The 65,065-nt window shown below is 53.9% G+C and overlaps 17 protein-coding genes across 17 annotated transcripts in view; 5 read left to right on the top strand and 12 right to left on the bottom strand.

The window, feature by feature from the left end:
* Positions 1–50, bottom strand: part of BDZ83DRAFT_615046 (uncharacterized protein) — a 601-nt gene extending 551 nt beyond the window's left edge. Inside the window, exon 1 of the mRNA XM_060507877.1 lies at positions 1–50. This exon is cut by the window's left edge and continues 57 nt beyond it. The gene's annotated coding sequence lies outside the window, so the exon portion shown is untranslated.
* Positions 51–686: 636 nt separating this feature from the next.
* BDZ83DRAFT_750579 (Rap1-interacting factor 1 N terminal-domain-containing protein) lies at positions 687–6,032 on the top strand (the record flags this gene model as incomplete). The annotated part of the gene is made up of 2 exons (XM_060513935.1): positions 687–3,743; positions 3,792–6,032. The coding sequence occupies 2 exons, from the start codon at positions 687–689 to the stop codon at positions 6,030–6,032; spliced, it is 5,298 nt and encodes a 1,765-aa protein (XP_060366920.1).
* A 918-nt stretch (positions 6,033–6,950) lies between these two features.
* On the bottom strand, positions 6,951–7,994 carry BDZ83DRAFT_573695 (aldose 1-epimerase; the record flags this gene model as incomplete). Its single annotated transcript, XM_060504642.1, has 2 exons — positions 6,951–7,334; positions 7,416–7,994. 2 exons carry the CDS (start codon positions 7,992–7,994, stop codon positions 6,951–6,953), a joined length of 963 nt encoding a protein of 320 aa, XP_060366919.1.
* A 1,813-nt stretch (positions 7,995–9,807) lies between these two features.
* On the bottom strand, positions 9,808–12,976 carry BDZ83DRAFT_573782 (capsular associated protein; the record flags this gene model as incomplete). Its single annotated transcript, XM_060504649.1, has 5 exons — positions 9,808–12,351; positions 12,408–12,562; positions 12,627–12,731; positions 12,825–12,880; positions 12,939–12,976. The coding sequence occupies 5 exons, from the start codon at positions 12,974–12,976 to the stop codon at positions 9,808–9,810; spliced, it is 2,898 nt and encodes a 965-aa protein (XP_060366918.1).
* A 207-nt stretch (positions 12,977–13,183) lies between these two features.
* BDZ83DRAFT_739889 (DHHC zinc finger domain-containing protein) lies at positions 13,184–14,995 on the top strand. The gene is made up of 2 exons (XM_060513049.1): positions 13,184–13,890; positions 13,976–14,995. The coding sequence occupies exons 1-2, from the start codon at positions 13,530–13,532 to the stop codon at positions 14,950–14,952; spliced, it is 1,338 nt and encodes a 445-aa protein (XP_060366917.1). The 5' UTR covers positions 13,184–13,529; the 3' UTR covers positions 14,953–14,995.
* Positions 14,996–19,500, bottom strand: BDZ83DRAFT_615038 (P-loop containing nucleoside triphosphate hydrolase protein). Its single transcript, XM_060507876.1, has 3 exons — positions 19,242–19,500; positions 15,793–19,117; positions 14,996–15,733 (listed from the first exon to the last, which is right to left on the bottom strand). The coding sequence occupies exons 1-3, from the start codon at positions 19,242–19,244 to the stop codon at positions 15,378–15,380; spliced, it is 3,684 nt and encodes a 1,227-aa protein (XP_060366916.1). The 5' UTR covers positions 19,245–19,500; the 3' UTR covers positions 14,996–15,377.
* An 882-nt stretch (positions 19,501–20,382) lies between these two features.
* On the bottom strand, positions 20,383–22,357 carry BDZ83DRAFT_573720 (F-box domain-containing protein; the record flags this gene model as incomplete). The annotated part of the gene is made up of 2 exons (XM_060504645.1): positions 20,383–22,214; positions 22,288–22,357. 2 exons carry the CDS (start codon positions 22,355–22,357, stop codon positions 20,383–20,385), a joined length of 1,902 nt encoding a protein of 633 aa, XP_060366915.1.
* A 12,595-nt stretch (positions 22,358–34,952) lies between these two features.
* BDZ83DRAFT_750573 (ferric reductase like transmembrane component) lies at positions 34,953–36,840 on the top strand (the record flags this gene model as incomplete). Its single annotated transcript, XM_060513934.1, has 5 exons — positions 34,953–35,065; positions 35,126–35,380; positions 35,431–35,840; positions 35,893–36,711; positions 36,764–36,840. The coding sequence occupies 5 exons, from the start codon at positions 34,953–34,955 to the stop codon at positions 36,838–36,840; spliced, it is 1,674 nt and encodes a 557-aa protein (XP_060366914.1).
* Positions 36,841–37,240: 400 nt separating this feature from the next.
* BDZ83DRAFT_239095 (uncharacterized protein) lies at positions 37,241–37,653 on the bottom strand. The gene has a single exon (XM_060501862.1). The coding sequence runs from the start codon at positions 37,504–37,506 to the stop codon at positions 37,276–37,278; it is 231 nt and encodes a 76-aa protein (XP_060366913.1). The 5' UTR covers positions 37,507–37,653; the 3' UTR covers positions 37,241–37,275.
* Positions 37,654–41,279: 3,626 nt separating this feature from the next.
* On the bottom strand, positions 41,280–42,683 carry BDZ83DRAFT_238508 (methyltransferase domain-containing protein). Its single transcript, XM_060501858.1, has 3 exons — positions 42,538–42,683; positions 42,145–42,475; positions 41,280–42,054 (listed from the first exon to the last, which is right to left on the bottom strand). The coding sequence occupies exons 1-3, from the start codon at positions 42,571–42,573 to the stop codon at positions 41,489–41,491; spliced, it is 933 nt and encodes a 310-aa protein (XP_060366912.1). The 5' UTR covers positions 42,574–42,683; the 3' UTR covers positions 41,280–41,488.
* A 151-nt stretch (positions 42,684–42,834) lies between these two features.
* On the bottom strand, positions 42,835–45,140 carry BDZ83DRAFT_239070 (amidase). The gene is made up of 4 exons (XM_060501861.1): positions 44,952–45,140; positions 44,831–44,888; positions 43,379–44,765; positions 42,835–43,312 (listed from the first exon to the last, which is right to left on the bottom strand). Exons 2-4 carry the CDS (start codon positions 44,869–44,871, stop codon positions 43,052–43,054), a joined length of 1,689 nt encoding a protein of 562 aa, XP_060366911.1. The 5' UTR covers positions 44,872–44,888; positions 44,952–45,140; the 3' UTR covers positions 42,835–43,051.
* A 564-nt stretch (positions 45,141–45,704) lies between these two features.
* BDZ83DRAFT_573676 (3-deoxy-7-phosphoheptulonate synthase) lies at positions 45,705–47,194 on the bottom strand (the record flags this gene model as incomplete). Its single annotated transcript, XM_060504637.1, has 2 exons — positions 45,705–46,668; positions 46,728–47,194. The coding sequence occupies 2 exons, from the start codon at positions 47,192–47,194 to the stop codon at positions 45,705–45,707; spliced, it is 1,431 nt and encodes a 476-aa protein (XP_060366910.1).
* An 898-nt stretch (positions 47,195–48,092) lies between these two features.
* Positions 48,093–48,584, top strand: BDZ83DRAFT_718238 (uncharacterized protein; the record flags this gene model as incomplete). Its single annotated transcript, XM_060512046.1, has 2 exons — positions 48,093–48,353; positions 48,486–48,584. 2 exons carry the CDS (start codon positions 48,093–48,095, stop codon positions 48,582–48,584), a joined length of 360 nt encoding a protein of 119 aa, XP_060366909.1.
* Positions 48,585–48,989: 405 nt separating this feature from the next.
* On the bottom strand, positions 48,990–51,152 carry BDZ83DRAFT_542457 (uncharacterized protein; the record flags this gene model as incomplete). The annotated part of the gene is made up of 2 exons (XM_060503410.1): positions 48,990–50,772; positions 50,944–51,152. Coding segments are annotated over 2 exons (1,992 nt in total), but the record flags the coding sequence as incomplete, so codon positions are not given.
* Positions 51,153–51,919: 767 nt separating this feature from the next.
* BDZ83DRAFT_573820 (uncharacterized protein) lies at positions 51,920–55,451 on the bottom strand (the record flags this gene model as incomplete). The annotated part of the gene is made up of 2 exons (XM_060504653.1): positions 51,920–52,457; positions 52,510–55,451. 2 exons carry the CDS (start codon positions 55,449–55,451, stop codon positions 51,920–51,922), a joined length of 3,480 nt encoding a protein of 1,159 aa, XP_060366907.1.
* Positions 55,452–58,924: 3,473 nt separating this feature from the next.
* Positions 58,925–60,799, top strand: BDZ83DRAFT_573748 (lysophospholipase; the record flags this gene model as incomplete). Its single annotated transcript, XM_060504648.1, has 1 exon — positions 58,925–60,799. One exon carries the CDS (start codon positions 58,925–58,927, stop codon positions 60,797–60,799), a length of 1,875 nt encoding a protein of 624 aa, XP_060366906.1.
* A 1,063-nt stretch (positions 60,800–61,862) lies between these two features.
* Positions 61,863–63,746, bottom strand: BDZ83DRAFT_573731 (uncharacterized protein; the record flags this gene model as incomplete). Its single annotated transcript, XM_060504646.1, has 3 exons — positions 61,863–62,457; positions 62,513–63,153; positions 63,231–63,746. The coding sequence occupies 3 exons, from the start codon at positions 63,744–63,746 to the stop codon at positions 61,863–61,865; spliced, it is 1,752 nt and encodes a 583-aa protein (XP_060366905.1).
* Between the last annotated feature and the right edge of the window lie 1,319 nt (positions 63,747–65,065).

The following is a 65,065-nucleotide window of genomic DNA, read 5'->3' as shown; positions in this document are numbered from 1 at the left end:
ATACTTCTGGTAAGGTATTTGGAGGGCACGAGGGAAACTGCGAGTCTGCGAGAGCACTGAGATGGAGGATGGGAATTTGGAGACCGCGGTGGATGCCATTCATTCCACCGCCCCACTGTTTGACGGTCGGCGGCCCAACCCCCGGGCAACCAGGCAGCGGCAACGACTGGGGTACACGACAAGCACGGACCACTTGTTTAAGTGGTTTTCGCGCTCAACTCGCGTTTTTCTACGTGAAATCGTGGACGTGTTTAAGCATCCTCAAGCGCTAGCCAATTAATCAACCCGCTCCACCCTTATATCGAGAAGAGAAGGTCGTGCTGAGGTGCAAAAAGTCGTGTACTTGCGCGAACTTGGTACGGATACCTGACCAGACAACCCCGACCCCGTGTCCCAAGTCACACTCCGTATTCGTGCGTACGCAGTACACAGCTTCGCTCCTTCGACTGTCTCCATACCTCACTCTCGTTTCCGCCGGAAAGCCCACCTCCTCCCGTCACTCTCTTCCATTTGCATTTGCATAGTGAGCGAGATTTGTACATTGTCTTTGGTTTTACGCATACGCATCGTCATTTCCTTCGTTTTCCCTGGTTAGAGTCCGACGCACTTATGCGCCAGTCGACATAGAGCAGAGCTTGCCCGAGTCTGGTTTTCCCTTCCCACTCGACGGGAACCTCTTCGCAACCATGGGATCTGTTGAAGTTGTCTCGAGCCGACTAGAGTCGTTACCCCCTCGCCCACCGACACCACCTCGCGAGACCAGCCTGGCTGCCGATGCCACCACCTCGAAGCATCTCCTCGTTCTCCCTCCCTCCTCAGACCCTCGATCAAGTCTCCAGACTCCACCGAGTGTATACTCACCACTTTCCGGAGCTGACTCCACGAACCCGAGCGGACGAAGAGCAAGGAAACGTGTGGGCTTTTCTGCTCAGGCACAATACAACGAAGCCCCCAACTACCCAGGCCTAGCTGTCGCCAAATCCCGATCATCGCCCTTGTCGGCGCCGTCGTCAACCCAGCCCAAACCTGTCAAGGGCATCCTCAAACAAACCTCTTCACCGAGTCCCCTGAGTTCAAGTGTCAAGCCAGACAGCTTGACGACATCAGCAAACATATCAGACATGTTGGAGTCAACGGTGAAGCAGCTCGCCGGGGCAGACAGGGACTCGAAGCGAGATGCCTACACAACACTGGTGATGACGCTGAAGACGTCCAACAACCTCCCGGACCGAATCGCCCTTCAGTCTAAGATGGGCCTCTTCGTGCAGTTCATCCAACGAGACATCACCTCCAAGAATGCCACAAACGGAGGACCAGATGCGCCTCTTGTCAACAACGCTCTTTCTCTTCTCGCTACCTTTTTGCATTTCCCCGCCATTGCCTCGACGATACCCAGCGATTTCGGCATTTTCTTTATAGATCACTGCATTCGATCCTTCGAAGATCCTGCAACACCGAAAGATGTTGCTCGGCATCTAATGCAAGCCGTCGCTACGCAAGACTTCTCCGCAAAGGTCTTGACTTCGGATCGCGTCCGCCGTCTCATGAATGCCCTCCGCAACATCGAAGACAACCTCAAGGGAAAGAGCATTGTCATGTCTCGAATTCTTATCTATAAACGCCTAGTTCAACAGTCACGCCAGTTAATGGTGCTTCACTCCGATTGGCTAAACGACCTTTTCACGGACATGTTGAGCAGGGTCAAAGAACTGCGATCTGCTGCGATATCTCTTGGTCTGGAAGCGGTCTACATATTCGGGAAGGAGAAGTCGCTGTCTCGGAAGGTAATGGAGCTCTTTGATACATCCATTGAAGAGATGAAGTTCGCAGAGTATTACCACCAGCAACTACGAACCATGGCGAAGGACAAGGACGACAGGCAACTGACTGCTTCAGTCCCCAAGATCTGGAGCGTCATAATCGGTTTACTGCGCTGTCCTCTCGACAAATGGCAATTCTTCAACCAGTGGCTGCAGCTCATTCAGATGGGCTTCAACAATAGCGATCACCCCCAAACTAAGCAGGAGGCGAACTTTGCGTGGAACCGTTTCGTCTGGTCTATGCATACCGAAGGGCAGTCTTTCGTCAAGCTTCTCCCTATACTTTACCAGCCCTTGGGCAGCCAGTTGAAGTCAAAGTACACAAACAAACACACACGAGAGGTCGTTTTCGGCAGTGTGTGCAACCTCCTTTACTACACATTCAAGCCGGGAACGAACACTGCTCTTCTCGACACCTACTGGGACATTTGCGTCAAGCCCTTGATAGAGCCACCAAAAGCGCAAGCAAGGAACCCCGACGCCGTTGACGAGCATATGCGGCAGATTACACTAATTCTAACCGGTCTTTTTGACTCGACCACACCTCGAATTTGGAGGGAGGAGCGTATTAGAGAGACGACTCTTGCTCGGCCGAACGAGCTGCCGGCTATTGATCCCAAGTGGCTCCGACGCAATGCTGCTCGTGTTTTCCAGACTATGGAACCCATCATGGATAGACACTTTCTCGAGCTCTCGGATAAGAACAGCCTAATCCATCGCTTGTGGCGCACTTTGGTGGGGGCCATTGTCTCGGCCGCCTCCAAAGAGATCAAAGTTTCTGTCGACACCGCGGCCTTCATTTCCCAAGTGTGCGGTCTTTTGCTAAAGCATTGGGAGACTGGCTTGACGGAGATTGAAGATCCGACTCCTGAGATGGCGACCAAGTTCCTGGGCAGCGCTCGTGAGCTCATCATAGTCGCTGTAGAGGCCCTCGGTCTCCGGCCTTTCACCGAGAAGATGATCTCTCTGAGTCGTCTTCATACCTTTACACCTGTGTCAACGCCGTCCCATAAGCCGGCGAAGAACGCTGGTGACGCCCGGACTCCGCTACAACATCTGATCGGCTTGGTCTGTCGGCTTCCCCCGGGTATCCCCGACGGGGAGGAGTACGTCGAGTTCTTCAAGACATTCTTTGCACCTTTCTTAATCCAGAAGTCAGCAAACTCTCGGTTCGAGCTGGCACAAGAGATGCTGTCGGCTACTCCGATATGGTCACCGCCGGTCAACCAACTTCCCTACGCATCATGGGTCTTCGCTGCGGAGTGCCTATGGGCGACCTTCAGCTCATCCCAAAACAGCGCGCAAACAACTAGCTCAACAGGTGAGCCGTCACTCGGTCATGAATACCGCACCGTGGTGCGTCTCCTGGAGCGAGGCTGGAAGGAGACTCCCAATCTACCCTGGGAACCCTGGCGTTCGCTCTTTGCAAAGTTGTCGGCCCGGTCTTACCAGGAAACTGGTGAAGCTGGCCGTGCTTTAGGCACTATCGAGCCGCTTGCCAAAGTTATCCGGGAGTCTATCCCTACCGTTCATGCCCTGCCGCTGTCGAAGAAGACACTTCTAGCAACAACCGAGCTTCTCTTCGTTGCTAGCCACCCATTAGACAGACAGGCATTGGAAGCTGCCCGACGCAGGTTATGGGGTACAGCAGTTGCGGGACCTAGGTCACCCTCCTTCGATCCGTTCGATAACCTTTACAAACTGGTCAACGAGCTGATGGAACGACTCTACGAGGCCGGCGAGCGTGGAGATCTGGACGAAATTGTCACCCATCTTCTCAGGGCGTGCGCTTCATTCCTTTCTCGCTGCAACCCGGAGCTTGTTTGCAGAACAGTATCGAACTTGGAGAGTGGGCTTACCATGTGGATCCGGGACTCGCAGGGTAATTTGAAGGCCCGACAGAGCCCTGCTACATCTGAAGCTGTGAGTCTTACTACTAAAAGGAAAATCTACTTTACTGACCAACAGCAGGTTAAACTTCTCTGGGAGACCGTTTCCAAGATCATTTTGCCTAGCGGCAAGCCAGAAGAAGTCCAGCTCGAAACGTTCGAGGAACTTATCTGCGCTGCCTTTGAAAGCAAACACCGCCATATTGTCAACTCCGTCGCGGAGGCATGGAATCGGATTTACGAGAATGCGGAACAAATCCAGTACCCTGAACATCTCAAGGCCGTTTTGCTGGCTACTCAACCGGTTGTGACTCTCGTTCTTCCAGGCTTGGAGATCGCCAGTGTGGCGTCTACGGACCAGAATCGCTCGTTTGTAGACTCGCAGGACGACATTGAGATGCTCACCGTATCTTCCACACGTTCATCTCGAAAGAGAGCTCAGAAACCGGCTACACCCAACCACTCATCGCCTCTCAGCTCTGTCAAGCTGTCGCTCTCTGCGAAGAAGCAGCTGGACGACACTACTCCTAAGAAGGGTCGTGGTAGAACCCGGCGTAGCGCTGCAGCCAAGGCGCGGTTGAGACACGACGACTCTCAGATTCAGTTCGCGCCTATTGAGAAGTCTCCTTTGAACCCGGCAGCCAACGCCGAGTCTCAAGTTCTCACCGAACGCCAGAAAGAAATCAGGGAGAGGCAGAAGGATGCTGCCGCACTTTACCCAGAAATGCGGTCAAGCCCCCAACAACAACAGCAACAACGACCAGAGGTTACTGAGGAGAAGTCGACCGCCCCTGGAATGGTCGTCGAGACCCCCAAGGATGTGACACCTAAGCGCAACGCTAGGTACGAGGAGTTTGTCAGCTCGACCCCGACACCTCGCCGAGGTCAGACGATGGCTATGGCAGATAATGACCAGGAGATGACGGATCCTCCTTCTTCACCTCTGGAGCCCCGACCTTTCCCTCTGCTGCCTCAGATCAAGTCACGATCTAGCAGTCGCAGTGAGCTAGAGAACTGGCAGTTTAGTTCCTCCCCTGTGTCCGGTTCTCCATCTCCCGATGCCGCCGTCATGACCGATGAGCCTACTGAACTCAACTTGGCCGACAGTGCAATCTCCCAACGTGTTCCCGGAGCAGGCAGCCCGGATCTGTCAGCAGTAGATGACTCGTTCCAGATGGTTCCTTCAAGTGCCGTTGAGGAGCCGGAACTCCCACCGCCTGCCTTCGAGACCGCAAAGGAGACACTGCAGCCCGAGCAATCTCAGCATGACATCGCGGAATCGTCTGCGGAAACTGTTCTTGACCCTGCGCCATCGACCCCCAAGAACAACCGAGCGGCTGGCGTAGAGGAGCCCAGATCCGGTCAGGAAGTCTTTGTCGACGCGCCGTCAAGCCCACAGCCCACAGTACTTACCAGGTCCGCCTCGCGCGCAGCTGCCATCAAGGACCGCTCCTTTGAGATGAGCGACGGAGACGAAAACAGCATGTTGAGGCTTGTCGTCGAGCTCGACCGTAGGCGGTGCGAACTCCCGATTAACGATTACCCTGCCATTTCTCCTCCAAAATCTAATAAGGGTCCCAGAAGCGCCAAGAAAGAGAAACCTACAGTGCTTGACTGCATCACAGTTCGAGGTGAAGATGACGAAGAGGAGGACGAGGAAGAAGAGGAAGACGAGCCAGCGGAGCTTGCTCTCTCACAGGTCGAGACGAGAGCCCGCAAGAGCAAGTCCCATTCGCCCGGAGGACCCTCAACTCCTGTAACTCGGTCGGCCGCTTCATCCCCGGACAAGTCGGCTAGGAAGCGGAAGAGGGGCGGTGCTTCCAACTTCGATACCCGGCACAAGAAGAGGAAGTCTACCGACCCCTCAGAAATTGTCGAGTCGTCCCAGACCACCATGTCGCCGGTGCTTGGGGAGGAAACCCCCCGCCGTCGTCGCAGCCAGCGCATCAATGTCAACGATAGCCCTTCGAAACGCTCCGTAGATCTGGATGCCGAAGTCAACTCCCAACTGGTTAATGAGCAGGAGGAGGCGGACTTCCGAGCGAGTCAATCGTTCGAGGAGCCGGAGCCGGAGCAGACGACGACCATGACACAGGAGACGGCAGAAGACTCTATGGACGTCGATGTCGCTGATGACACCACCGTCGCTGAAGCTCCAGTCGAAGAAGCCGCCAAGGATGTCAACATGATTGATAATCTGAGCGGCGTTCTCGCCAGTCTTCGCTCCGCAGCACTGTCACGGGAAGAGGTGTACAAGATGGAGGACATGCTCATGGACATCAAGAGAGAGCTCTTCGCTGCCGAGGCCCGTGGGCGAGCTTGATCAGAGTTCTACTACCACTACTGACATCGACGCGGGATGCAAACATCCGAAAACGACCCGCTACCGCTTGTCATCATTTCCTTTTTTGTTTCTTGCTTACTGGCCTCGCGAGGACACTGTCAATACTCCTCCGCCACGCCACACATACATGTACATTCACAACGACGATGGGTGTCAGTAACACCCGCCATGCATAGTTGGCGTAAATCTTTGGTTTATGAGTTGAAGACGAAGAAGCAGAAGAAGGAAAGAAAAAACATTACTTGGTTTTTTTTGTTTTTTTTTTTACTTGTCCTTGTATGGAAAACTGGGTATAAGAAAATTCATGGCATGAAACTGGATTGAAGCTGGAGGAGGGGCATGGGAACGAGGAGGGGAGGAAAGGGGGGACATACCATCCTCGACTTGATCATGTATTAGATTGTTGCAAACGCATCTGGAGGTTCATCGCCGCCCAGGATAATGAAAGAGAAGAAAAAGAAGCAAAAGAGATAATGAAATGAACTGTCATAGCGTACTGAGTACCCTTCGCACGTTTGATCAAGTGTCGTGTGTGTCAAGTGTGCATATGTTTTGCCGCATCAATCGTGATGTATTCAAAAGGGGTAGTTTCCGGGCCTGCTTTCCCTTAACGCGCGCACCTGTTTGTTCATGATAACTTTCGGCCTTCACTCTCTCTCTCCACGTCTGACCGTCTAAATATCCCTTCTAGCTCAGAATTCTTCCTTTGGTTAAGTTTGTCCCGAGATTCTTTGTCCAGTTATTGCGTCAACCCCTCCCGCCTCTCTTTCTTATTCCCTTTCGTACTTCATCTGGTCGACGTGACTTGAACCCTTTCTCTCCCTCCCTCTCTCTCTTTCTTTCTCACAGCTTTCCGCTCTCCATCACCCGCCCCCGGCCCATCATCATCCCCTGGCCTCAGTTCGTGCTCGCCGTAATGACCTGGGCACCCTCGAACGCGTCGCCGGGCTCGAGCTTCTGCCACTCCTTGACGGCGCCGGGCTCCACGCACAGCATGTTCTTGTAGCCGTCCTTGGGGGCGAAGTCGGCGATCCCTTGCGCCTTGTCAACCCAAGGATTCCAGACGACGACGTTGTCGAGGTTGTCGCGGACGACGGAGAATAGGGGCTTGTCGCCGTCGAGGACGGTGACGGGGGCCCGGGGGCCGCCGGTGGGTGTGTAGATGCGGTCCGTCTCTTGGGTGATGGTGATGTCGCCTGACTGGGACTTTGAGGCGCCGTTGTCGACTTTGTCGGTGTAGGCGGCGCCGTCGAGGCCTTGCACTGAGATCTTTGTGATGTCCTGTTTGTTTTGGGCAAGTGCTGTTAGTTTATGGACTTGGAGGGTGGAAGCTTAGTATAAGGAAGGGTGGGTGGGACGTACATTGACGCGCAGGTAGGTGTGCATCAGAACCTGGCAATCAAAGGCCTCCTCGCCCTCGTTCGTGATGACCAACGACGTCGACAGCGTCTCGCGGTCGAGCGACACGCTGTAGATGGCGCCAAACTTGTACCCCCACTTGGCCTGGGTCTCGGCGTCGAGGTTGGCCGAGGACAGGCCAAAGTCGAGCTTGACGGAGGACTCTGAGCCGGCGGACCCCTCGCTGGTGGACTTGCCGAGGAACTCCCAGCGCGAGCTGCGGGCGAAGCCGTGCTGGCTCAGCTTGGCGGTGGGCGGGTGGGCGTCGGAGGGGGGGCCGAAGACGGGGAAGACGAGAGGGATGCCGCCGCGGACGGGCTTGGAGCCGTCGAGGACGGTGGACTCGGAGAGCCAGAGGCGATCTGCGCCGGCGGCAGATTTCCACGAGAGGACGGTGGCGCCGTGGAGGAGGACCTCGACGGACTCGCCGGTGGGGAGGGTGGCGGAGACGCGGGTGTTGTTGTGGGTGATGTCGACGGTGGCCTGGGGCGGGAGGCCGGGCGTGGTGGCCAGGGCGGTGGGCTTGTTGGGCCGGTCGACCATGTTTGCTGCTGTGTCGCGGAGGGTATGGAGGTTGAAGGTGGGCTTGGTGATGTGAAGATGTAGAGAGAGGCGGAGAGTCGTTGCTATGTGTATGGGACGATGATGTTTTCGCGGGGTAGGATTTCGAGGCGTTTGTTGGATGGAGATTATGGGAGATGCGGGGGGCGGCTACTCTTGAGCAACGGGATCGGTGTGACGGTTGTAAATATGCAAGAGGTTCTATCCGAGATGGGAGGAGAAGAGGTTGTAATCTGGAGGAACAGTTCGGGCGTTGGTGGAAGTTGGGTACAATGGTAACACGCAGCAATCGGATACAATGGCAACGGGTGGATGCCGGCTGCCACAGGTAGCAAAGCAAGTGACAAGGTCCCAGCAGATTCGAAAAAGTCGTGTGTAAGCAAACGTCAACCGGGGGGGTCTGTGTCTCTAGGTAATGTTAGTCAGGCACGAAAAAGTACCTTACGATGCTTACATAGGTAAGTCACATACTACCTTAGCTAGCAGTCTTGGGTCGCGAAGAGGAGGGGGGAGGTCGGTCAGCTTGCTGCGTTGGGATGTCTGCGTTGTCTGCGTCTGAGGGAGGGGGGGGGACCTGTGAGAGGGGGGCAACTCGGAGCTGGGTGAGGGGGAGGGGGAGGGGCAGCCCTGTCTAGCGTGTTGTAAGGCGTGAAAGGGTGCCCCGTGCTGGAGGGGACCTAGGACTAAGGCAATTGTTGCCCATTCCGTCATGTCTTCCCCACTCGTCATCGTCACACAGGAGCTCTTCCCTCTCTATTCCTATGTAGGTAGGTAGGCACGGTAGGTACCTTCCTGCTTCACTGCCTCTGCTGGCATGAATGATGAAGGTGCTCTTCTTGCGAAGGAAGAAGCTGCGACCAATTGCAAACGGGGGATCTTCCCAAGCTGCGGCACCTCTGGAGCTCCTTTTTGTTTGTGAATCCGAGCAAGGGGGTCAAATTTGCCCCCTTTCTTCTCTTTCGTCTTTCATCATGGAGCTCTCAAAGCCTGAAGGTCGCGAGGCCACCACACACCCCCCATTTTGTCCCGCCTGTCATTCTGAAACGAGCTTCATCCTCAACCAAGCTCCCCCTCGACCAGCCCCCTGTTTTGCCAAAGCCTCGGCAAACAACGACAAAACGAACATCTGTACACTTTTTGTATGAGTTATAGAGATCGTGATAGAGGCAGCCCACTCGGGTCATAGCCGAGTTTTTTTTTTTTAGTTTTTTTTCCTTCTTCTTTTAACCCAGAAGCGCCAAGTCTATGATCTCGCGTCTCTACAGATGTGGTAGTACCTATGCGTATACACTAAAGAATTGATCACGAATAGAGATATCTGCAATGAGTGAGCTCCTCCAAGCACCTGTAGTCAGCTCGGGACAAATCAGGCCTCAAATCTTGGGCAGAGGAGAGTTCCTTTTGCGACAGAAGGTTCTTCTCGGCCGAAACGCATCAGGGGTTCAGGGAAACTTGCACGAAGCAAAATATGGAGGACCGGAGCTTCCGTTTGGTTTCTGTGGAGATGGGCATCAAGGATTCCTGACCAAAGGCCCCGATGAATTGGCTTTCTAAGCTTCGGGTGCATATTGCTATGCTGGCCGACCAGCCGAGAATGCTAGGTATCTCGTTCCTGGTTCGGGCCACCAAAGGATCAACACGATTCAAGGCCGGCCCATCGAACGGATGAACTCATGAACAGTGAGTGAGTGGTAATAGTCGTGCGAATGACCCCTCTCCCATATCCATCAATGAAAACGCGAGAGAAAAATAAAACTCCCAACAGCGTACATGAATAATACATACAAAAAAACAATCATGACTTTTGCACCTTATACCCGATACTGTCCCGATCGTCCCTCACAACCCGTCCCCATTCCAGGAGCAACCGAAACAGGTAAATCTCCATGTCTTCCCTCCGCAGAGCCTTGTCCACCCACCGTGCCCCCTGCGTCGCGATCCACTCGGCGTCCTCCCACCGCGCCTCAAAGTCCACCTCCCGCCCGTTGAGCTTGCCGCGCCCCTTGAGCCCGACAAAGTACGCCACCGTGCTGTGGAGGGCGTGGAACCGCGTGTCCACGGGCACAAAGTGCAGCCACGGGATCAGCCGCTCCGAGTACCACTCCCCAAACACGGACGACATGAGCGGCACGCTGCCCGGCGATCGGAGCGTCCGGAGCATCTGCGGCGGCGGGGCCGTGTCATCGTCCAGCAGCATGACGTAGCGGTAGTCCAGGGGATCTTCCCCGGAAGCGACGGGCTTCTGTCCCAGCTCCGCCTTGACCGCCGCGCAGCCCGGCGCGGCGTCGCCGCACGCGTACTCTGCTATGCCGATATCGAACGGGAGGATGGCGTTGGCCTCCCGGGCGCGGACAATCTCGTATGCGTACCAGCTGCCCTTGGACGGCGCGCCGAGCATCATCGTGACGTCTTCCGCGGCCGTCGCGTTGTTGACCAGGTGGACGAGCCGGTGCTTGTGGTTCCCGCGCAGCGCCTCGTCGCTGATAGGCTTGTCGCCAATCTTGCCCCGCCAGTACACGCTGTCCTTACGCTGCCGAAAATCCTTTTTGTGTTCCGGCTCATCTTCCACCAGCGGCATCAGCGGCAAGAGAATATCGTTGAAGCCATCGGCTTTGAACCGGCCAAAGATGGGCAGCAGCTCCTGCAACGGCTTGACCGGGGGTGCCGACGTGTGGAAGCTGTGGAGACGGGTGAGGTCTTGCTGGTCGCAGAGGCTCTTGGACTGCGGATAGTTCCACATGAACTGCTCGTCTTCGTGCCACTTTACGCACGAGGTGCAGAAGTCGCGGACGTTCCAATGGAGCCCTGACCTCCCTGGGGTGTTGGTCGGGCACACGGAGGCTTCCATGTCCCGCCATGCTTTGGTCGATTCGTACATAGCCTGCTTGGACTGAGGAATCGCCGGTGAGCCTCCCACGGCCCTCAACTCTGCGTTTCTCTCAACGTTGCCTTCGCGGGGTGGAGTTTCACCAGCATCTCCAGCCGAAGCATCCTCTATCGAACGCGACGATAGAAGCTTGAACTTCTGCTTCATTCCCGTGAGTGTATATCTATTGAGCTCAGACCACGGTGTCAGGACCCGAGGCTGGTTGCTCAAGTTGATGGGCAACTTCATGTCGGACAAATGCTCGACAAAGCCCCCGATCATGGCCACGAGCTCGTCCAGGACCTTCCTGTTTGCGTCATTGCCCTCGTAGTTGTGGGCAACATGTTTGTTCTCGATCGTAACCATGGCGATATGAGGCTCTTTCGGTACTCTCTCATTGTAGGCTTGCCGGATTGCTTCTGGCTTAACGCCCCAAAAGGGCAGGATATCGCTCTCCATCTGCTCAAAGTGGTCGATGATGACAGATTTCCGAGCCTTTGCGAATTCGTACCATTTGTCAAAGTTGGGAGGCGGGTCTCTCCCGTAATGCCGCTCGTGGTACACGTCGACGGCGACGTTCAGGTTGTCGCTGGTCATGGCATGGCGCATCCATCGATCGGATTCCACTCGGACATCGTAGATGAGTCTATTGAGCGGGTGCTGTTTGACTGTTGCCGACTTCAGAAGCCCGTAGATAGTCATACCGACGAACATGGAGACCATGAGCACGAGGATCAATGCTCTGGGTATGAAGAGGAGCGAGCGGACATTGGTGCTGTACAGAAACATGCTGTAGCCGAGGACCAGGAGGTACAAAGGCCCGATGGCGCTCAGCCTGGATTCCATTTGCCATTTCCCAATGTGCATGATGTTTTGGGTGGCAGCCGTGAGGCCGCAAATGAAGGTGATGATACTAGTAGGGGTTACAGGATTTGTCTCATAGACAAGGATGCTCAGCGAGGTGACGAGAACCGCAAAAGCGAAGCTATCGATGAAGATGTCAAAGATGTACAGAGAGTCGATCCCGCTAAAGGAAGTCGGGTACCCCTCACTAGCGGAAACGAGAGGTGAAATGAGGATCTGGAAGACTTTGATAAAGACTCCCGAGAGGGCCAGAATGGTGCCAAGGGTCCTCAGACGGAGCTTTGTTGTCTTGGTCCAAGCCAAGATGCGCCAAAACAGGGAGACGATGACCGCGTCCAAGAACAGTCCGAGTAGTTGGAAAGCGAGAGTAGTCATTCGGCTGTCCGATAGAGCGGAACAAAAGAAGGTTGACCTGGGATCTTGCGAGATGGCGACAAAAGTGCCGTAGCTGAAGAGGCAGGCACTTCCAAGCGCCAGCGTTCGGGAGCCGTTTGCCCATACTGCAATGTCGTCGCTAATACTTGCCCATGGGTCTTCCTCGGGAGGTGGTGGTCGGGCTCTTTGGTAGTAGAGGATGTGATAGAGGACGAGGTAGATACACAAGAACGACTATTGGGCCGTGTCAATCGCGTCGTTCCCTTGATGGAGGCACATCCGCTACTCACCTGTACTCCCGGCACAGAGCACTGCAGCTGGGCGGTCACGCGATGAAAGACCTCGAGACGGAGGAAGATGCAAAAGATGAGCAACGGGGCAAAGTACCGCCGCGGTCTGGCGGGTATCGTCTGCTCAAAGGTGCTCTTCGAGCCCGCGCGCTCATCTGAGTAGAGATTTTTAGCACCGGCTACCGGAGGTTCTCTTACAGGGCATACGACGAAACATACCGAATCTTCCGTCCGCGCCGGGAAGCCATGCGGCGAGATAGCTCGCCAGCCATGTCAGACCTCCCGATAGCAGGAGTATTAGAACGGATGAGAGACGCGGATACTCTGGAACATCATTGCGTCAGCGGGAGAAGCTTCTTTCCATTTCCCACGTGGTGAACGGGGATAAATAAAAGTCTTGGCAGACTCGGCCCGTACCGATCAGAGAATGTCCCTCAACGTTTGAAGATATCCAGAGAAAAGAACCAACAACACTGTAAATTGTCAGAATTGAAATTGAGTAGTATTGCGAAGAATCAACAATCATCTTACCACAGCGCCGTCAGATGTATCTGCGCATCGCGTGCCATTGAGGAAGACTTTCACCAGCCCAAGTCTGGGTTGTCGTTTCGCTTAACAACGCAGCCACAAGTGAAATCATGCGGTCAACTAGAACCACACGAGTCGTTTCCAATTCAACAAATCATTGAAATTTCAGTACATTTCCTTCAGTCGTAGGAGGAATTGATGGACATGGAATGTGTACCAGCAGGCAGTCGTCGTCCTTCCTTCACAGGGGGTTGCCAAGTTGTCGAATCCTTACATAATCCAATTAAACATTCCCCCTAACAAGGCAGAAGACGCGTCCTTCCTGGCCCGTACCCCCTAGAACTGCCCCCTTGAACCGCGTCAAGCTTCCTACCCTCCACTTCAATCCCGACCGCTCCGCCGCCGACCCAACTTTCCGCCTTCCGTCCCGGCACCGACATGTGCTGACATCCCACACCACCACCATCCTCCGCCCAATCTCGAATTCCGCAACGTCGACTGCCAAACAAAACCGCCCACTTAGCCAAACCTCTACCAATCTCCCCCCTTAGTCCTGGAAATAACGACACCAACTCCCCCCCAAATGGCGCAACAATGGCCGGCATCAACGAAGCCCCCCTCATCAAACGCCTCGCCGTCCCCGGCTCCTGCGCGCTAATGGGCTTCCTCTCCGTCTCCTCCCAGATCCTCTTCTACGTCGCCGACGACTCTCTCGCCCCCGGGCGACTCACCCGCTCCGAGACATACACCTTCAATGCCCTCCTCGCCTGCCTCTGGTACACCTACTACAAGTCCTGCACCGTCGACCCGGGCCGCTACCCCTTTCCCGATGCCGCCGTCGTCGAGGTGCCCGAGCCGGACGAGTACGGCCTCGTGCGGGGCTGGTGCAAAAAGTGCGCCGCGCCGAAACCGCCTCGCGCGCATCACTGCCGGCACTGCGCGCGCTGTGTCCCTCGTAAGCAGCACCAAACATCCCTTCCATCCTAGCTTCCCCAAGCCTCATGTAAACACAATGTACTGACATCCGGTTCCTCGGACAGGCATGGACCACCACTGCCCCTGGACAGGAAACTGCGTCTCCCTCACAACATTCCCACACTTCCTCCGCTTCCTCGCCTGGACAAACTTCTCCCTCTGGTACCTCGCCAGCCTCCTCTACGCCCGCTTCGCCGCCATCTGGGACAACCGCCTCCTTCCCTCCTACCTGGGCCCCTCCCTCCCCATCCTCGTCCTCCTGACCCTCGACACCTTGATATGCTTCTTCTCCTCTCTCGCACTCGGCATCCTCTTCTTCTCCACCGTCCGCGGCTGGGTCCTCAACGAGACAATGATCGAAGGCTGGGAAGTCGACCGCCACGCCGCCGTCTGCGACCGGAACCGTAAAGACGCCGGCGAGTTCTGGTCCATGACGGGACCCGACGGGAAGAAGCTCCGGCTGGAAAAGGTGGAATTTCCGTATGATGTCGGGATTTATGCGAATCTGTCGCAGGCCATGGGTACCGGGAATCCGCTGCTGTGGCTGTTTCCCTTTGCGGGCAATCCACACATAAGCAAGGACGGCCATGGCGTCGGGTGGGAGTGGCCCGAGAACGGGCTGAATCGCAAAGAAGGGATGTGGCCGCCGCCGGACCCGGATAAAGTGCGGCGCGCCGCGCAGGGAGGTTGGCCATCGACTCGGGACGCCGAGGATATGGTGGTGCCGAGATACGGGAGCAAGGAGGAGGAGCTCGATGCCTTTAGGACGCGGCAGGACGCGGATCGGCGGCGGTGGCAGAGTAACCGCTCGCGCATGATGGAAGAGTTGGAGGAGGTGGAGGGCTACGATATGATTGACAGCGACTCTGAGGATGGCTATGAAGAGGGCGCGGATGGAGAACCGGGCTGGACGAACGCGGACGGGGAGCGGTTACAAGATTTTGGCGTAGACGAGGATGAGGATATGACTGACGACGAAGATGTACCTCTAGCGGAGCTATTACGTCGCAGGAAAGTCCTCCAAAAAGACGGAGAGGAGTGAGCATCACTAGTCATAGACAATGAATAAAAACGTGAACAGCAATTTTCTCTTTTTGGGGGACTATTGCCCACGGTTCTATACTACCTTCAATCGCCCTAAAACCAACAAAGAGGGGGCATCCAAAGACGGCATCTGCGCTGGCCATGAATCCCCTTGACTCCCGAATCTACCAAACAGAAAAATGTGCACACAAGACAGGATCAAATCCGCCTTACCATCCGGGGTTGCCCTGATCCTGTATGCTGAAAGAACTTCAAAACAGCTTTGTTGATCGTGAACCGCTTGCCACTCTAGAAAGCAATCCGCCATCCTTCCTCCACCATCAGTCCAAAGAGCAATCGTGTCGTGCAATCATGAAGCATCATTCCAAGGGTCCGGATCTATCGACCCAACCTCATCCCTGACCCTTCCACACGAAAATTCGATTACCAATCGTCATCGTCGTCCTTCTTCTGCATCGCATTCTTGCGAGCGAGCAGAGCATCCGCCAAGCTGTTGCCCAGGCTGGGAGTCGGGGTGTTGCTGCGGCTGTTGTCGGAGCCGCTAGCTCCGTTGAGACTCAAGCCCGAGTCGCGCGGCTGAGCAACGGCAGGCTTGCGTCCAGCGGCAGGTCGCTTCATGGGCGGCTGAGGAGGAGTCGGCTTACCACGGGCAGCCGCTCCATTGGCCGAAGGAGGAGGGGGGGGCGGGCGAGGAGCCACGACAGGCGCGGGAGCCTGCTCCTCGACGTAGGCAGCAGGAACCCAAGCTTGGGCGCCGCCGTTTTTTGCAAGCCACCAACCTATCGCCCAATATTAGTATTTCATCTCTCGATGGGTTTCAGACTGAATGGCTGCTTACCGTTGTTCTCCTTCTGGACGACCTCGATCATGTCACCGGCTCTGACCGTCAACTCGTTCTCCTTCTGACCGGCGAAGTCGTACAGAACCTTAGCCATAATCTTGGCCTTGGCGGGAGGCGCAGCGGGGGGCGGAGGAGGCGGCATTCTGGTCGCTGCGGAAGTTGATGATTGCTGCCTGGTATGTGAAGGAATTGAAGCGGCGGCGGCGGCGGCTTGTGGTTGTTGACGTCCAAATGGTCCAGTCTTGGCCGAGCTGATGGCAGCAGGAGGTTGAGGAACCGATCTTGCAGAAGAAGCAGCAGGTCGAGGTTGAGGAGTCCGGTTAGTGTTGGTCAGCCGAGAGGGTCTACCGTTGGGACCACCAGGCTTGATAAGCTTGCCACGGGTAATGGGTCGAGCAGCAACAGGCTTGCCCTTGGGTGTCGGCTTGGAGACAGACGATGGAGACTCGCCCGGTTGAGTGTGGACACCTCCACTCTTGTAGAAGTCCACGGCTTGCTGAGAGTCTTTGAGGACCTTGACCGTTTGCATCTTGCCGGGCTTCTTTGCGTATTCGATCACTTCGCCAATCTTAAGGTTAAAGCCACCGGGCATGACACGCTGCATCTGCGTGAACATTTCGGTCTTCAAGACACAGTTCAACAAAGGATCAGCCTCCTGGGGCGAGCCCACACCCAAAGAGAACCAGTCATCACGAGCCGAGGAGGCTCCAATGAACTTGATGGCACCAAGGGGCATCGAGCGTTCAACAGAGATTTGAGGCTGGCCGTTGACAAGCATCTGAGCAACAATGTAGAACTTGCTGCTGGTGACGATCAGAATACGGGGACTCGGCTTACTGGATCGGCCAAACTTGGCCTCCAGGATCTCTCCACGGCAAGAGAAGACAACCTTCTCGTTGTTGGAAATGCCGATGGCATTTCGAATCTGCGAGCCAGGTCCCATTGAAGCGTTGATTCCCATATAATCACCCAAGAATCTTCGGGAGCCGAGCAAACTGAATCTTCTTCTCTCCTTGCGGTTCTGAAGAACCCTGTGACCCTGGTCGCGCAATTGCAGGTACTCGGCTCCGGTTCTCTTCTTACGCCAGAAACGCTGAATACGAGTAGCAGACTCAGCCCTATAGGCCAAGTATGCGCGCCACATGCGCTGAATACGGGTGGCCATGTTGTGCCAGTACCGGTCTCGCATGTGCTCGAGCGCAAAGAGGGTCTCGGGTGACTTGATAAAGGCCTTTGTCGTTCCCATCTGCCATTCTTCCTTGGGAATGCTGGTGTCCTTGAGAATCTGCTTTGCTGCATCCTGGTACGAGCCTTGCCAGGTGTACTCGCCAGCGTACGAAGTCGCAGGAGAAAGCAAGAAGAAACGATCCACAAACTTCTCGAACGTCTGACGGTAGGCAAATCCGGCACGACGAATGCGAACGTTCTCTTGAAGACCAAGGTACTTGACCTGGTGGAGGACGTTGGGGACGTTGTATTCGGAGGGCGACTTGTTCTCGTTGGGCTTGATGGTTCGGATATAAGAAGGCTGGCACTTCATGAGAGTTTCAACCAGCGCATTCGCGGAGGCCCTGATACGGTCACCGGCGGAAGGAGGTTGCTTGCGGTTGTCTTGGTCGACTTGGTTGGGGAAGATGGTGTGGACGAAGCGGTTGCTGCTACCAGAGAAGAGGTTGAGCAATCCCTTCAGGAGCAGATCCTTGTTCTTGTCCGTGATTCCGTCCACAGTGTATGCCACGTCACCAGCATAGTGCTTGATGATGAAGCTGCCTTGACGAGGGGTCAAATGAGGGTTGGACATGCCGTTAATACTCTGCATGAAGGTTCGGTCAGATGCAGCAGGGTCCGCATGGGCTGTCTTGGTAGCATCCTTCATGGCGGAGAGGACACCAGGAGGGCGGATACCCTCGATGAGGTCACACACGATCTTGTTGTCGAAGTACTTAATAGGTGTCCACTGAATTTGTTCGCGTGCATACTCGTCTTGCTCGGCCTTCAGCGTCAACTGAATGAAGATTTGTTGCAGCTTCTCGTTGACGTAGTTAATGCAAAGCTGCTCGAAACTGTTCTTCTCGAAAATCTCGAAGCCGTAGATATCGAGAATACCGATGTTGTTGCTCGTGGCCTGCTTCGCTTTAAGTGACTTGTTGACACGTTCAACGATCCAGTCGAATAGGTTGCTGTAGATGGCCTTGGAAAGGGCGTCTCGTGTGGCGACTGCCTGGGCTGGGTTCGTTGGTGACTCGATGACCTCGCCGTTTCGCGGAGTGAGAATGCGAATAGTGATAGCCTTGATGAGCTGCTCAGGCGTCACCTCCAACAGGTATGCCAGGAAGTCCACTACCGACTGGTCGCTAACAGCGGCGTATCCGTCTTGGCCTTCGTGGAACTGAATGTTGCCGGCCCACAGAATAGCAGACAGCATGCGGAAGATCTCATCTTGTTCGCCTTGGCTGAGACCAATAATTCTCATAGCCTCGAGCGTATCGTTGAACTCGGCCAAATCGTCGATTCCGTCGACCTCGAGGCACTTCGATCTGCTAGTATAGACGTACGTCTCGGGTGTCTGGATGCCAAACTGCTGTCGGTAGTTCTGGGAAGCTCCCTTGGTGAACTGGTAGAAAATGTGGAAGTTTCGCTCGTTGGTGATCTGGCCGACGACTCTTGACTTCTCGAGAAGGTAGTTGGTAATGTCGGCACCGACGGGTTCGCCCTGCGCATTGAAGTGAATCTGCAGATACTTGCCGAAACGAGACGAGTTATTATTCCTCAAGGTCTTTGCGTTGCCAAAAGACTCGAGTAGGGGGTTGGTTGCCAGCACCATGTCCTTGATCTGCTTGATGTCGCCCGACTCTCCTCCTGAAACGTTGGCGATGTACTGCATGATCCGCTTGGCGGCTTCCGTCTTGCCAGCACCTGATTCTCCGGAAATGATGACACACTGGTTATCTTGATATGCCTTCATGTTGTAGTACGCAGATTCGGCAATAGCGAAGACGTGCGGGGGCATCTCGAGACGGTTCTTGCCCTTGTAGCTGTCGAGTACCTGGTCGGTGTAGATACCTAGGTCCCGGAAGGGGTTGACTGACACCAACACATGGCCAATGTAGGTATAGATCTCCTGGCCTTCGAATCGCTTCTTGAGATTGTCGTTGATGGCTTCGTTGGACACCTTACTGAGCAGCGTAAGATCCGAAACGCCAATCTCCTTCTTCTTCGTGACCTCGTATGTGGCCTTCTTGGGCTTGCCGCCGCCAGCCCCTCCGGACGGTCCGGCGGGGCCAGTCTTTGCGGATTTGTCTTTGGGACGTCGTGAGATACCCTAGAAATATTAAAAGCGCAAACGGTCAGTCCTCTTTCCTTCTCGCGGTCGGTGGTCGTAGATTTTTGGAGTCGCTGCAGCCGAATCGGAGCGGTGCGCGCGCGCGGGGCATGAAGCGTCTCACCATGCTGGGCAGTTCTCAATGGAGGGAATGCCGGTATCTGTTGATGATTTGCGCAAGCAAGCTTTGGAAAATTCGTAAATGCGCGCAGGTGATGAAAGAGCGAAAGGTTTGCTTCTCTAGAACAATTTTTCTCGTTTGGCTTGTTGCTTGCTGAGTGAGAGACTGGAAAGAGCGCGCACCAAAGGTGACGTTGCGGTGCGGACGGAGGGATTACGCAGGTGCAGTGTGGCTGGTTCTTGCCCGAGATCCAAATCCAAACGTTGGCCGACTGCTCTGTCCAAGTGGTGCCTGACGACCAGTCTCCGTTAGTTCTAGAGGGGGGCTTGGAAGGTACAATCAGCCAATCGCAAGCGGCATAACGACCAAGCACAGCCTCAGCCCGGAGAATCGGTGGCGCCAGATTCCGCGTAATGCCCAACATTGCTTTAGCGCCCTTTAAGCGAATCTCCACTCCTCATATCCTCCACTTCAGTGAGGTCTCTTCCCCCCTGTCCATCCCGCAGAAGAGCGGGAGATTATCTTGGAACCTTCTGCCCAAAAAAAGACTATCCGGATGTGTGTCCCTGTTCTGAATAACGGCTCTGAGGTCATAGCTTTTCTTACCCCTCCAGCCCATTGCCGGAAGAGGGGTCGCTGCGTGTGTGTGCCGTTCATAACCTGCCTGAAGATAAAATCTTCTTTGGTGCCCGCCATCTCAGAAATTTGGAGTCTATGTACAGCGCATAAGGTCAATTTGAGGCCTGGACATGGTTCGTCCCAGACTGTGCTCAATACTGCGCTGAAGTATTTGTTTCACGCTTAGAGTTTTCTAGCCGCTATCGAATCGACTACCTACCTACTACTCCGTACACTACCGGCACCTCGTGGAAATCATGACGATCCGCGCCGATGTCGGCTTAGTCGCTCTGCACGCTGCCACTCGCATTTTCATCACTCTTAATCAAAAGTCTACTTTGCGGCTTGGTGGGTTAAGCGTTGCACAACATCTTGAACAAAATCTCTTGCTGTTACTCTAACTGTCTTTATTGTCGGGCCGCTACGGCTTATCAGAATGGATCTCATAATGGATCCTCATTAACCCATGATCCTATTGCCAGTCATGAAAACGCTCGTCAAACGTTCCATCTTACATTGCCCACCATTACCCCATTAGCCCCAGTCCTAGGCCTCGCACGAAACGAACGTCGTCGGCCTGTCGCTCCAGAGCCATCCTCATCCTCTCGCCATACTCTTTCTCGGCCACTCCTACTCTTGCCTCTTCCTCCGATTTAGGCTCTGGCTGTTCAAAGTCGCTTGCGGTAAACCCAGGCTTGCCGGAGAAGCTGACGAGTCCCAGCTTCTCGCCTGTCCAGAACAGTATGTCATCATCGTTAACGTTATCTTGTCCGCCAGGCGTTTGCGTCGACAAAATCTTCCTCGCGAGGTCATCAGAGCCAGGCATAGAGGCGAATAGAGAGGGACGTTCATCCACCTCGCTGTGTCCGATCTTGTGCCGTCTCACCTCAGTGAAGCCATCGCGCTCGAACCACTTGAGAAGTCCCGACCCATCCGAGAACACGATGCGAGTACCCTGGTTGGCGACGGAGAGAATCTTGGACTGGGAGGATGTCTGCCGATTCTTCATGGTTGAGTTCTGCATGAGATCTGCAGACGAACCTCCTGGCCGTGGGCACAAGCCGTATAACTCCAGAGAACCCTTGGTGTTGTACTCACCACCGGCGATCAAAGTCCGGCCTCCTTCCCTTGTCTTCGACTCCAATACTTGTTCAACGGACAAGTCGCTCCTACGACGTGTCTCGCTGTCGAGTGTGGAGAATGGGTACGGCAGAGAGGCGAGACTAGCCAGTCGAGCTCCCGAATGAATCGAACCCATGATTGAAGGGAATGTGCGTCTATCGTAGTGTAGGATGTTGGAGAAGCGCCCTGCAACATAGATGTCGTCTGAGAAGGAGAACTCATCGCAAGCATTGGGCAGGTGTAAGATGCTCAAGGGCGTAGGCTGTGACAAAGGAGCATAAGGCGGCAGCGGATCGTCGAAAATGCTGCCTCGCCTACGTTGGAAGAACCCGCTTGTCGAGTCGACCGCTAACACGTCTATCCTGTCGATGATCTCACTCGGCGACCTGACTCGCGCCCTATAGTCGTAGAGATGGATTCCCAATGAGGTTCCTACGGTCAAGGGCAAGCCTGGGGCGGCGGAAGAAAGGGCTGTGATGGACCATTCGAATGTTTGTTCGCCAACGACCTCGAGACGGTTGAGATCCACCTCTAGCAGGTGGCCCTGTACTGCGACAAAGGCCTTGTCGGAGAAGCTGTCGACGCTAACGCATTCCGTCACACCAGTATCGATCTTGCGAGATCTGCCCATTGTCTGTGGTCCGTCGAGATATAAGATGCCCGCTGAGCTTTTCGCGACGGTGGCACCCTTCTGACCCCTTGTCCCCTTCACGTCCCACAAGCACATGGAGCCGTCGTCCAACGGCGACACCACGAGCAATTCGTCGGTTCCTCGACTCGGGCTGTACAGAGCCATTCCTCGGACATCCAGCGTATCCTCCTCGGCCCCGTCTCGGATTTTGGGCTGCTGCAGCCAACTTGTCGCAATCGGCGCATAGCGTTGTATGTATTCGTTGTACCAAAAGACCGGCTCTGTCGGAAACGAGGGATCCCAATTCGCCATGTCCTTGTACCGCTGTAGCTTGCGCTGCTCCTGTGTCTCCTCATCGTAGAAGAGGGGGTCAGGTTCTGTGTCACCACCTTCTTCCTGACTCAGTTGTACCGCAGCGCTGCTGAAGAGAGGGTAGTCAGTGATGTCGTCGTCGCCAAAAGAAGTGATGCGCCGTCGTCTCTGTAAAGCCTCTGAAAATGGCGACTCGTCAAATGTCCTAGATCGCCAGTGATTGTTGTCGAGGGAAATCTTCTGGAGCTTTCGGCATACGAGCTGCAGACCGGGGAAGTCGTAGGGCTCTAGGACTGAGGGGCACCGAGCCGTCAGCTGGGAAGTCCGGTAGCACGCCTCTTGGCAGAAACAGAAAGGCTTACTCACAGGAAAGAACGCGCAGCAGGATCTCATCTGGAAGCTCTTCCAGCTTCTTAGGGGGCGCCGACGACACCATTGTGCCGAGGGGTTTTGGGAAAGAGACTCTCGAGTACTCTGTAGTCTTGTTGATTATACTTCTGACTGGTTTCGGGGAGATAGAGGGGAGCCCGGACGGGATCCATGGAGAAGAGGGTCGAAGGATGATCCCATCGTTATCGTTATCGGGTATTGCCTGCCCTCTAGCCTATCATGGATTAGTGCAGATCCGGGGGTGGACCGGATAGAAACGCCTGGACTCTTGAGTGGGCTGACCTGTCAAAGCTCCGGGCCAGTCGGGCTGCTTGGGCTTTTTTTCGTTTCTCGCTTCCACCTGCGCAGCGTTCAAAACATATGTGGTCAGGATGCTTTTGGCTTTCGTTTCCTGGCCAAAACGCTTCCTTTTAGACTCCTGCTCCGTCTTTTCTCCACCTATTAGGCAATTTGATTGCTGCAAGATCAAGGAAGGTGGTGACTGAGTAAGATTCTACGCAGCACAGCCACGTCTCTGTGAAACGGACTATTATACTGGGATAATTGTAGACCCGTCTCTTCCCGCTCTTGAGAGCCGTTCCTACTGCAATTACGAGAGGCTTGATAAGCAGCCGATGCCGTGAGCCATTCTGGTGATTCACAATGATTCTAAATCCGATTGTCGAATTGCTTCATAAGTATATATAAAATCCTAGTACAGGCTATTGTTAGTATTTGCTCGCCGGAATTTCACTTTTTTTTTCCCCCCTTTCTTTTATTTTCTTTTTTTTCCCCCTAAACGTATACATCGATACCTAGCATCAGGATGGCCTGAAGAATTTAGTAAAAACTAGCCCAGACAATCGGATTGGGTCACACGGCCGTCCAGGATGAATTTATCTATCGTACATTTCTCTTCAATAAGGTGGGATAGTTGTCGTTACACTGTGAACTCTACCGTAGCTATTGGTTCATTAGAGGACACTGGAAACCCAGTAGAGTATTCATTTAAATAACAACGACTATGAGATATCTTAGAAGTGAGTTGTGAGGGATAAGCGGAGAACACTAGTGGATGTCGAGACATGATTCTAGGTAATGATATAGTAGTATAAAGGCTAAACATCATTTACCAGCTCAAATATATAATATGATTGCAAGTTTCACAGAACTGGATGTCGAGGTAACTTTAAACATGTCTATTGACCACCCTCTTCTTCCATCCTCCTTCTTAGGCTCAAACTCCATGCATGCGCTTTCACAACTACAGGCAGTCGCGTGTTTCTTTCTGTCTCAAACTAGGTAATCAAGAACGTTCAAACAGTTTCGACTAGGTCTCGGGCCTACTCTTCAGTTGCTTAGACACTCCAGCTTCTTTTCCATACTAATGGCTGCAAGATCAATCATACAGTGACAGCTCACGCATACTGGCGGTAATAGCCATCTGCTTCTTGGTGATAGGCCGATCTTGGCCACCCTTGGTGCCGTCATGTGGTGCAGAATCTGAGTTGACGGCATGTAGATTGCACACATCTGTAATGTCGCTGCCTACAAGAACCTCACAATTTCCTGTCTCAGGAGCGAAAGTTCAATCCAAACCCTTGATTGTCCCCTCCACTTGTAGCATGGCAACATCACAGGGCTCGGTGTTAGTGACCAATTTGATCTTGAACGGTTGATATAAGTCCATCAGCAGTTTCTTATGGTACGCTCTCATTGTTGCTGTCTTCGCGATTACAGCATGATCGACAGTTCTCATAGTAATCGCTTATCACGTATCAAAATTCGATGCAAATTTGGTTTCTCACATAAAGAGATAGAGAACAGAGCGAGAAGACTTGTCCAATATCAACACAACTACACAATCTTGCAGATCAAATGATCTTTGGACACGAAGCGAGGCATCATGGCTCGATCTGGATATTATGTGGACGAGGCCAATGGTGTCGAGCAGGCATCCAATTAAGTTTATTTTTTGTTGTTATATTCTTCCCCAAAGTACTTTACAGCAATGTACTTGGTAATTAGACTATCCTTACATTTGCAGATACGCCGCTGGCCACCAGTGTTTCCATCATCTTGAGCGGATACTATGCTCTCACGTAAGGCTTGTCGGCTTATCAATGACAAACGCTGCTTTGAATCGCATCACATTGCACGCTAGTTCTTGACCGAGGCCTATGTCTCAGCATTAGCTTTCTCATGAACCTATCTAAGAAAAATCATTCCTCTTGACATTCATGTCAAGCGCTACTCATGCGTCTCTTTGCCATTTCACTATCAATTGGATTGATAATTCTATACCTACAGGTCATTTCGCCTTCATCACCAGACACACATTCTCATCTTGGTTATCTCCCAACACATTAGTTTGCATAGACCTGAGAAATCTTAATAATTCATTTGTTAAATTGGCAGATTGCCCTGAACTCAAGAATTACAATCAAAGAGACTTGCCTTGCTGACTATCACACAGTCGGCACTTCATCCATAGGATACTATGTAGGTCATTGTTGCTAGAGTTCGTACACTTGTTCAGTGAAGGGCAAGCCCGTTGATCAGTCTAAACATCTATATCAGGTAGTAACACTGGATTCTCGGAATGAAACTGATGATGAACACAAAGTAGGTTCACCTGGAGTCCTTCCCGGGTCTCTAGCAATATCCTTCTTCTTTGGGGATGTGACGACGAAGAGTGAATCGTACTTTTCTCTAGTTGTGTCACTTGCTTTATCAACTAATACATATACCATCAGTATTGTAGCTTTTCATGCTTTTCCAAAGGGTTCTTGATACAAAACTAATTTCATATATCCAGGTCCTCCCCACGCGTAGAAGTGAGGATTATCGACAAAAGCCCCGCCGAGAGCCATTTTGCTAACTTCGTTGTGTTGAGAACTTCACACAGCAAGTCTCCGTACCCATATCATACATTATGTATACTACTGCAATCATACACTTCCATGCTATGAAAACAGCCAAGATAGGCCCAAGACTTTCCCTGTGACTTTACACGAACGGAGCGTCTGATCAATAATCACTAAACATTTCAACTTCTTCGTGATTTATATATTTATAATCTGGGGTCTGATCATGGTTGTTAGTAAACGCGGGATGAAAAGACTTGAAGCTACTTATGGGGAATTCAGTCATTCCATCTCTCTTCTTCTCGTTTCTAGTTCCTTGACCCGGCTAGCTGTTTGAACCGCCCGTCCAGGGAATTTCCGCCAACGAAGACAACCAAGTTACCGAACATCCGCGTAACTCCTTCAGACGCACCTGACTCAAGCCCTCATGCACGAAGAAAACTAGAGATACTTTCCTCGGAACACTTGAACTAAAGTAAAATTTGCCATTGAGATGTTCGCACATTTCAGTGATGGCTTCACACCAATTCTGTTCCGCAATAAGGGGGTCTAATACCCGGAGACCATAACGCGTAGTAGGTTATATTCCCCGCTGTGAAACTCTCCACTTTTAAGGTTCGACACGCTGTACATGGAAGTTGAGTGAAGATGTACGTTTGGATTTGAAGTCGCAGACCATTCTTTTGACAGGTGGGATCGCCTCACCCAGCAGCTCGCCCTAACGATGCGGCTCCAGACTGATAAGAGTGCGTTACGCTATAGCTATCCTATAGAGACCATGGTAGGTGTTGATGACATTTCGAGCTCACCCATCAGAGAGCTTCACAGGAGGGGGGAATATAGTGAAAGCATCTCGGTCTGTACTCAGTTCCGTGGCCTCGCAGTGTACTCATGTAAGATACCAAGGGTCCGAGAAGACTACCCGCACCGTGTCCGACTGTAGCCACTATACTATTGTGACTCTCAGCCTCATAGAATGTACTGATGATATGGTGGTATACACGTCAGCCGGGTAATCGTACGGTTAGTACGCATGTTGTTGTTGCGTGTGGAGGTCGAATGAGGAGGAAATGGGCGAAGTCCACGATCCCTTAGAAGTGGGATGTAACAAATGGAAGGGTTCGCTCGTACGGTCCATCCTGTTTTCCCAATCCATCCTATATGCCGGCTGATTAACGTCCAACACGATGGCCTCGCTGCCCGCAAGTTCGATGGTCTCTCCGCCTACAAAGATAGCTTCAGGAGATTTCTGGTCACGTCAAAGCTTTTCTTGCGTCCTACAGGATCAGATATTGCGCACTGCGATCACGCATTTGTGACTATCATTCATGCCGTCGGGAGGCTATTTGAAGCCGAAATTTCGGCCGCCAGTTCCATAAACTCCCAAGAACTCAGATTTACTGTCTGGAGTCTGATGCAATCCTTCGAGGGGCGCCGCTCTCAAAACCGGTTTTTCATCACTGTTTTCGGAAGAACTGGCTGAGAGCTCAGAGGATTCGACGGCACCAAATTGGAAGTACCTAGGTACTTCATCTAGGTACTTCGTGTATCTTGGCCAAGAGGGGTTTACCCACTTCGATCCTGCTGTGTTGGTTCTGAGGGGTGGAACCACCCACGATTCCTCGGAGCATCGCGACAGAAGGTGCCAGAGAACCCGGAACCTCTTCCTCCCCTCTCAAGTGAAACTGCAATGCTTCTTTCCTACAGTTGACGACAGGAGTTCACTTCATAAGGGACAATTCTGCGCGAAATCTTCAACACAGTCCAGTCTCGATGAAGAGAATCGAGTCGAAGCGGCAGCTGGCATTCTGGTCCGAGATGAGTATCTTGCGTCTGAGGGATGATATTTTTTGTGATTTTCTGAAGATGGAACTAGACTGTCCTTGTCTTTTGTACTTTTTGAGAAATTTCCGCAAACCCCACTCGATGTAGTCGATATTGGTACCAAAAGGTGTGGCTAACTTTTCACTTTGTCAAAGGTTAGGGCCACCAGTTTGTACGGGTGAACCATACAGAGCAAAGCTGGATCAAATGCTTCGCATCATGGATGCTTCGAACCAAGAACAGAAGAATTGGCAATATCTACATACTCTAACCAGCTCGACGAAAAGCTCCCGCACGGTCTCAGACACAGTAAGGGCTTTGCTTCTGCTTGTCTGTGGCAGGAGTGTCAGTCAGTGCTGCTTCTCGAGATAGTCTGCGTTGGGTAGATTGGGCCACTGTCACAACATACCTTCCGACGGTGATGGTTCGTGAACATATCTGGGAGGCACACTGAAGGTTTCCGTGCAGGTACATCCCAGAGTTTCTGGTAAGTTCCTGAGTCTCACATACCTTCTGTGGGAATGTTCTGTCGCGCTTGCTACCCTCAGTGCGGGTTCCTTCGGGAAAGACATGAACACCCCTATGGCCACCTGCTCATGTGTCTTTGGCCACAATGGTTGATTGCTTCCTGCCGTTTACACGTCAGAGTCAGACGAGGTTTATTCCGCGCCGAGACCATCTGCAAATAGCTGGCCTTCAATGATCAGCAAATCTCTCGTGATGCCTCCTTCGTGGCTTCGCCACCATCAGCCGATGAGTAGTAAGAGAATAGCTCAGCACTTAATAAGCGCGATGAAGACACGAATGGCTGTTCAATTCATGACTATTTGGCAATCTCTGAATTTTTTGCAATGTAACTCACTTCTCCTGTCTTGTCATTAAGTTTCTGTTTTACCAATAAGGTCTTGGGTTACGACGGCCAGATACACTACCAAGGATGGAAATTACCTCGACGTCTCACCCCTCCACCACAGGTTTATGGGTTGCCCAAGCCACACTCTGTTCCCCCCGCCAGACTTGGACTTGAGTGTTATCTGGCGAGTACACTCATAGCAGACTCCAACATCAGCCCAGACACCCCGCGGCCCTCCTCAGAAAGGTTGAGCCCGAATCCCGCCCCCGCCGGGAAAAGCGCCAGTTCCTTATCTATCTGTGACGTGATGTCACGAGCAATCAATGATCGTGGGCTGAGTGGACACGCTTAAGTTGGACGAATTTTGACGTCACCGTCACACCGAATGCTAGACTCGATCGTCAGGACCGGAATTTTGCTGGTTTACTGCACCACAAAACACAATTCCAGCCATTTTCTCGGCAACTACTGACTTGGAGACTAATCCATGATTCCGAGAAAGTCGAGAAGATGCGCTAGAGGGGATGGGCCGTGGACGATAGGAGTGCAAAAAGAAGCACAAGGGAGCTTCTTAAACGTTGCTTGGAAGTATTGTCAAAGAAGACTCTTCTCTTTTCCTCGATATTTACTTGTGTCCATTTGTCAACCATATATTGGCCTGGATCTCATTACTTTTTACCCAAATACTCAGCCGTGCTGGGCAGCTCCGCCAACAAGGGAAGTAAGTGTGGCCAACACATCTGAGCAACAGGGTGGGAATAATGGTGGCCAAGTAGCGTGGGAGACAATTTCTTCACAATCAAAAATCAAGTGTCCATCGTCATGAGACTAGAGGAAGTCAAGCAGTTTAGAAATCATCCCTGAAAAGACATGCAGCATGCGTTTGGCTTCTGTACTAAACATTAGGTAGACGTGGTACGGATAATTGAGATTTGCCTACTTCACCATCTCATCATTGACACTCGATATTTTTCGGCAGGGCGACTGTTGTAGCGAGACGCAATTTGTAGTTGGCATTAATTTTTCCTGCGTTGGTCGCTGATTCCTCTTTGCTTCGTGATGATTTTTGAAACCCCTGACACCGCATCTGTTAAAACTTCATCAAAGCTGAAGCTACACAAACTGCCAATAGGTTGACAAGTTAAAGTATCTAGCAGTATCACTGGTCTTTCTGGTAGGTGTAAGAGAGATTGAGGCCGCAGGCCGGAATCCCAATCAATATGAGCTGTATATGTGAATACCATGAGTAGACGAGCCAGTGGTTGAATTGGATACGTTGGGATATGGGTTGTCGGCAGGAAATATGGATAAGATGAAGAGGTGCTGATGACTTTACAGTACCAGTAGATATGCTGGCTGTCATTGATCGTCTGCATCAATGAGGCAGGTTGAGCAATCACAAAGACGCGAGAAAAGGTATGATGCAAAGGCCGTAGCAAGTCAGGAGGTATTCAAGAACCCGCTCTTCTGACATCCAATGGTTACGATACTACCCAGGAACATTCTTCTTAATCAATTCGACCTCCTCTTCTGTTTTAATTTCCGAGTCACTACATCACGTCGACTGAGAGAGCTTTGTGGAACAGGCTCCTGTTTTTCATGCCATGGGCACTGATATCTCTATGTCAGAGTCAGTCGGACAAAATTTTAAAGAGATACCAAACCGCTGGCATCGAGGGTGCTGTTGGTTAAGCTCATTCTGACAATACATGCATTAACATCATGTTGGGTCACCTAAGGTTCCTCTACATTGCCGCAAGTCCCGCAGAGGAGTCTCATCAGCAACGCGGTGTCAGGGCAGAGCGTAAATTACGCATGGCATAGGCCCGAAAATTAGGATCTGGAGCAGAGACGCTGATACTGCTTAGAGGAGTGGCATTAGAAGGTATCAAAATTGTTGCGCGATGCTGGCACTCACTTATTCGCATATCCGCATTCTGAATAGAAATACGCAGTGGCATCACGGGTAACACGAAAAGATCCTGCGACATTCATCCGCTTCATGCACATCTGTACGCGGGCGAAGACTTGGGTCTGCTTGGAAACTGGTTTCATCTCTCTTCATCCAGGAACAGCACTCTCGCGGGAGGACGTAGTCCGAAGACAGTCCAGACAGGCGCGGGGCGCCGGAGAAAATGAGATCAGACCAAGATGAGTGCTGCAACAGATGAATCTAGGTTCCGAGCCAGCCTCTCTAGGTCAGAGCGGAGCATCGCGGGGTCCTCATTGCGACCCGAGCTGCAAGTGTCACATCTGATGAATCAGAGATATCTTGCTTTGATGCTGTACCATATCTAAGGCTTGACATATCCCCAGATACATCTGGATCCCCTGTGACAGGGTAAGCCACATGCGTTTTTCTGCCAAACTTGTGCTTGATGCCTCGTCAGCCGGGGGTAATTCGTTCTGACACGGTCCACACAGCGACCTAACTGTCAAGCTCAGTAGTGCGACACAAGTCGGTGATTCAGATGATAGAAAAAAGATGAAAAAGTGAAGGGATCGGCGACGACAAGAGCCATCAAGGCTCCTGAAAGCCCCTCGCAAGCCCCCATCTTGTCGATCCCAAACTGCTTCAAGGCTGGAGGTTTAAATCGTAAACTGAGTTTGAAGCAGTGTTTGCTAGGTACGATACCCGTTACCGGCTGTTGCGAGCACCACACAGAGACGCTCGACCTCTTCACTGGCTAGTCCTATTGATGTCAGTTGACCCCTGCTCGGCGAAGGAAGCTTAAACAAGCCACTTGGCGTAAAGCTTGGCGTAAAATGTGGAGATTGACTCGAGATCCTTGAAGAGGCTGACTTCGGCGTTGTTGGAAATGTCTGTGTCAGTGACGATCATGCAGGTGGGTAGGGTTGGTGCTTCATGCGGGCATGAAAGCCGTTTTGAGAGCGGAGACCCGTGCCAATGTCCAGCTTTGCTCGTTTCACCCGGACCTGGCATTGTAGTGTCAAACTCCGAGCGACAGCCACTGCAGCAAAGAGGAGGAGCAAAACAATTCGAATATGCTTGGCGACGCTACCGGTATCGTGAGACCCAGGCAAAGCGAGGGGTGTTCGGGCGAGGCTGGCTGATAGCCCACGTCATTTCCGTCTCGCAAGAAGCCCCGTCGATACCAGACAGCGCTGAAGGGCTTGGAGGGTTCAGACCGCCGATGATACTCGAGGCGGAACGAGTCGAACTGGGGGCGAGTCAAACCAAGCAGGAAAAGTAGATGCCGAGTTTGTCAGCATTGAGTGAGAAGAGGAGTAGAGTTGGAGATTGTGTGCCGAGTCCCGAGAGTGCCGGAAGGCAAATGTTGGGCCAGGGGTCGGGAGCGTTGAACTGTGTGGGTGGTCCAAAGAGAACGAGAACGAGGCAGAGGCAGGAAATCAACCGTCAGCCTCGCTGGAAGGAGGACGTTGAGCCAAGATTTAGATGGGCTGATGGCGGGAAGATAAATGCGAGATGCTTGAACTCTTTAAGCTTGAACTGGGGAGCGAAATATGGTTGATTAGGGATTTTGAGTAGGATGAATCAAAGACAGGTGATCTGTAAACATAATCGTACGATTTTGACGTGCAAGACCGCATGGATGGGCTCATGGAATGCTTCTTTGCTGGGAGGTGTGAGCGTCTGACACGCTGCGTAGAGGGGAGGACATGGAAGCAGAGAGACTCTGGGCCAAGAACGCGGTGCCATTGGACTAGAGGGCTACACATGGCTTAGACTTCCCGCTAGAGCAATCGACAGCCATCAAGCAGCCATGATCCATCTGAAGGATTCAGGGATAGACAGGGGAAGGGTGAGACGGGGGCGGATGGCAGGATAACGACGCTGCCCGGGCGCGAACCTTGCTCGGGCGACAGGTGGGTTGGGTCATGGATGGAATCAAGATACGTAGGCTGACAGCTGTTGACGCTGTTGAGTAGGGATTGGGCGGGCTTGTGTATCAAGCTAGAGGTAGCATGGCATTCTCTGATCCCTGGTGTAAGTCCAGTTGTGAGGGAGTGAAGTGTGGGCTGGCAGAGAGCGATCCGCGAGCACGCTGAAGGTTTCATGACGGGGATAAAGTGTGGATGAAGGGCCGATGTGCTGGGATGACAAGTTTGGAGATTTGCGGGTGATGCACGGGCCAAGACGACCAAAGGAGGAAAGAGAAAGGGGCCTGTCCCTGCTGCTTCGGTCAATAGACGTGGTGTACGTACTGCTTGCGTACAAAAACGCAGGAGCTATACTGATGGGGACCTGCCGCACCCTCAACGCATGTGTAACTCATGTCCCCTGCCGCCAAGCCTGAAAGAGACTAGTGGGAATGTGGGGGTGACCCCTGGGCCCTGGCACCCTCCGTTCCTCCCACCTGTCCTTCCGTCCTTTATTTTTTTTGCGCCTTCTTTTCCGGTGCGGTGACCGCTCTTGCCATGCCGTGCTTGCCTCGTAGAGTGGGCAAGAGCTTTAACCGGGGGAAGGCACGATGTACATTTTAGGTTGGAAAACGGAAAGGGTTCCCCGGATCATCTTTGAAGGGGAAAAGAGAGTTAGGCGAGAGTCAGTCGATACCGTACGGAAGGAAACTTTATTCAGCTGGTAAGAGACGGTGAAGAGTGTTCGGATCTAGAACTCTACTTCCTAAGATGCCCTTGGACTGTGGGTGCGTAATAGGCCGACTTCAGGGAAGCCATAGGGACGATGCTTTCTTGTCAGGGGAGCTCTAATTATCTGCGTGGCCAATGACTTCCCGTTATTGCGTTGCAGAGTTGTAATTCGCAGCAAGAGGATAAAGAGGACTGTGTATCTGGCTTGGCCTCACATCATGATTGAACCTATTCAAAGCATCATTCCCTATCATCTTCCTTGCGAGATGGGGAAGCAATATCGAATATTCCCTGCTAGCCACATGCTGGGCAGCTGGGCAGACACCCCAAGATAGAAAAGAGCTCACCGTCAGTGGCCGGATTGCTCTATAATTGCATCGGTAGTGCAGCGGCATGCAGCTGTAGCGCATCTCGGTAGCACGATGCCATCACATTGGAGCTTTTAATAGTGTCTTTTTTTGCGGGTTGTCCTTGTGATGGTATTCAAGAATAGTTCCTCAAAGCCCCATCGTTGTACAACCAGCGAATCCTGTGTCACCAAAATCCAGCCACCGCAGCTCTCCCGTGAGGTGTGGTGTACGGAGGAAGGAGCGGTGGTCGCCTCACCTGGCGGTCGGCGACTTCCCTCAGCACCGTTAAGCGCCCAGCAACATGGGCCCGGCCGAAACGGGTCTGGCGCCCGTGTTCCAAAATTACATTCAGCCAACCACCGGCTGCCGTTGCGTCTCCCGTCACCTTCCCATCTGTCCACTTTGAGATCCGTTCCCCTAGGCGGGCGGCAAGAAGGAGGCAGGTGGTGGCCAATTTGACCGTCAATCTGAGTTTCTGTGGTGCCCGACACAATGTCGCTGAGAGAATTGGACAACGACCTGCCGACCGCAAATCATCATTCGTGCATACTGCTCCGTAGTCGTACAGCTGGCTGCCTTAGCTACCGAAGGTACCTTGCCATGCCATGCCATGCTATCCGAATGGCCCATCAGCGGAGAACCAGACGACAGGCCATCCATCCAGCATGGGGGAATGGGGGGGATTGGATGCGGATATGAGGACCTCGACTCGTCATCCTCGTTTGGCTGTTTTTCCTTTCTTCCCTTTGTTTTCCCATTCCCTCCATGATCCATCCACATTCCATCCTCCCAGCAGTCTGGTAACCTACTGCCATTTTCGGCCTCAATGTCGTTGGTTCCAACAAACTTTCCAACAAGACAAAGCTAAGCGCAACCGCCATACCCAACTCTTATTTGACAGACGCCAATCTGTACCGATCAGAAGAAACGACCCTTGTTCATCGCATTCACTGTGTAGCGTAGCGTAATAGCGCATATCCACACTTTGCATTCGAGCCGCATTGTCAAAGGGGAACAACACAGGCACGCCGCACACAAGAGAAGGGAAAAACGGCCCCTCCCCTGTTGCAACCGAAACGTCAGAATAGCCTCGGGGCCCCTCGTCAAAGCGCCTCTAACAGAAGTCGTCTCAACTCCGCCCACCACCTGTCGCACCTGGCCCTGCCGTCTGATCAGTCTCGCCTCTCGGATCGGACTGATACAGCTCCCTCCAACTGCGAAACCCCTCCAACGTCTGATCTACCGAATCGTCCAGTCCACCATCGTCAACCCCCTTGTCCCGTCCTCGACAGTCGACAGTTCGCCCCCGCCGCCACCAAATCGCACTTTTTTCATAATTCACATCGCTGCGCGGGACGAACACTAACACTGACACCCTGTTCAACGGTTATTGACGAGGTTTCATGGACACCTGACATCCGAAAGATTAGTCCCGACATCATCACCCACCCCTCCATCCAATCCTGCACCAAACCGCACCATCGTCAAGCCCCCTCCGCCACTTTTCGTTGCCGGATCCAAGTCTATCCATCCGACAGCACCAGGCTCCCCCGTTCATCCCGGGCATTTCTTTTTGCCAAAGAACCGATTCCCGCCCTGTGCAATCCCGGTCAGTCGAACCTCACGCGGTGCCAAGTCCACAGACGCCATCGCTCCAACTTCGACTGCCGTCCCGACTCGCCTCATCTCTTTATGACTTTCCCCCCACCCGCCGAAAGCTTCGTCTCGTCTTCCTTCACCTCTTCTCCTTCACCCTCATTTCTCTCTTCTTCTTCGTTGTTTCTCGCCTAGGTCGAAGAGTCAAGAGTCAATTCCCGAGCCCTTGCGACCAACGAGATTCCTTCCTTTCCTTCGCTGCTGGCTCAGATCATTCTTTTTAACTATTCCAACTTTGCTTGGCTGGAGTCTTTTATTTTCGCTTCTTTTGCTCGTCGACTGCACCACTTTAGGTATTATAAGAGACGTTTTAATACGGGGACTGAGACGTAAAGAGATTGGAAACACCAGACTTCGGCATCGACACGAACGTGGTTATTGGATTTGTTGGGATTATTTGCTTCACCATCGCCCGACGCCCACACGAGCGCTACCGATACCCTCGAGGCCCGACCCCAACCGCCAACTCGTCGGTACTGTCGCAGGTCGACACCCTAATACAGCTACGAATAGGAGGGCAATCGAAATCGAATCAAAATGGCGGGCGACCTGACCTTCGGGGTTCTGGTCAAGAAGCAGTTCACTGCTCAGAAGTTGGCCTTCCACTTCCTCTTCTGGACCTTTCACTTTGGCATTTTCGCCTATGGATGGTAAGCCTCCATTCACACAACGCGTTTGCTCACAACTCGACTCCAACTAACCCTTTCTAGGTGGAAGCAGGCAATGGACGCAAGGCTGGCTGGTCTGAACACTTTGCAGTACTCGGTCTGGATTTCAAGAGGTGCTGGTTTGGTTCTGAGTGTCGATGGAATGCTTATCCTACTTCCGGTCTGCCGAACGGTCATGCGATGGATTCGACCTAAGCTTCGCTTCCTCCCTCTCGACGAGAACCTCTGGCTGCACAGGCAACTGGCGTACTCCATGCTCGGTTTCACCATTTTGCACACCTCTGCTCATTACATCAAGTAGGTTTAAACCAATGCGGTACAGTACCCATTTTCTAACATGTGCGCAGCTTCTTCAACGTTGAGAGAACACAGATTCGTCCCGTCACGGCTATCCAGATTCACTACGCCCAGGCAGGTGGTGTTACCGGCCATGTCATGCTGCTGTGCATGCTTCTGATGTACACCACTGCACACGCTCGTATTCGCCAGCAATCATTCGAGACGTTCTGGTACACTCACCACCTCTTCATTCCCTTTTTCTTGGGACTGTACACCCACACCACTGGCTGCTTTGTGCGCGATACCGCCTTGCCGTACTCTCCGTTTGCCGGAAAGGATTACTGGGACCACTGCATCGGATACCTTGGCTGGAGATGGGAGCTCTGGACTGGGGCTTTCTACCTCATGGAGCGTACCTACCGTGAGGTCCGCGCTCGCCGCCGTACCAAGATCACTCGTGTTGTTCGCCACCCATACGGTCAGTCTCCGCTGTGCCATTCATACTACTCGTGATACTAACTGGGTTCCAGACGTCGTTGAGCTGCAGTTCAACAAGCCCTCGTTCAAGTACAAGGCTGGCCAGTGGCTCTTCCTCCAAGTGCCTTCTCTCTCCAACTACCAATGGCACCCCTTCACCATTACCTCTTGCCCGTTCGATCCTTATGTCTCGGTCCACGTTCGCCAGGTCGGTGACTTCACTCGGGCTCTTGGTGACGCTGTTGGAGCTGGTTCCGCTCAGGCCAAGCTTTACGATGGTGTCGATCCCATGGGAATGTACGAGGTTGCTCTTCAGAACGGCCAGCAGATGCCGGATCTCCGCATCGATGGCCCGTACGGTGCCCCCGCCGAAGACGTTTTCGAGAACGAAATCGCTGTGCTCATCGGCACTGGTATTGGCGTTACTCCCTGGGCCTCCATTCTCAAGAACATCTGGCACTTGCGCAACAGCCCGAACCCGCCAACCCGTCTTCGCCGTGTCGAGTTCATCTGGGTCTGTAAGGACACTGGCTCATTCGAATGGTTCCAAACTCTTCTATCGTCACTTGAAGAGCAGTCCAACGAGGCAGCTCGCGTTCCAGGCAGCTCCGGTGTTGAGTTCTTGAAGATTCACACCTATCTTACTCAGAAGCTGGACATGGATACCACCCAGAACATTGTGCTCAACTCGGTTGGATCAGACCACGACCCTCTGACTGAGCTCAAGTCCCGTACGAACTTTGGTCGACCCAACTTCTCCAAGCTTTTCACAACCATGCGCGATGGTATTCTGGACAGAACATACCTCAACGGCTTGGAAGGTAGCATGCGCACGACTGTCGGTGTCTACTTCTGCGGTCCCTCAGTAGCTGGTAAGCATCATATCCTCATCTGTCTCAATTTTCTTACTAACGAACCATGTAGCTCGCGATATCAAGCAGGCTTGCAAGGATGCCGATGTCCGCGAAGTCAACTTCCGATTCTGGAAAGAGCACTTCTAAGCGTGGAGATGGCTGAGATAACGAGAAGTAAAAGTAAAAAAACGAGGAGCCTTGGCGAAAGCCTCGAGTTCTGTACGTGGAGGAGAGTCTCATACCAGGAGACGACGACATCTACAGCTACCAGGAGCTTCTCAGCAGTGGGACCGCGGGAAGCAGCGCTCCGAGAGGAGAGCTGGCTGAATAACGGCAAAGCGGAAAGGCGTTGGCTGGAATGCATTAAGAAACCCGCTCAGCGATGTGCATCATCTCACCACTTTTTGCCGCCATCCGCGCCCTCACCTTCTTATTTCTTGACGATGGGCGGGGGTGGCAGGCGGTCAATGTTCTCTCATATATATACAAAGTCCATATATCACATTTTTTGAGCTATGACAACTTGTTCTATTTTCCAGGTTTCAAATATTTTATCATGATCTAAGTAGAAGGGAAAAGTGTTCATGTGGCCTTGAGTAAGTTAGATAGGATAAGTGACAACGTTTTCATTCGATCTTGCACAGCCACTGCCACCGACTGGTGCGAACCGCTGTCATGAGATGACGTGAACGCCGTTGGAAAGAAAAGGGTGCGATGACTGAGCGGTGACAATGTAGCATGGGGCACACTCGCAAGGGACGAGGATATGGAGAGCATTAAATAGCAGGGAAGAGCTGGGACGGGGTGTTCCATTCCTGCGAAGCTTCCCACCGGAGTGCGTCCGGTCCACGACTCGCCCCAGCATTCACGGCGCCGGCTAAGCCGTACGCCGTCTTGTTGTTGTTGAGTGAGAGTCTGGACTCGAGAAGTCTTCCAGCTTGGCTAAGGCCGCTCGTTGAATCGTGTGTTGATGCATGAGCCTAATGGTGGTCTATGTAATCAAGGGAACTTGGGTTGCCTCTCTGACGATCAAGTGGAGATTGGCAAAAGGTTAGGGGACTCGACCAAGGGGGAGGGACGCTTGGGAGGGACGGAGGGACGGCAGCTTACCTTTTCCTGTAATGTGGTAGGTGTGGTACGTGCAGGGCTTGGTGTGTACGGTTGTGGTTGCATTTCAAACCGTTGATGTTTTGAATTTTTTTCTCCCTTTTGGATTGGTCGTGAGTGGTTGCGTGGCTTTGAATGTGGGACTAACCGACTGGCTGATGATAAGACCGGCTTGTTATCGGTTATAGTGTGTATCTTACTGTGTAAGCTACCTTATGTGTGTGTGATTATGGTGTGATATCGCAAGAGATTCGAATGATTGGGCTGCTGTGTTAATCTTGGGATAGATGGGAGTTACTTCGTTTGTACTTGGGATGTCTCCTCAGCTTTGTTCATATATGTGGTATCCCCCATGAGGTCCCTTGCGTTGTAGTGAGCTCCTAGTATAGCGGCAATAGGGGGTTCATGAGAAGGTTTGGGAAATCTGGGGACGGCGGATATGACGGGTTGAGATAGGATGTGACGGCACCTATTTAAATTGGCGTTGATGTATTTTGCTGACTGGCGCTTAATCATGGGCCGGGGGGGTCACTGCCAGGAGGAAGTCGACTATCCGAGTGAGTTGCGTGGAAGGTTAGGTGGAGAGACTTATCTCCGAGTTAAGGCAGGCAAGTAGGAAAGGTAGTGAAAGATGAGATGGCTCAGATGATAAATGTTGGTGCCGCGAATCGTTCGGGAGGACACGGTGGGGCGAGCGGACGGACGAAGGGAAGGACCGGGTGAAAGTGATGGTTAAACGGATGGTGTCCGGGCCAGGTGGAGTTCGGACGGGTCCCGTGTCTCTAGCCGTGTCTCTTACTTGTTGCTTTTCACTTCTGGTTTTTCCTAGGTTATTTTCTTCCATTGCCATTCTGTTGAGTAGTCAACATCTCTCGAGTGAGAAGTTTCAGGGTAAATGTATGGCCTTTGGAGTTCGCTCTCGAGAGATGCGGGTGGTTTCTATCATCCCATCGGCATAGAGGAGGCAGCTGGGCTCGTGCTGGTGCTCGTGCTCTCGAGATGTCTTTTTGGGATGGATGAATTTAGATCATGTAACCGTGCGAGCATGGTAACAAAATCTATTGCGGTTAATGGGGCGGGAAAAATTCGTCCCAACATCGTGAGCATTTCTGCGAAACAGCTTACGTGGTTGCGTAAGTTGGTATTTTTAGCCATTCCTTCTCTTCTTTTCGGGTGGTCTGGTCTGCGTCGATGAGGGAGGTTAATTTGCCCCGATGATGAGATGAAGGCTCTTGTTAAAATTTGGTAAGGAACGTAGAATGACACTATTTGCTTTTTGCGGGAGGTTGGTGTCATGTATGACATACAGACGACGCTTAGGGAGTGATATTATCACCCCTCCTGACTGTGATGATAGTAAGTTCTACTGGATGCGATGGGGTTGTGTATGCAAATGCGAGGGTGTAGAGATGGTGGCAACCATGCTGAGCGACTATTAGGGAATTTCATATGAAGCTAAGGTTAGTTCACGAGAATGAGATACTTTCTGGAAGATGATAGGCTTCCTTTGAGGAAGAAGGTAGTCTTGATGTTACGTATCCTTGGTCAAAAGCGGTGATTCCAGTTGACTTATTGAATCCTGACGATGGATTTCAAAGCGTGAATCGTACAGGTCCTTGATTCCTAGACACCAGACTTTACCATGTGGATGAGGGGTGGGGTTCGTTGGAGCGGATATTCCGTAGATCTCGACGAGGCTTCTTCTTTCGTGAAACTCACATATCGATTGCCTCAGTGCGCAAGGGTCGACGGCAATGATACGGCTTGAATCAAGGTGTTTCGTCTCTTCAAGAACATTCCAATGAGGGGATAAGAACAAAGTGATTGAAAGGCTCGCTGCTGAAGATTCTTCAAAGTCATGAAGATTCTTCAAAGTCATAGAGAGTCTTCTTCCTGATGACGCTCCTACCCTCAACTTTGGGCTCATACGTTTTCTGGTTGCCTTCAGAGTGTAAAGTCGGAATGGAGTAAGGCAACTGAGCTCAAGGGGTCCTGCTACCTTGAAAGTATCCCTCGTTTGCGAAATCAGACCAAAGCCATCAATAGGATTGAATCCTTACAGTCTCAAGACAGTCACATGGCGGCTTCCTTCTGCTATGTCCTGTCGTTCAAGCCAGACTCCAACCTTTCTGACCTACCTCGACACGCAAGTCCGGAAGAGTCATGCAAACTCAGCCAAGGTCAAAAAGAGCGTTCCGACTTTTGAAACGGACTCTGGAATGGGGTAAAGTGAGAACAAGGAACAGCGATGGGATGAGTAACAAGTGTCCTCGAGAGTGCCCAAAGAGGCAGTGATGGAGAGGCCCATGTTGGTCATGCTAAACTCCCGAAACGGGGACGGCGGGAGCAGCGTATGCTGATGAACGTCGTGCGAATGGGAAAAGTGGACAAGATCGAGTATGTACAGGTCTTTGTCTCTCTTTGCATCGTTCCCCTCGCTCTCGCGCGTATTGGTGACGTCGATGTGCGAGATGGAGACAGGAGTTGGTGAACAGGTTGATGTCTGCTGCCCTTGAATTGGTTGAATGGTTGAGGCTGAGAGGTAAGATATAGGAGCCGAACAAAGCCAGTCGCAAGCGGAAGGAAGTCACCCAAGGCAAGTGAGATTAATGCTCGGAACCATCTGGTGGTGCAGCCAGGCTGAAACCTCCATGTATGAAGATTGACATAAGCCTACTTATAGTAATCAATGACATATCTTTATCCTGCAGACTAGATAAAGCATTGCAATAGGAAGATTTGTTTTAAAACTGTTTCGTTGCGATAAGTCGAATTGAACTGAGCAGAACATATCGGAGCGGCGAAGTACAGCCTCGATGGGCACGAAGTAGCTCAACCACAGGCTTCTGTCAGAGGTCCCGATGCAAACCAGCAGGCACTGAAACAACCTTGACACCATCGATTAAAGTCCAAATGTCAATTGAAAGCCCATGCTACGTACCCTTGTTTGGTTCGTGCATGTACGTGACGAATACGGTCGAGCCGAAGCTAGGTGAAGCAAATAAGGTCGCTAATGCACTTGGTTAAGCTCTTGTTAGGTCGTGATTGTTCATAGAAAGTATGTTCGAGCCTACTAGTCACCTTTCACAACTCCCGTCGCAGTGCACGTATGAAACTGTGGTCTGAGGCTACGCCTATGGCTAAGGAAGCATGAGAGGGTGAGGAGATGAATATGTTATAAGACGAAGGGGCGGTCGTCTTAGCTAGCAACATAAAGAATTGCGATATATTTATTGTGGCTAGAAGCGTTTCTAAGTCCAGGCAGTACATTCGAGTCAAAATGAGGTGAAGCGATCAAGGTAATCAGCATCCTTCACCAGCTTTGGCCATTGCCCCTTATTAAAGTCGTGCTTGCCAGTGACGAATACGTTCGAGCCAAAGCGTGGCAAAGCGAACGAGATGATGAGTGTTTTTAGGCAGCTTTGATAACTGAAAGAGACGCTCGAGGTTGGCACCTTTGTCCCCTGGTCTCTTGCCCTTGATGAACTCTGCTACCGAGACTGGCTCTGATTTGCAACCATTGCAAGTGGTCGCATGGGTTCCTGTCTTTCTCATCTGTCTTTCAAGTGAATTGAACGCGTTTTATAGGTTGGGAAATGATTACTAGCAGCCATCTCATGAGTGGCAGATACTCGCTAGTCTCATCCCCTCACTAGAGACATTGGATGCCCTCCATCCAGCCGCTCATCTAAAGCTTCCTCGCAAGACACCTCAACCTCACATAACTAATCATCTCCCCATCCCCCGGAATCCTACAAACATGCCTCAACACCTCCACAATCTCCCTAACAGCCTCCTCCCTCTGGCCCCCCTCCTCCGGCACCGCATCCAACAGCTCCTTCCCCATCAGCCTCACCCACCCCTCCACGCCGCCCTTATCCGCTGTCGTAGGCCTCCACTCCCGCTCGACTTTCAACACCTCCCACCCGCCGACCTCTTTCTCGAGCACCGTCTTCAACCACTCTTCGTCCGGGAAAAACCAGGGGTCCACGGCGACGGCCTTCTCCATGCCCACGCGCCGCGCGACGGCCATGACGATGGCGGTGCGCATCTCGGCTACGTTGCCCAGCCCGCCCATTTCGAGGGCGAAGGTGCCGCCCGGGAGGAGAGCGTCGCGGATGGCGGTGAAGACGGGTATGTGGGAGCCCGGGGGCCGAAGGATCCAGTGGAGAGCTGCGTTGGAGAAGGCTTTTGTGAAGGTTGGGGTGTGGAGGGTTGGTGTTGAGGAGGTTGTGATTTTTGTTGCGTCGAGGACTGTGTGGGTAGTTTGTTAGTCAACGTTCGAGTTGCTCCAGTATGTCTGGGTAGTATGATGAAGAGAGGAGAGAGTAAGTAGAGCTGTACCTTCGAATTCGCAGTTTGAGAGGCCTGCTGCTGAGACGGCCTTTTTGGCGGCGGAGATCATGCCTGGGGAGGCGTCGATGCCGTGGAGGGAGCCTTTCCCTTGGGAGAGGACCTTGCCGAACTCAACATCGAGGATGCCGTCTACTTGATTGTCAGTCTGGAGTTTCGTGCTGCAGTCAAGTTCATCATCGAGAGGAACGATGAAATGGGTCGATGTCAGAGACTCACCACCGCAGCCGACGTCGAGGATGACATCGTCCTTTTGCACGTGCAGCCACTGGACCACCTTCGTCGCCAGCTTGGGGACGAAGGAGGCGGAGTGCTGGTAGGCCTGGATGTTTGTGTCAGTCTCGGATCCACCCTTGAGGGCGGTTGTGAGCAGGTAAGGCTTACCTCGGATGACCACTTATCCTCTTTTTGTTCGGCCATGTTTTGTGATTTGAAAGATTGACCTGAATGAGCTCGTGAGAAGTATGTAGACTATACAATGGAATTAATATCTACGAGAGTGAGTAACGCTGGTTTATATAACTTTTGATGTCCCTGTCGACTTACACGCAATCTGAAGTTTAAGTGGGATGAGTGAAGTTGGGAGGATGCGATGACTGTCCGAGATCGGACCTGCTCGACGGCCGCACGCTGCCCCGCATCCCTCCTCCGACTGAGGTAACTCCCACGGCACAGGGGATCCGACGTCCAACATTGCAGCTCACAGGCATGACTTATATCCGGAATCCAATTTGGAGGCTTATGACTGGATTCTATCCAATGATTTGATTTACATTACACGCCGGTCGCGAAACCGGCGCAGAACAATGACTTGTTCATACTGTCTTCAGTTGACTCGAATCATGAGCTACGACAATCTTTGTCTGCCTTTTCACATTGAATCCACTCCCAAATCACCTTAGTCAATGTCCAACAGCTTGTACTTTTCATCGCCCAAAGCATCCTCCACCCTCTGCATGATTGACAGAACCTTCTCCTCCTCAAGCCTCCTCCCCACGACCTGGACGCCGACGGGCAGGCCATGCATTTCCTTGGCATCGTACAGCTTATACGCACCGTACGCCACGCCGTTGAGCTTCTTAATGTTGAAGTCCGCGGGAAGCTGGTCCAGGTCCTTGTCCACGTGTGTCACGGGGAGGACACCGGCCGTGTAGTCGAGCTAGATAGTTGATTAGCCATTCACAGTTTCTCAGAAGAAGACAATGAAAGAAGAACATAAACTCACCAGGTTGAAGAGGAACGTGTACCCGCAGCTACTACACGCATCCTTCATCCCGTCATGCGGCACAGCAGGCGTAGCATTAGGCGGCGTGATCAAAAAGTCCACCTCCGCCTTGTTCCACCACTCAAACCACTGATTCCGGTACGCCTCGCGCCGCGCGACGAGCTTCCAGTTCTCAAACGCCGACTGCGGTCGCCAGTCCCGGACGAGGCCTGCCCAGATGTCGTCGCGGCGGACGTACTTCACCCAGAGGTAGTAGAAATACCGCAAGGGACTGGCGAGGTTCATCAGGAACTTCATCTGCGCGGCGCCCGGGTCGTTCCACTCCCCCGTGCGGAAGAAGGTGCTGAACATCTGGCATCCGTCGGCATTCAAAGCCAGAGCGGCGATCTTGAGACCCTCATATGGCGAGGGCGGGCTGATCTCGACGATCTCGTGGCCCTCCTTGCGCAGCGCGTTCTCCACCATCTCCAGCGCGCGCCGGCACGCCGGGCTGGGGTCCACGACACCGTCGGTGCGCATCACGCCGACGCGGAGCTTCTTCTTGTCGTCCAGCCACGTCTTCTCGGTCTCGGAACGCCACGCCAGCGGGTGGACGCTGTAGTCGTACTCCCACGGCTTCATCCCCACCACGGCCCGCGTGAAATACCGTAGGTCGTCGAGCGTCCTCGTCATGGGGCTGTACACGGACGGCACGCCCTCCTGGCCCGGCATGCTCGTGCAGAAGCCCAGCTTCGGCCACCGGCCCGTGGAGCAACGGAGGCTGTAGCACCCCGAGAAATGCGCCGGCGCCCGCACGCTGCCCGCGACGTCGCTGCCAATGCCGATGCGCCCGCCCATGGCGAGGAGAGCGGACTCGCCTCCTGTGGAGCCACCGGGGGAGTAGCGGCTGTTGTGCGGGTTCGTGCAGCGGCCCCATACGTCGTTTGTGGACTCGAAGCTCAGGAGGGTGATGGGCAGGTTAGTCTTCACGTAGGGGACGGCGCCGGCGTCCTTGAGGAGGCGGACGACGGGCCCGTCGGCGGCCGTTTTGTTGCCCACGAAGCTGCTGAAGCCGACGGTGGTGTCGTAGCCGCCGACGACGATTGTGTCTTTGAGGCTGACGGGGATGCCGGCTAGCGGGCCCTTGAGGTTGACGGAGCCGTCGGCCACCCACTTCTCGGCGGACTCGAGCATGACCTCGGTGAGGCAGTTTGTGCGTTCGTGGGCCTTGAGGGCTACTTTACCGTAGGTTTTGAGGATGTCAATGGGCTGGAGGACGGTCTTGTGGACATCTTGGACGAGTTCCTCGATGGGCTTGTCCAGGATCTGGCGGTCTTGTTGTGAAAAGGGACCTTTGTAGGCCGTGAGGCGGCGGATTCTGTCCGCGCGTTCGGATTGCTTGAAGTTGCTGTTTTCTTAGTGTTAGTGAACCTCGGGGTTTTGGCGGTTATAGGCACGGGTGGGATGGCAGACCAGTCACGACGGTGTTGGAGATAGTCGAATGGGTAGACCATCTTGTATGTGGAGGATACTAAGTACTAGGTATATGTTGACCGGGTGTTGCTATGGCTATGAGATAAGGGTGAAGCTGTACTTGGCTCTATGAAAACTCACTATGTCGGGTGAGAAGAGTGTGAAGGTTTATTGTAAGATGATGGGTGCAAGATGGGAGCTTAGGACTGACTTATCAAGGGAGAGGAGAGAGAGAGAAAAGACCGGCGTTGGGGTCAAGGTACTTACACGCTCGGTCACGGGTAGCCGGCGGAGTCGCGGGGAAGCCCCGCTCCCCTTATCGGCCGCTGGGGTAAAAGGGCGTAAGGCGCGCTGTACAGACTCTAGAGCCTGCTAAGGATAGGGCACCTCAAGGTGAGGAGAGGTACCTCACCTGCCACCTTATCTTTGGCCCGCTGATATCCGCCTGAAACTTCCCTGCTGGGCAAGTAAATGCGTCGGTGAGCCGGTGGACAGTGGACCCCAACCAACAACTCCAGGACCTCCCCGCATGCTGGGTCCAAGGTGAGCCGAGATGCGGTCTAGCTCTGGTTGCATGTTTCATTATCAAATCGATTCCTTCTGCTCGGGTTAGTGGTATCAAGAGGTCTATGTGTCCTCTACTATTTCTGCAGGTACGCAAAGGAGAGGCGATGCTTGTGGCGTACCCCAGGTTGACGCCATGACTGTCATGTCACTTAGGCACGCGTGCCTGACATTCGTGGCATGGGCTAGGTTGAGTGTAAGATGAATTCATCTCAGGTACGAAAGAAGAACTTTTCATGATCAATTTTGTTCCCGAATGCCCAAATGCCGCTGCTAAATGTGTACTTCTGCTAACCCCAAGACCGCCGCTTTACAAAACCGGTCTTCTCTCGTTCCTGTAGTGATCCGCAATCAAAAACGCCAACTCGAGCGCCTGCTTCTCATTGAGTCTCGGGTCGCAGAAACTCGTGTAGTTGGTCGACAAATCATCCTCGTCCAACCCCTCGCTACCACCCAGACACTCCGTCACAGCATCGCCAGTGAGCTCGAGGTGGACGCCGCCCAGGTAACTCTTCTGCTCCTTGTGGATGCGCAGCGTCTCCTGCAGCTCCTCAAAGATGTCGCGGAAGCGCCGCGTCTTGATGCCGCCGCCCGTCGAAACCGTGTTGCCGTGCATCGGGTCGCACTGCCAGACCACGCAGCGGTGGTACTCGCTGTCCTCGACGGCGCGGATGTGCGCCGGCAGCAGCGAGCGCACCTTGGAGGCGCCGTACCGCGTGATGAGGGTGATCTTGCCGGGCTCCTTATCCGGGTTGAGGGCGCGCAGCAGGGCGAGGAGGTCGTCCACGGGCGTGGTGGGTCCGACTTTGATGCCGATGGGGTTGGCGATGCCGCGGAAGAACTCCACGTGGGCGCCATCGATCTGCCGGGTGCGGTCGCCGATCCAGAGGAAATGGGCCGAGGTGTCGTAGTACTCCTTCTTGGTCTCGATGGGGCCGCTGCCGCTGTCGTTCCGGGGGGCGTTGCCGTTTGCTGTGGGACGCGGGACGGGCGTCTCCAGAAGGCGGGTCAGCGGCTGCTCGTACTCGAGGAGGAGGCCCTCGTGGCTGGTGAAGAGGTCGACCGTGTCCAGCTTATCGCTTCGGTCGGCGCCGATGGTGTGGAGGAAGCGGAGCATGTCTGTGAGGGATAGGACGGCCTCGGAGTATTTCCTTTTGAGCTCCGGGTCCCGGACGTGGCCCAGGCCCCAGTCCAGCGGCTTATGGAGATCGGCGATGCCTGATGAGAGGCATGCTCTGATGTAGTTAAGGGTTGCCGAAGAATACTGGTAAGCCCTTTGGTGCTGGTTAGCTCTTGTGGTAACACATGGCTTTGTCTTCATTGCATGACTCACTTTACGAGCCTCTGCGGGTCAATTTCACGCTCATCAACGTGGAAGCCGTTGAGAATGTCTCCCCGGAATGAAGGCATCTCCACACCGTCAACCATTTCTATAGGGCTCGATCTGGGCTTGGCATACTGGCCAGCCATACGGCCAATGCGCACCACGCGCTTGTCGGCACCCCAGACGAGAACCAGACTCATCTGCAGCAGCAGCTTAATCTTTGACTCGATTGCATTGGGCTCGCAGTAGTCGAACAGCTCGGCGCAGTCACCACCCTGGAGCAGGAAAGCCTCGCCGAGTGCTACATCACGCAGGTGCTGCTTGAGTGCGACAATCTCCTTTGGGTGGACAATTGGAGGTAGCCGTCCCAATTCTTTGACGGACTTTTTCAAGCCGGCTTCGTCTGGATAGGCGGGAGCTTGCTTGATGGGTTTTGAGCGCCAGGAGTCGGGCGACCATTCTGCGGAGGAAGACATGGTGTGATGTGTTGTGTTGGTGACTGTGTTGGTGACTCAGGATGGAGCTGTGGACAGTCGAGTGGTGCCGGGCTGGTTTGTCGCCAGAACTGACGTAGAGGGAAGCTGGAGAAATAGTAGGTAGGTCAACTTGAAGCAGAATCAGCAACGGCTTTCAAAATGATTCAACTTAAAAGTCATGACAAGAGGGTAAGAGACCTGGTATATGTACCTTGGTGAGTCAACAGCAGACTGGATGACTGGTTCAAAGGCGCATGGAACAGTAAGTGATCGAATCTGGATACTCCGCTGTACCTACCTTACTAGGAAGTGAATTGGACCGGTGAGTGGGATGAATGTGAGCAGAAAAACCCTTAATAACGGGCAAGGGCCTGTTCACCTGCAACGGTGTGCTTGCTTTGCTCGAAATTGACCAATGGAAACGACAGTGACGGAACCGAAGAGAGCAAAGCAAATTCAGGAACCAGACCATCCGTCAAACCCTGCGTGTTTGTGTGTCGAGTTTGTGGTGTGCGTCGCCGTCTGGTGCTAAACCTGAGAAATAAAGTTGTACATTGTCCTCCTCCAGGGCAACGCTATGCCGAGGCGTACCGACCTACCTCGAACGCTCACCATCGGTGTAAGCGGCACGCCGCACACCTCCCCTCACCTGCGGAAAGGGCAGGTAAGGTAAGGTACGTACCGCAAAGAAGCTCCCCCTCCCCGCCCCCACCTAAACCTGCCCCACCACAAATTCGATTCCAATGGGAAAGAGCTGTCTCTGCGCCGCCGCGTGGTGCCCGACTGTCCACACAACATCACAGCTCTTCAACCACACGAACATAGTTCCGCCTCTCGAACCCTGACCAAAAGACCCCCGAACCGACCGACCTGCGATTGCCGATTCCTTTCGTACGCAATGTCTGAGAAGCAGCCCCCCACCGTCGTCGAGGGCGCCACCGCCGGTGATGTCGAGGAGGAGGTCCAGCCCGCAAAGTCAGCCGAGGACCGCAAGGCGGCGTCCGCCCTCGCCAGTCTCGATGCCGGCGGCGACGATTCGGGAAGCGGCCAGGTTGATGTCGACGCTGCGCAGAAGGCGATTAAGGGTCTCGGTGGCGCCACCGCCGCCAAGAAGGAGGTGAAGAACGTTAAGGTCGATGCCGCCGATGTTGCCCTGCTGGTTAGTCAACCTACCCACCTGATACGCACGAAGGAAGACGGTCAAGAGATGGGAACTCGGATGAGGAGAAGAGATTGAGACGCGAAGAAAGCTGAGAATCAGATAAAGGAACACAAGCTGACAAGGACACAGGTTGACGAATTGGAGCTCACCAAGCCCAAGGCGACGGAGCTGCTCAAGGCCAACGACGGAGACGCGGTCAAGGCGATGAAGGCGTACCTACGCTCATGAACGGGTCGGTATGATCGACGGCTGGCATGGTTATAGACTTCGGAGTAAAAGTTTTAGGTTATGTTTGTTGAGGCCCAGGATTACACATGTTATTCAATGGTTCGTCTCTCTGTCCGCTTTTCGGCACAGTTCCTTACCACGGCAAGGCTAACTTTTATGGCCTTCAGATCAGATGACCAAAGTCTCGAGCTTCAAATAGAATCGGACGCCCTTCTTCCCAAGTGGACTGCAGTGGGCGTCACTCGTTTCTACCAAGACCGCGTGCTCAGCGTGATTCGACTTGAACCAAACTCCGCCCTTGACAGCTTTAACACTTCAACGAACGCCGACTTCTTACTGTCACTGACATTGACACAAAGCTGATCTATGAACACCATTCACATTGACTCACTGATGACGCAAAATCTAGTCTCCCCTCGTCCTGGGCATGATATCCTCCATCTTGACGCACTTCGGCTCCCACAAATCCGTCTCATCGCCCATCCATATCGGACTCCGCCCCGGCATCCCACGCCCAGGCGGCCCAGTATGGTTCCCACCATACCCAGGTCCCCGACCCCGATACGGCGGCGGCGGCCGACCATACCCAGGCTCCGTCCCGTTCCCCGGTCCACCCTCCGGCGGCGGCCTCGGTCTCCTACCACCCCACATGGACCTCAACAACGGCCACATGGGGATATAGCACCGCTCATCCCACCCGCACACCTCCCGACATCGGATGAACTCACCTTCCCAACCGACCCACGCCCGGAGTCGCCTCACCCCATCTGCCCACCTCTCGCTAGCAGCCTTCAGCTCCGACGTCTCCCCTCGCTCGAGATCATACCACGCCCTCTCGACACCGAACCCGACCTCGAGCAAGACGCCGCAGATCCCGCCCATGACTTCCTCCACCGCGTCCCTCAGATCCTGCTCCCTCACGCTTAGCGGCAGATCAACCATCAACCTCGTATATCGATACCGACACCGCGAATACGTCTCCGCAAACAGCGCGCCGCGGACATCCCACGCCTGCCTCTTCATCTCGCGCGGATATTCCAGAAACGAGACGAGGAACATGTGGCTCTGCCCGCGCAACTTGTATAACCACTCCCTCACAGCCGTCACATTCCTCCAGTCGTCGCCATCGCCGCCGAACCTTGCACCCTCCTCCATGATTATCAAATGCCCAGCCGTCCGCTGCACAATCTCCCCCATGGCACCCACCCACTCCATCCCACTACAACCCCCCTCGCCCACAAGCGCATCCCGCAACATCACCTCCGTCTCCCACCTCATCCCCGCCGCCGCCTCCGCCGTCACATTCCCCAAGTGATGCATCCTCCTCCGTCTCCCAAGCTTCGTCAACGCCTCACTCCGATTACCAACACCCTCCACATCACTCCAATACCCTTCCGCAGTAAGATTCAACCGCGCCCGCTCCTCCTCCGTAACGGACCCCCAGAACCGGTCCGCGTACCAGCTCGTGATCCCGCACCCCAGCACCCGCGCCCGCGTCTCCCCTTTACCCTGCCCGAGCCCGTTGGACCCGTAATGCCACGTCGCGGAGGCGAACCATCCCCACCCCTGCGTCTGCAGGAACGGCTCCCGCTCGGAGGGACCCATGATATCGCGCCAGTTGGGCGGCATCGGCGGGCGGGAAGGGCTCACGGGGCGATCTGTCAGTGTAGGCTGCGGCGGGAGGGGGTACACCGACGTCGGAACCCCTTCTCCGCCATGCATCCTCCCACCAGCCTTCTTCATATCTCCCTTAACCTCATCCCTCTCCTCTCTCTTCTCCCCATCTTCGTCTTCCCCCCTCAACTGCGGCGCAGTAACATTCCCCCTCCCAACCAACCTCAAACTCCCACCGCCCCCAAAATCACACCAAATCATCTCAAACCCGGTATTCATCCTCACAACCCCCTCAAACCCCCAACCCGGTCCACGTAGTCCCTTCTCCAGCAACCAGTCGCAGAGCCCCATGGCCCTCTCGTACTCGGGCTCCAACCCGTGCCATGGACTTCCCCCGTTACCCCCCGGGCCGGAGACGTTGCCATATAAATGCAGCATCTGGGTGTCAAGCTGCCCGAACCCCATCAGCGCCGCGGACTCGCCGTCAAAGTAGAGCGCTTTCACGGGCCGCGTGGTTTGGTAGGTAAGCATGAAGCTCTGGCGCGTGCTGCCCATGATGCCGTAGGCCATTTCTCTGTCGTTGTCTCCGTGTCAGCCCACCAAGCTACCTATGTTACCTGTTTTCCACGAGACTCAAGTCACAATTACAAAGGCACACACCACGCATCACTGCCCAAAAACACGTAGCAATCATACAGCACCAGAATGTAGGAAACGCAGGAAGAAGTGCCGCAAAAAGACTCACATATCAAAAGCGAGCCACTCCGGACTCGGCACATCCTCCTCATCCATCCTCCCGTGATAAAACAGCGTAAACGCGGGAACCTCCACCGCCGCCATCGTGTGACCGTTGGGGAACACGGTATTGCTCCACTGCTGGAGGAGACCGTACGCCGAAGCAAACAGGTGCGGCGCCGGCGATGAGTAGTTCAGCCGAGCGTACCATGATGATGGGCCACCATCATCGCTGCCCTTGGGCGATGAAGAGCCGGGTCCGTCTTGCGACGTTGGGTATGATGATGATGATACACCCACGGGTTTCTGTACCGCGTTCGCGGCGGCAGCGGCGGCGTATTGGACAGCCAGCAGCGACGCCGTCAAGGCTCGCAGTGAGCGCATCTTTTTTCTTGGTACAATTCTATGAGCAATCACCAAAAAAGGAAAAAAAGAGAGAGAGAGAGCAAAAAAGTCTAGATTATCATCTTCGCCACAATCCAAATGGGTATCAAAGCTCAGAGTCTCATGTGTGTCGGATGGATCTTCCCTTATCAATCAATGCCTCTCTCCCCCGGGACACCGAGTCAAGTCAAGCGGCTCTCTGGGGACTTCGGGACTTTGGTTGGTCCAATCAAAAGAACGCGCGGCCAACATGCGTCACCTTGCCAGATACGGACAAGGGTCAGGGGAATTTGCATAGGTAGAATGCACAATTGCAACGGAGTATCAAACTTGACAACGGGATGGGGACTTTGTTATCTGAAAGACAAACGATCAAAAGAGTCCTTTCAAATTGTGTTCCAAAGACAATCGACGCTGCCCTCGCAGCGCAGCGTATGTTCTGATGTACAACCAATCTAATAACCTAAACACCTTATCCCAGTCCCTTGGGAATCCGTATCCCATATCCGTGTTCAACGCCGTCTAAAGCCAATCCCGTCGCATCTCGGCCGAGGCCTGAGATGACAAAAAAACCACAAACTAATCGCAAAAATAATCAACATCTAGCGCCAGGCCTTGGCCAAGGGGCTTCCAATCTTGGGCGCAAACTGCAAGCTCTTTCTGCGAGCCGCCATCAGGCGTTGCATGACGCTCTCGTCCTTATCTCTGTTGAGAATGCCTTCGCCCATCTGGACAAAGGTGTTCTGCTTGGGAGGGCAGGTCTGCATGTGCAGAGTCTTGGTGGGAGAAGAGTCATACTCAGTCATCCCAGAAGGCGTCTCTGCAGCATAACGAGCAAGAGCCTCAGGCGCAGGCGTGACAGGAACCGGAGAGATCAGGCCCTGCCAGTCATCGTCGTCGTCCTCGGCCTCGTCTGAAGGAGTGTGCATCCACACCGTGCTGTCACGTCGGTTCATCGGCGTGTTGGGCGCGGTCTTGGCATCGCGGCCAGCCTTGACGGGTGTGGGAACAAGCATGCCGTTCTGGTTAGCAAGCGCTGTGGGCTCCATGCTCTTGCGGCGGCGCGCACCTCCGCGGGGAACCATGGAGGTATCGATGTAGTAGGGCGCCTCCTCGAGCCACTCGTTCTCACGTTCACAGCTAAGTTGGTTGGTCAGCCAGATATCATTCAAAAGGACTGGAGGACACTTACTCGAGAACCCAGCTCACACCGACACACTGCACAACACCGTTTGACTCTCTGACCTTCTCCATCGTGCGCTTGCCACCATCCTTGTAGACGACATGAGTGATGCCAATCTTTGAGGCATCCGAGTTGCCAGTGGCACTTGGGTTCCAGTTCCAGGTCTTGACGCATCGGGCTCCCATCTGACCAAGAAGCTCGACAAAGATACCACTGGCGTCCGCACCCTCGGTGGTGTGCACATCCACAAAAACGACGGCGCCGCGAAGAAGACCCGGGTTGAGGTCCCGGCGAGGAGTGCGCGCTGGTGTTCCCAGACTCGACCAGACATCAGACTTGGCCGGAGTGACGGGGGCAGAGTCGAGCTCGTTGTCGTTCTGTTCATCCTCATCCTTGTGGGTCTTGCCAGGCGAGTAGGAAATGACGGTAGCACTCCTATTCAGGCTTGGACGGCTGACTGGGAGTCGGGAGATGCTGGCAGCACGCTTCTTCTTGGGGCGAGGGGTCGACTCGTCAGCAGGCTTCAGAGGAACCTTGGAGACGGTGGAGAACTCGCGCGCCAGAACACGGTTAGGAGTCACTGGCGGGACATACGCATCGCCGCCGAACATGGCGGGGTCAACAGGCATGTCGTTCTCGTCGCCGTACTCTTGGCTTGCCTCAGAGAGAGTGTCATCGAAGCTGTTGGACGTGTTGACAATCTCATCAATCTCCTCAGGCTCCATCAGAGACATCTCATTGGCCTCGGCCGCAAGGGCCATGTCTTCCTCAGTGACCATGAGGTCGTCGAACTCGGGATCTTCGGCTTCAGCGGAGGCGGAAATCTCAGCCTCAATAACAGCCTCAATTTCATTCTGGGCGTCCATATCGGCACGGACGGTCATTTCATCCTCAAAGTAAGTGCTTCGGAGGGGAGAATCCTCGGCGCGAGGAGTGGCCGCAGCCGAGCGTCCAGGAGTGACGGGACGTCTGGGTGTCTTGGAAGGGCTAGCAGCAGACCAAGCGTTGAGTTGGTCCGCCAAGGGAGTGAAGCCAACACTGGAAACCCGGGACTTGGCAATGCTTCGTCGAGAGTTCGCGGGGGTGGCCAGAACCAAGTTGTGAGCTGAAGATACTCTTGGGCTGTTGGCGAGCTCATCATCAGAGTCAGACTCTATGTTGCCGTACGGGTCCATATCCTTCTGGCGGAGGCCGAAAATGCCGCTGGGGGCATGAAGGGTGAGCTGAGGTGCAGTCGCGGCTTGAGGCTGGAAGTAAGGCTCGTCGTCGACCATCATAGGCTCTCCGTCCGAAGCCGAACCCTCCTCAGTAGCCTCGTCAACAAAGACATCATCCTCTGCAGGCCTCTCAGACTGTTGAATATGGTCAACCTCTTGAGCCAGCTTCGGCTCCTCAGTGGGAGCCTCGAGAACAGGCATGTTCTTCTTGAGAACAGGGTCTGCGTGCCTTGGCAAGACAGCTGAAAGGCGACCAGGGAATTGCATCGGCTCCTCCAAATGAATGGACTCGTTGAGCATGGCCTCGGCGACTTCATCGAGCTCCTCATCATCCTCAGCATCCGCATGCGACTCTTCGGCCATGAGCTTCTCGGAAGATCGCTTGACGGGGCGCAGGGCAGTGGGGGTGGACAGCAACAGAGGCTTTGTGGCGGGAGATTGCATTTCCTCCAATCGCTCCATGGGCTTTGCGGCCATACCCTTGATAGGGGACAAAGGTCGCTTGGCCGGTGACTGAAGCAGAGAGGCCTTGAAGTTGGAAATCTTCTTCTCGCCTTCATTGGTTGAGGGCAGAGCGAAGGGCTTGATGGCGGACTGCGGACGCTTAGCGGGCGACTGGAGCAGAGACGACTTGAATGAGGATGCAGCACCATTCTCGCCGCTCGTCTGCAGGGGTGCTGCGGACTTCAGAGAAACTCCCTCAGCGCGCTTGGCTGGGGACTTCATCGAGTCCCGGTAGGGCGAGTTGGGCAGTCTCTTGGCGGGAGAAGCAAGAGCATTTGTAACTTCGTCCTCTTGGTCGGTGGGCTTGGTGCAGTTTTCGTCATCATGGGTCTGCTCTGAGTCGGAAGTCTTATCGATGGGCAGCAGGTTGAGCTTCTTGGAGGATCCGAGGGCACCAGTAGGCGGCTTTGTCGGGCTCTTCATCATTGGCCGCGGGGGCGTGTCCGGGCCGGCCAACTCGTCATCGGAGAAGTCGCGAGGCATGGGGACCTGAGTAACCTTCTTAGGGCTCAAAGGAGTCTTGTCCGTCTTCGTAGCGGTGGAGGCGGCGGCGGCGGCGGACTTGGTAGATCGAGGTGCCTTGGGAACGGGGGGCTTTCGTACTGGTTTACCCCTGAGGCCAGTGGTAGCTGCGGGCTTCTCGGTCGTCTTCTTGCTTGCGTCAGGAGCGATGTTTTCCTTTTCGGGTTCTTGGAATGTTACCGTCTTCTTGACGGCGGGCTTTGCTGCTGTGACTGGTGCTGCGCGAGTACGCGTCGTCGTCTTCTTCACCGGCTCCGCTTCCTTGGGGGCAGATTCTTCAGCTGCCACCTTTCTGGGCCGGCCACGGGTGGGCTTTACTGGCTCATCTTTGGGAGCTGAGGGCAGTGTGCCGGAAACCTGACGCGCAGCAGCTCGTGCACGAGTTGCTCGGCCAGGAACACCAATTGATGTAGAGGGTGCTGTTGCCGGCGCAGCGGGCTCTTCTGTCTTCTTGGGACGGCCTCTGGTAGCTCTTGTGGCACGAGGTGCGGCCTCGGATTGCTGTGCTTCTTCGGTGTGCTCTCCCTCCTCAGCATCATCGGCTCGTGTCTTTCTCTTCGCTGAGGTCGATCGCGTCGGGGCAGAAACGCTGGCTTTTGCCTTGGCCGCAGCAGTCACAATCTTGGTAGCTCTAGTGTTGGTCGTGGTATCGGCAGTCTTTGCAGCTCTGGAGCGCGTGATACGCTTAGGGGGTGATTGGGGCTCCATCTTGTGTGTGCGTGGGGTTTGAGGGCGGGTGCAAAAAAACAAAGATGAGATAGAAAGGGTGTTGGTTGTGTTTGCTGGATGGATTAGTACAATGTGGTTGTCGAGAGTATGTTGTCGTTTATTTACATGATGCTGTGATGGTTGAACTGGAAGCTCAAAGGCAGGGAAGAGCGGGCGGAGGGTTTTGTTGATATGGAGCTTCGCGTAATTGCCGTTGCCATGTCAACGTACAAAGGGGTCCACTTTCGGAACGCTGCAGCCCTTTCCCGGAAGAAATCCACAAAATGTCAGGTGCTCGACCCTGGAAACCCTTGACACCTGGCAGCCAGACAATCCGCCAGCCGTCCACCACTTTTCTTCTGATCGCTCGTCAAAACAACGTCGCTAACAACGAGAACACGCCCGATCCTGGTCCACACCGCGTCATCGAATAAGCTGTTGGGCCTCCCATCACGCCGGTGTCACCTCTAGCAAGCAGTGAATCAACAATTGATTGTGTTGTTGATCAACAACGATACAATTCATGCGTTTACCAACGGCATCTCCCAAGCGACCTGTATCACTTCCATCAAAAACGATGTACTTCTGCTACACCAAACAGCCAAGCCTAGACTGCCGAAAGAGCGCTCGCCGTAGCATCCACAAGAAATGACATACTTTACGAGTGACGATTACTTCAGGTCGCTTACCTCTTTGATAGGGCCCTAACGAATGCAATTTGGCTAGTCGCGACGTTAGGACCAGCATCGCTTTGTTACCTACACCTATCCGACGCTCACCATGCTTGCTCTTGGTTCAAGCAAACGGCGTATCGACCGCCTGACGTATAGGTGGCTCAAAGAGGATCTTGTTGTGGACTCTTCTAGGCCTCGGTGAAACATCTCACCTCGCGCAGAATCATCAATCGCGCCTGGCCAAAGTACAGCGTACTTATCCTCGTCTCGTTTTGACGTATCCAAGAGATCTCAGGCAATAGAGAGCATCTCTCTCCCCGCACTCAATCTGCAACCTACTCTATTCCGGCCTGTCCCTCCTGACAAGGCACACCCTAGACACAGGCTTGTCTGCCCGCACCAGCACTCGCTAATGCGGTGCGGCGGCACCTTCTAACGCCATGGGGCCCTTAAGCAAAACTCCGGTAGTGGCTGGCTCGGGATCGACCCTTCAATGGACCCTCGGGAGGCTCATGCAGGCCATAGGGCAACCCGAGGCTCAAGGAACATCGCAAACTCAAGCACAGTTGCATTCTTGGGGCTGTACGAAGCAGGTTGTTTCCTTACAAACTCCGTACATAGTACGCGCTCCACCTGGAAAGGGCTCGGACAGACTCAGAGGTCCGCATGCGTAGGATATCGTTCCATACTTCCCGACAGACTTCCATCGGGGTTACGTTGCCGTGTGTTCTCAGGGCTGGGCAGCGACCTCGGCAAGCAGCAGCAAAGACAGCCGCAGCAGAGAATGGGAGTCAGCAATGGGATGGCGCAGGCACACACACAGCAGGCCAACACATCGCACCAACACCAACCATGTTAGCCTCCGCCTCTTCCGTTGCCGCCGATCGATTCCAGGCACCGTTCTTGGCCCTGCTGTGTCGACGCATGCCTCGTCTCACCCACACAAATCTGTCGCTGCCATTCGCCCACCACTCGGTGGCGGGGGCTTTGAAAGGAGGCAGGAGGCAGAGTGCCGTATTGTATACGATGGCATGCCGAGGAATTGCGGTCAGCACGGATGGGAAAAATCCTACATGTTGTCCGGATTAGGGAAGACGATGGTAGGGGAACAAGCATCAAACGCCTCAGGAGGCTTGCGACTGATGGCTAACCACCTCAAGGAAGGGCTCAAGTCTGACAGTTCGGGTACGAGCACAACACTTGCACGAGCACACAACAGCAAGGCGACGTATTCGTACTTTCCCCTCTGCGGATGCACATGATTTGTATGAAGAGAGGATGCGGCATGCGACATGCCACACCGAGTGACCAGGTTCCATCTCATAAAACGCCGCACCCGAGACCGTGGAACCCGCCGCTTCAGCATTGCGGCGCTTGACCTCATCGCGCCCTGGGCTACCGTGCTCTCTCGCCCTTCTCTCTCGTTTTGTACTAATCTCTCACAGGGTTTGTTGTCTCCTTGCATCATCCGGACCCGGGCGCTCACTGTCTTCTCATCTCCCCGTCGGCATCTTGGACCGAGTTCTGCCCTATCGTACTCTTTTACGGATCTTCTTTCGTCTTCGGCACCCGCGTATCCCTACGACTCCACGTTGTTTCCAATGAGCTTCTGATCGCCCCAGAAAAAGAGGCCGCCTTTTTCCCTTTCACAAATTCCCTCTTTGGGCACCAGACCACTACTCTGTACGGAGTACCAAGACTCCTTTGGATCCTGACCTCACATCATCACTAGCCAAGCCGAGTGATCCGGATCTTCCCATTCGCTCCATAGCCACAATTTCCGCGTACTCATCTCATCCCGCCTCAGCTGCGCAGCACGCCCAGCTTATTAGGCTCTGCGGGTTACACAGTACTCATCTCCCTCTTATTCGTCAGTCCACACATGAAACTTTACGGATACCGCACACAGGGTCAGATCAAAGATCACCTCAATCAAAGACCTTGTTCAGGTTCTCGGACAGACTCAGACTCCACTGTCGTATCGTGGAATACTCCGCCGTTGGCAATCCCTTTTTAATAGCCGCTGGATCACGCTCTCTTTTTGCTTGAGTACCCTGAGATTGAACATCTGCCAATCTCCCGAACCTTAAGTCCTCTTCGTCCTCGCAGAACGTCGTCACGTCTGGGAACGGTCACTGGGAGCTCAGCTACTAATCCTAGCTCTCACCATTGACAACTCATCCCAACACCCACTCTGGACAACGCAGGAACTGATCCTCCCGTCAAATCGCATCGCTTCTCCATCAGCAACCAAGCATTGGCCAACAAGGGGCTCTCTTGTAGCAAAAAGAAGACCACGGCATCCCAACGTCTCAGTCCGAATAAAAAGAAGGACCGCGCTCACACTCAAAAAAAACTCTCCAATTCGACGTCATACCGGCCGACACCAGGCGAAAACCTTCTTTAGCTCGACGGGTCCGTGAAAAAGGCCGAAGCCTCCTCATCCCCGTCAAAGTCGCCGCACCGCACAGCCGCTGGGCCATGCCCACAAGGTCGACAATCGCTGGATCCTATTACTACTAGTGTCCATCCGTCGCCCATCTCTACCGTCCCTTCCGATCCTTCCTTTTTAAATTTTGGAGTCTGGTTTATCCGTATATCTTTGACAACCCCATCCTCTTTTTGATACCCCCTTTCAAGCTTCCCTTCTGTTCGCCCACTTACAAAACCAACGCCTCTGGTTCAACTGTTCCAATAGGCCTAGGACCAAAGGAGAATTTACACACAATGATGCTTTCATCCCTATTGGCAGTGGCAGCTGCCGTTGCCCCGGTGTGGGCGGTTGATCCTGTGAAGCCAATGGCGGCCGGGCTCATCATGGAGGCCCTGGACCCCCGCGCCCTCCCCAACTCGCCTTCGGGAGGCTACGCACCCGCGATCGTCAACTGCCCGTCCGCCCGTCCCACAATCCGGTCCGCATCGGCCCTGTCGCCGAATGAGACAGCATGGCTCCCCCTTCGCCGTAACGCCACAGTCGAACCCATGCGCGAGTTCCTAACTCGCGTCAGCATTCCCAACTTTGATGCCGGCGCCTATATTGACCGTGTAAGGTCATCGTCATCGCAACTGCCCAATATCGCCCTTGCCGTGTCAGGTGGTGGGTACCGGGCCCTCATGAACGGCGCCGGCTTCCTTGCTGCCGCAGACAGCCGGACCCCCAATTCGACATCAGCTGGCCAGATCGGTGGTCTCCTCCAGTCCGCCACTTACGTTGCCGGTCTTTCTGGTGGTGGATGGCTCGTCGGATCCATCTTCACGAACAACTTCTCCTCCGTGGTCGACCTGCAGCGTGGCTCAAAGGGATCCGCCGTCTGGAAATTCGACCGGTCCATCTTCTCGGGCCCCAAAGAATCCGGCCTCTCCATCCTCAACACAGCCGAGTACTGGAGAGATGTCGCTAAGCAAGTCGACACCAAGGACCAAGGCTTTGAGGTTTCCATCACGGACTACTGGGGCCGCGCTCTCTCCTACCAGCTCATCAACGCAACCGACGGCGGGCCGGCCTATACCTTCTCTTCCATCGCCGACGAGCCCGATTTCCAGTCCGGCCAGCAGCCCTTCCCCATCCTCGTCGCTGATGGCCGCGCTCCCAACGAGCGCATCATCTCCCTCAACGCCACCGTCTACGAGTTCAACCCTTTTGAGCTCGGCACCTGGGACAACACGGCCTACGGCTTCGCTCCCCTCCGCTACCTCGCCTCTAACTTCTCCGCCGGCCGCGTCCCGGACAACGGCTCCTGCGTCCGCGGTTTCGACCAGGCCGGCTTCGTCATGGGCACCTCCTCCTCCCTCTTCAACCAGTTCATGCTCCAGAACCTCTCCTCCGCCGGCCTGCCCGACTTCATCCAGTCAGCCCTGACCACCATCCTCAATGTCCTGGACCAGGACAACAATGACATCGCCCAATACGTGCCCAACCCCTTTTACGGCTACAACCCGCGCACAAACGTAAACGCGAACCAGACCCAGCTCTCCCTCGTCGACGGCGGCGAAGACCTCCAAAACATCCCACTCCACCCCCTGATCCAACCCAACCGCGCCGTCGACGTAATCTTCGCCGTCGACTCCTCCGCCGACACAAACTACAACTGGCCCAACGGCACAGCCCTCCGCGCAACCTACGACCGCGTCGCCCAGCCCATCGCAAACGGCACCCTCTTCCCCCCCGTCCCGGACGCAAACACATTCATCAACCTAGGCCTCAACCAGCGCCCGACCTTCTTCGGCTGCAACGCTTCAAACTTCACCCTCTCGGGCAACCAGCGCGTGCCCCCCTTGGTCGTCTACCTCCCCAACGCTCCCTACGTCGCCCACTCCAACGTCTCAACCTTTGACCCCAGCTACGAGCTCGACCAGCGCGACGCAATCATCCAAAACGGCTACGACTCAGCCACCCAGGGCAACGCGACCCTCGACGCCCAGTGGCCCGTCTGCGTCGCCTGCGCCGTGCTCTCCCGCAGCATGACACGAACCCGCGAGACCGTGCCCGACGCCTGCGCGCAGTGCTTCTCGCGGTACTGCTGGAACGGCACGCTCGATACCCGGGAGGTGGACTATAACCCCACCTTTGCGATTGGCAACATCGAGGCCAACAGTCCCGCCGCGAGGACGGGGGTTAGTTTTGCAGCTGGAGTCGTGAGTGCGGCGGCGGCGGCGCTGGTGCTGGTCATCTAGAGATGTTTTGGTTCATGAGATTTTTATTTTGCGCATTAACGGCCTTTCTTTCGATACAATATTACGGGATATCACGGCTGGCATTGGGTTCATGTTCGAAAACCACATTGTTCCCCCCTGATGAGAAGGGGGACTCTCTCTTCTGGGCTCTGCTTCGCCATCTTCGCTCCCTCGCGAGCTGGAAAGTGGGAAATTGGGCTCTTCTTCACCATCGTCGCTCCCTTGAGAGCAGGAAAACAGACTACTGCTCTGGGATTGGTCAGCATTAGGATCATGGACAAATTCATCACACGGGAGATTAAAAACCAGAGAGGTTGGGCAAGAAGCAAGACTTCTTTTTGCAAGGCTCTCGCTAGAGAAATATGAGAATGAGAGTGAGAGAGAAGAGAGATGCATAGTCTTTAAAAAGGCGAATTTGGGGATATTCACTAATGCAAACGTTCTTCCATGTAAATCATGACTGCGTCAAAAAGCTGCATGTCATGCCACTTGAAGAACCACGGCTCCTTTGCTCCTCCCCTCCCGTTTCCCAGTGAAGATTTTCCACGCCGAGCAGACCACACACTCTACTCCTCGCTCGGCCGTGTCAAATCTCTCGCCCACAATACCGGACCTCCTCCCATATCCTATGTAGAATGACCAGGACGCCCAGTGGTTTGCTGTGGAAAAATAATATGTATGACTCTCCCGACTCCGACCGTTCGCCTCCCAGACCTAACGAGGAGGTATGAATGATGCAATGTCGTGAAAATCAGTCATTAACGCGTAAAAGCAGGCCCGACGAAGGGCTCTGAGAGAAACAGGGGTTTCGGCGAAAACGGGTCGGTTTGGTGGCGCGTTCAGTACCTCGAACTGTGGCGTCGGATAGTGAAGTTTTGGCATGCGCAGCGTCCGGCCTGTCTCGTAGCCGCATCGATCTCCCCTGGTGAGGTCCATTGTCGAAGTAGGACTAAGCGAATTGATAAAACGTATAATACGGCGGCAGAGCACCGCCGGGTTGTTTTGACGCCCGTCTTGAGTGACCCAGCTTCCTATCTCTTGGCTATCTTAGGCCACCAGAAGCCTATCTTGAAGGTCGAAAAGGGCCGTCAACCCTCACGTCCTTGACACCTTCGGGCATCATTCTCAGCCACTCCGTCCAGTTGTCAATGTCGATCGGTTCGTCTCCGATCCGGAATGACAGTACTAGTTGTTGACCTTCTGTACCGAACGGAAGGCTCGTCCTCAAGGGACCAATATTGAGAGGTGCGAGAAGAATCGAGGGAAGTCGAGCATTTCCAGACATTTGCATGTGGAGCGGAGAAGGAAAGCTCGTAATCGTTTCCTTTTCAGGGTTCCTATCCTGAACGAGAGAAGGGTAATTGGACAGCAGTTTCGAGTGAAGCTCTGCTGCGGAGAAAGGGCTTGTGAATCGTTGGGAAGCGCGTGTCTTCAGGTGCTCGGTAAGAACTTTAGTAAACGTGCATCGATCTAGGGCATCGAAGTGCTCCTCGGATACAGCAGCAGCCACCAATTCCAAGACACCTTGTTGGCGGTGCATTTTGGAAGATGGAAAGAATGCGGCGTCCATCACAATCAGGGTATCTGAACAAGCCTCCTCGAGCACTTGCTGAATACCACTCCACCGAATAGTCTCGGCTTTGTCCTTGTCTTTTGAGCTGGCAAAAAGTCAGATTCCGGGCCTCCAGGGAAGACTGCTTGAGAAGTACTCACCTAGCGAGCACCATCTCCCGGTTGCCGTCTAAGTAAGAATGACCATTGTAGTAGACAATCTTTAGGACGTCCCGTTGATCACGATCCTCCACAAAGTCGGTAATTTTGCGCGAGAGCCATCTCCACGGGCTTTTGCAGGCCTCTGAAGCAGACGGAATAGTCGTGATTGAAAACGTATACCGGTAATACTGGTCGAAAACTTCTCCCAGTTCTTTGACGGAGCTTCCAACACTGAAATCAGGGTCGTCCTGCCAGTACAAAAGCAAGGCCTGTGCACTTGAGTAGCGGCTCCGACTGGGGGTGGACAGAATTCTCGAAACGTTGGTCTGTAAGTCAGATTTGAGACTATCAATACCAGGCAAAACCGGGGGCTTGTCGAGCCTTGGGCCGGTCGGTAGTGGCGTGCGAATGCGGGACTCGCTGAGTCGATGACCGCCAGGAGGCGTCGGGGAGTCTATCTCCATCTCTTCGGGGTCCTGTGTGAACATTGACTTCACATTGTTGTTATTCAGGGCCGGCGCTGGGCTGAGAGGCCGCTGGCCAGCCATAGACGGGGCGATATCCTGGATGCTGGGACTGTGAGACCTATGATATTTCCTGACGGCATCCTCCCAGGTCATGTTGTGATGGCTAGGATGGCACTTGGCAAGGGCAGGATTGTCAGCAGGGGTGAGCACTTTTTGACAATAAAGACTTGAAGGGGCCACGGGTGGCTTACTGCAACTCTTCTTCTGCGACAGTCATTACAGGCGCCCAGCTTTCTGATGAGTGCGGCTTTCTCTCTCTGTTGCTGGGACAAAGGACCGGTTCGCCTCCTGCTCGCGCGGACCCGGTTAGAGACGTCGGAGCCATCCTTTACATGGAATATGGATGTTAAGTTAGGAGAGGTGTCGGCACTGTACGATGTGTTGCTTGTGTCCACGGACATATTGGTGGCAGCGGATGCCGCCGTGGCCTGAGTTGATATGGACGAGTTGGTGTCCTTCCTCAGCGGAGGAGAAGCCGACTGACCGGGGGTGGGGGGAGGTTGCTGTGACTGGTGCTGAGGAGTCGTTTGCTGCTGCTGCTGCGGCTGATGCTGCGCTGGCAATGACTGCTGTTGTTGGAGCGGAGACTGTTGCGATTGAGGCAGCTCATGATGAGACATTGAAGGTGAGCCAGTTTGGGGTCTGTTTCCAGACTCCTCGCTGCCATTCTTCGGAGGCGCCTCTAACAGACTCGGCGCCGGATGCATGCTTGCAAGTTGTGTTGTCTTATTCCCTTTGTCACAGCAGCAACTACCCTTGACCCATCCTCGGTGTGCGTTGGTGTAATTGTATGTGGCGGAAAAGATGAGAGAGAAGAGAGAAGGGTGGAAAAAAAGAGGTTCAATAAGAAAGCGTGGCTAGTGAAATTCCCGCGCCCCTTCTCTTCTCCTACACACACACACTTGGCTCTGTCTGGCTGTCGCGCCTTTTCTTTGAAGTTGGGCAGATTGTGTGGTGGTGCCCCACCGAGATTCACCGACGCGAAAGAGCGACCAGAGAAAAGTGAGGGGTAAAAGAAACGGGTCCTCGGAGGCGGGGAGCAGCCAAACAGAGAATGCGCCGAGGGCAAATGATGCCAATTGAGACCCGGAATCGGGAAGAAACCACCGCAGGGTCGGTAAGGAATAAAAGAAGGACAATCAGACTTGGTTTCGGTGGACGACCGTCTCAATTCGAGGTGTGTGAAGGTGGGAGGATGAGGGCCGAGGCCAAGGTGCACGAATAAAAATAAGGTCGGTCGGTCAGGATTTAAGGGTACGTGCACCGAGCACCGGAGAGGGAAAGAGCGAAGAAAGCACGGGCCAGTAACCCCGGTAAGGTACGGCGCTGGGAATTGAGATCGGGAGGTGAGGTGGTACTGGACCTCTGGTAGTGCCCGCGGCCGAGTGTGGTTGTGGTGGAGGTGGTAGTGGACTATGGTATGGTTTGGTCGCCGATGGTACCTCTGGTGCAAAACCCTCTCCAAGGTGTCGTTTGCGTGGATTTGGATGTTGTTGTGGCGGGAGAAAAAGTGACGAGGTTTGGATACTTCTGGCAAGGTACCGATCAGTCCAGGCCGGGATGGGGACGGGAACGGGTGAAGGGGACGGGGAAAGTTGGGCGTAGGTAGAAAGAGAGACATACATACTTACAGTCTGGATGGTTGGATGGATGGATGGATGGAAATCTGTTGACCGGGCCGGTACAACTAAACCTCTATCCGATTTTCTTGCAGCCAGAGATACACGGAAAACAGATACGGCGGTTGAAAAGCCCTTATTGGTAGGTACCGAGTATCGTCGACTGAGGTGAACCGAGTGACTTGCAGAGGTGTAGCACAAGGCAAGGTAGGAGGGAGAGGGACGAGACTGGGAAACGAGACAACCCTGCGACAGGGATCGTGGATGTTGTGGATTTTGGGTTCAGAGAGTTCGATGCTTGGGCTTTGGTGCTGAGTGAGTGATCCAGGTGAGGGTTGTGACTTTTATCGAGCGGGTCTGGGTCCGGGTTTCGGTCTGATGTTTTTTTGTTGCTGCTGCTTGCCGAT

This window comes from Colletotrichum acutatum (assembly GCF_030867785.1).
Source record: "Colletotrichum acutatum strain CBS 112980 chromosome Unknown BDZ83scaffold_29, whole genome shotgun sequence".
Taxonomy (NCBI): domain Eukaryota; kingdom Fungi; phylum Ascomycota; class Sordariomycetes; order Glomerellales; family Glomerellaceae; genus Colletotrichum; species Colletotrichum acutatum.
This window is presented reverse-complemented; position numbering and strand designations above follow the sequence as displayed.

Excerpts from the sequence above, each read along its gene's own strand:
- BDZ83DRAFT_739889 (XM_060513049.1), top strand. The coding sequence starts at position 13,530 with ATGGCCGGCATCAACGAAGCCCCCCTCATCAAACGCCTCGCCGTCCCC. Across the intron at positions 13,891-13,975 it reads CTGCGCGCGCTGTGTCCCTC|GCATGGACCACCACTGCCCC; the intron begins GTAAGCAGCACC and ends TTCCTCGGACAG.
- BDZ83DRAFT_615038 (XM_060507876.1), bottom strand. Across the intron at positions 15,734-15,792 it reads CGTCCAGAAGGAGAACAACG|GTTGGTGGCTTGCAAAAAAC; the intron begins GTAAGCAGCCAT and ends ATTGGGCGATAG.
- BDZ83DRAFT_239095 (XM_060501862.1), bottom strand. The coding sequence starts at position 37,506 with ATGGAACACCCCGTCCCAGCTCTTCCCTGCTATTTAATGCTCTCCATA.
- BDZ83DRAFT_238508 (XM_060501858.1), bottom strand. The coding sequence starts at position 42,573 with ATGGCCGAACAAAAAGAGGATAAGTGGTCATCCGAG. Across the intron at positions 42,476-42,537 it reads AGGATAAGTGGTCATCCGAG|GCCTACCAGCACTCCGCCTC; the intron begins GTAAGCCTTACC and ends ACAAACATCCAG. Across the intron at positions 42,055-42,144 it reads CTCAAACTGCGAATTCGAAG|TCCTCGACGCAACAAAAATC; the intron begins GTACAGCTCTAC and ends CTACCCACACAG.
- BDZ83DRAFT_239070 (XM_060501861.1), bottom strand. The coding sequence starts at position 44,871 with ATGGTCTACCCATTCGACTATCTCCAACACCGTCGTGACTG. Across the intron at positions 44,766-44,830 it reads CTCCAACACCGTCGTGACTG|CAACTTCAAGCAATCCGAAC; the intron begins GTCTGCCATCCC and ends CTAAGAAAACAG. Across the intron at positions 43,313-43,378 it reads ACACGTTCCTCTTCAACCTG|CTCGACTACACGGCCGGTGT; the intron begins GTGAGTTTATGT and ends TCAACTATCTAG.